Below are 60,948 nucleotides of genomic sequence, written 5' to 3' on the forward strand. Positions count from 1 at the left end.
TTATTCAGTCCTTCTCCTTTGGCTCGATGGGACTGGCCCTGCCGTTAAAGGAAAGAAATCTCTCTTTTTATGAAGGAGACTCTATGAACAACTTTACTAAGTAAAACAACAAACAAAATAAAATCTTTCCTTGATCCAGATGATCTATGCATTTACAGAACAAAGCCTTTTCTGAGCAAGAAGATAGTAGCTTCTTAGCTGAGCATGCATTTGGATTATATCTTAGATTTAGACTGTACCATAAGCTTCTGTCTTGTCTTCCATGCAGTTCAATACAGGTAGTCCTCAACTTACAACAGTTTATTTAGTCACCATTCAACATTACAATGGCACTAAAGTGACCTATGGCTGTTTTTCACACTTATGACCAATGCAGCATGGTTGTAATCAAAATTCAGATGCTTAACAATTGGTTCGTATTTATAACAATGGCAGTGTCCCAGGGCCATGTGATCACCTTTTGCAGCCTTCTGACAAGCAAAGTCATAGGAGAAGCCAGATTCACTTAACAACTGGGTTACTAACTTAACAGCTGCAATGATTCACTTAACTGTGGCAGGAAAAGTCATAAAATGGGGTAAAACTCATTTAACAAATGTCTCAGCAACATAAATTTTGGGTTCAGTTCTGATACATCAAGGATTACCTGTATTGACATGAAGCTATTAAGGGCAATCAGCTGGAGTTTTGAAATGGGGCATGCTCCTAACCATCCCACTGAAAGAAACAAATGAATATTTGTGGAATATTAACTGAACGTAACAATAAGTTGGATGAAGGAGAACAAGCTGAAATTAAATCCAGCAAAACAGAAATACTTTTGGTAAATTGGAAACTGAATTCAGGACCTGAGGTTCAGCTCCTTAAGATGAAATGGCTCTCTTCCCCTAGGAACAGACAGTCTGCCTGGAATTGCTCCTCCAAATCTTGGGCTGTCAATGAATTTGAAAAAGATGGCTTACCATTAGGAGGGCTGTAGCAGAATTCTTTTTAATGCACCAGCCATGCTCCATCCTGAATTAGATTTAGCAATAATTATCTGCACCTTGGTTACGTCCTCTTGTGACAGCTCTGAGTGTAAGTGTATCAGTGTGAGATTATACTTGAAAGGGGTCTGAAGATTGTTCTAAAATACGGCAGCTAGGCTGCTAAGTAGTCAAGGTACAGGGTTCACAGTATGCTTGAACTGAAGGACTGCACACTGGGTGCAAGATGTGTATTGGGTATCACCTAAATTCCATCATGGATGATACTAGTTGCATCACCGCATGGAAGAGGGAGAGGGAAAGGGCCTGCTTGCCAGCTATCTTTGATGGAAAAGACAGCTGTGCTGAAATGTAGCCTCAGGGCAGCAGCACACTGAGTCATGGATGAGAAGTTGTCAGGAACAAAGCTACCTTGCTGTCAGGGTATCTGTGTCAACCAAGAGAAGAATGCCCAGATCGCCTTGACCTATTCCCACAATTTTGGGAAACTGGGGCAGAATGACACTTGCATAAATAATCTGAAGCCTGAGTCAAAGAAAAACTTGGCATGTTAAATGTTTGAATTTGACTGCTGAGTAGTTTTTTATTATTATTATTATGTAAGGGCCCTTGAAAACTTTCAGAGGTAAATTTGTTCCAGACTCCATTGGCAAGAATTGCAGGATGAGGAAGCTCCAAATCTCCCCTTTTCTCTTTATCCTTTCGTATTTTGTATTTTGTATTCATTCGCCCTCGCTGTGGAGGAAGCAATGAAAGAGAATGGGGCAAAGAAGAGAAAAAAAACAGAGGGGAGGAGGGGTGGTGGTGGTGGTGGTGGTGGAGAGAAGTAAAAAAGAAAGGAAATGGCTGGAGGGAAATATGAATGTGCCCAAGGGAATTGTGAATTGTTTGGATCCTGTCCAGTTTTGACTTATTTCACCCACTAGGGATATAATGCTCCATACAACTTCCCTGTTTAGCCCAAGGGATATAGACAGGTCTATAAGGAGACGATGGGGAGCAAGAGATCTTTTCTGAATAGGCATTTGTTGGCTCTGCAAGCCAAAATGACATTATGTGCATCATGACATGATTGCACAAATGAAGCAAAATAATTATTCATGTCATTTACACAATGATGTCATGACTTCACACACACACACACACACACACACAGAGGGGGGGACACCAATGCAAATATTGTATAATTCTTCATTTATTTAAATTAAAATTTTCAACCATTGGCAGATTTATATTTATTTGTTTATTGCTTTCATCTATGCATAGGGTTTTTCGGTGTTTTTTCAACCTGATGTGGGAATCTTCCCAACACAAGAATCTAGTGTCTATCCCAGTATGCCATTTATCACTTCGGCTTATGGCAGAATATTCAGGCAACAAGTAACTTCAAGTTAAGAGGAGTTAAGAAAGCTGTATGTATAGTTCTAAAATTCTGAGTTATTAGATCTAAGCAAATTACTTTGAAGAAGCCACAATATGAAGAATGCAGTATGAAAAGAGCCAGATAATAATAAAGCAAGTTGCCTGATACAAGGTCAGAATATTCATCATCTAACATGGCCTTCCTCAACTTGGTTTTCATTAATGTGTTAGGACTGCAATTTGCAGGATTCCTAACCAGCATACATTTTGGGAAGTCTAGAATACACGGGGAAAATAGACTGGGAAGGGTTGATCTAGCTAAATGCTACTTGGACTTTAGCTAGATCTGTACAATTGTTCTCACTGTAGCAGCCCCAAATCTGCATCCAACTTGATGAATTAAATACTGGGGCCATTAGGAGTTGGTGTCAGAAACTAACTTTCCTGATTTTTTAAAAAAATTAATCATATTTGAAGTTCAAAGGCTTCTCTCATCTTGCTGACAACTTTGATAAAATCATAAGGTTGAAATGACCCTTGAGGGCTTCTAGTGATCTAGTCCAATCCTATGGGCCGTCAGGAATCCTCATACCATGAATGTCCAATCTTTTTTTTTTAAACCTCCTGAGATGAAGCACCCAGGGCTTCAAGGGACAGATTGTTTCATTGCTTAAGTACTCTTCTGGTCAGGAAATTCATCTTTATTATAAGCTTGGATCTCTTACTGCAAGGCTTCCATCCATTGGTACTCGTCTTCCTTCAGGTTCTCTGGAGGATAAATCCACACTCTTTCCGCTGTGATATTTCTTCAAGTATTGAAAATTGCTATCATGTCTCCTCTTAACTCTTTTCTTTTTTGGGATAAAGATACCAAATTCCTTTAACCATTCTTCATAGAATTTAGCCTCAGAATCCTCACTTTCTTTGTTGCTCTTCTCTGGATTTTTTTTCCAGTTCCTCAGCAGCCTTTGTACTGTAGCGATCAGAATGGGACACAGTATTCCAAATAACCAGTGCAGGAAAAAGTGCACTATCACTTCCCATGATCATGCTACTATACTTCTGTTGATGAATTCCAAAATTGAACTTGTTTTGGAAATTGTGGCACACTGAATTCAATTAGATATTCTGTCATCGTTTCCTTATTTTGACCTGCATTTTTCTTTTGCTTCCCATTGTGGAGCTCTTGACAAATAGGACCACTTTTTTCTTGGGTGAAATGACAGATGCAAGGTAACTATTAAGTAGTTCAGCCTTTTCCTTGTTGACTGCCATCCTCCTCCCAACTTCTTCACCCAGTGGATCAACTGTTTCCTTGACTTTCATCTTGTTTCCACCTCCAAAAGCACATGGAACAAAACTAATAAACACTCAGCTAAAGATGACTCCGTACCATTAATCTTCTTACAAGCCTCCATCACTTTTACATGGTCCTATATTTTTGGGGAAATGTAGAAAGAAATGACAAGACTGAAGTACCATTTGTTAAAATCAAATTAATTATTTTTGAAAATCTCCTTAGGCTTGCTTGATGCAATTGCTTGTGTGCTTCCCCCCACCTTTGGGACATTCTGCAGACAGTGCAGAAGCCATAGTAACCTCCAGTTTAGCTACAAATACCAGGAAATGGTTTTGTCATAACCTTTTGCTCTGACATCATTCTGTAAGATGATAAATTACCTTAGCAATAGTGGTTGGAGGTATAAAAACTCATCATTTACTGGATCTCTGTGTTCTTGGTTCTCACTTATCCCGTCCATTGAGTTCTTTCTGTTGACAAGATAATCAAGATCACACAGTGTCAAATATGTACACCAAAGAGTCATGTTAAACTACATGTTCGATAGCACAGGTTGTTTTGTTCCATGATTTTTTTAAGTTATTGTTCCATTTTTCAACAGTACAATCTCTTCCTTTTCCTTACCCATGGAACACAATCTTGTTCTCCACCCATGCAACACCCTAATATGGCATTTCTCCAACAACCTATGAACTTTTGTAATTATTGGTGGTATTAATATGATTGGTAGAAATATAAGTATGTAGGAGTTTGGATATCTGAAATACATTCAGTCACTCATTGTCCTCTGCTTTAACTGAACTTAGTAAGTAAGTAAGTAAGTATGCATGTAGGACTGCAATCTATATAAAGCTTGGATCAGATTTGCTGTGTTAGCCCGCTTTTTCTTGAATACTCTCAAGAATCTGAAGCACATGATTGTTCTGGTGTTTAAATTCCATAATTTTATAATAATAATTCTGTTTTGCAAGCCTGCTTTGGGATTATTACATTTATCATGAAAAACTGAGAATGAATACAATCAATCAATAAGTAAATAATCCTCAATTCTACTCTAAGTTCAATTTTTTTATATTGTCAGTTGTTAGCTATTAAATCTTCAGGCTTTATTTAGATAGATCAAATTAAGAACAGTGCACTATTAGTAAAACAAAGTCATTGAATGTCAGAAAGTAATCATGAACAAAGGCACTTTTGTATAAATATCTCCTGTTTATAGCAGACTGAAAATGAAATGCTTTGGGGTTGACTTATCTGTATTATTGATACCACACTGACCTAGGTAACACATTCTTTTGTCAGGACTAGGGGATAGACACCAGAAAGCTTAAATCATGATTGGTCACAATTTAATAATCTCTTAAAACTTGATTTTGCTCTGCAGAACATTTCTCACAGCAAGATGAGAATATGTGCCTATCTAGGTTTTTGTAAGGAACAGAAATACCTTTTTTAAAAAAGGTGGTTTTTATCTCTCATACTTTCACAATCCACCTCTGTATTGTTATGAACCTAGGAAAACTCTTTGTCATCAGAGCAATTGGGATATCTAAAAGAAAAAAGCAAAACATCCAGCCTTTGGAACATAATGTATAGTTATGTTAAGAAATATTTTCTAGGGGGTAGAGTTGAATCTGAGAACTTGCCAAACTCTGGAAAAAGTTGGACTGTCAGAGGATGTAAAGTCTCACTGGCCCTTATAGAAGGAATGCCCTCTGGAAAGGAGAAACATGTGGAGTTTCCAGACTTTTGAAAGATGGATTGCTTTATTGAGAAGAAAGAAGATATTTTCAGGAACAGTGAGAAATGCAACAGAGGCGGCTTAATCATGCGATAGGCACATCTGCATCACGTGGTTGTCAGGCAGATTAGAGATTAGTGAAGCCGTCCATTGCCAGTGTAACCCAATTAAAGGCAGAAGTTCAAAGCTGCCCCAAATTTACTAAAGAAAGCCAGTCATTGTACCAGTTTATACAGTATAGCCTTAGTTCAGCATCTTGTCCACACTCTCAAATTTTATTTTTTTTAAACAGTTTGAGTAGGCGATGCTAAAGTACTCTTCCTAAAACCCAGTGGAATTATGTTCTATGAGGGCACAGAAAAAAACAGGAGCTAAATTATTATATGGCAAATCCTTTTTTGACAAATAATCATATTTGAATCTAGTGTGATATGTAAGTTCAGCCTGTGTATAAATCAGTATGCCTTAAAAAGGTGGAAAACTGGATTAATTCCATAAATCATAATCATTATGGATTAATTCCATAAATCATAATCATAATCATCTTTATGCAAAGATGGTCATCGTCTGCTACTTGTAGAGAAAGACAAAGTAAATCCAAATTTGACCTGAAATATTTTCCTACTTGCTTGATCCCTGACTTCTCTTCTCTTCCTCTGTTAAAAGTTTAAGTCCAAGCAATTCAGGCAGGGATTTGCTCTCTTACACTTTATAATGTGCAGTACATATTACTGATGCTGTAAGAACAAATGTAATAATACATCTTAATAAATGTAAGATTTCAGACTGCTTCCATATTTGATTATGGAAATGGCATATTTATTTGAATAGAGTTGCTTTCCTTGTTTAGCAAACACTTGAAGTTTCTGGTTTAACTTGACATTAGTCTCTATTCTCAGTTTCCTCTCTTGGTTGCCAAAAATTCAACAGAAAAAAAAATGCACGAATCATTCTCTGTTTTCTCTTGCCATATCCAGAGTTGGCTCCTATAAATATAGCTCCTGGTTTTGTATATTCACTCAGCAGGAATTTGTAGAAGGAAAGAGGTGGGGGGAGAGTCTTAGTGGCCCGTCTCGTTCCTTTTAACTACAGGGAATGTGCTAGTCATTTTGCAGTTGTTTATGTAAACATCCTGTCATGGCCAGTGAGTTGGATATTTGCTCATGACCTTAAATTAGGCTTTCAGTTTTGGTTTCCGAAAAAGGAAAGCCCAAATACCAACCGGTTGGCATGAATCCCAGCTCCTTGACAGCTTCAGTCTCTCAGTTGCTCTGGGGACCTCATCTCTGCCAAACGTATGGACAGCCCTTTAGATCTTTCCAAATTTTCCCACAAGGCTGGAAATAGCTACTGAAGTCTGGCCCACAGTGCAGCCAGTCTCCCTTGGAGGGCTCATTCCTGACGCCTGAAAGGCTAACCTCGTAGACATCTAGCAGACCAGTCTTCTTCTACCTGGCGCCTCCCAGCTGGATTTAGAAGATTGGAGATGAGATGAAAGCCTTGTTGTGAGGATGTGGCATACAAAAAGATTGCCTGGGTATGCTTGTGCTGTGGTGAGATGATATGTGGATGGGTCTTTGCTACCCCTCTTCAGGTCTTCCTCCATTCCCCCTCTTGAAAGAAGGTGAAAGGAAGGAGCAACAAAGCAGTCCTCCTTTTTTCAGGGACACAATAGGTTCTTTTAATGCCTATCTCTAGAGGCAGAAGACTTAGTTAATTCTTTATTTTTCCTTTGTATGACACTAGCTAGGTTTCAGATCATGCAGGATACTTTTGGGACTTGGGAGGTCTGTTTATGACCTGGAAATAACCTAACTGTGACCAGATTTTGATCTGGGTTTGCATATCATTTGGACTCTTTAAGTGATTTATCAAATGTGATAAGCAAATAGAGCCATTGACTGCTAGATAGGTGGTAAATGTACAGATTTATCCATGCATCTCTACTACTTATACATTCAGGATTACTGAGCATTACCTCTCCCTTTTGGGAGCCTTTCAGGAAATGAGCTCTCCTTGCCAGCTACTTGGTTAGGCTGACTTTCCAGACTTCTGGAAAGTCTGTAGGGTCAGTGGGAGAGATCGGGTGGACGGAGGAAGCATCTAAAGTTCTCTTTCTTTCCAGTGCTTTGCTATAGATATGATTTCTCATTGCATTGCCAGTGACAAATTGGTCTGCTCTTCACTGGTCAGTTTAGTTTGATCACCTTGCTAGCCAGAGAAAGTAAATAGGTCTTCTGGTACCTTTGCTGGCTGAAAATGATGTAAGCTTAGTGATGCATGATCTTGCACATTAATAGCAATAGGCACTATTTATGCTATTTGTAGAAATTATTGTGGATCTCAGCATATTCATGAAGAACATAGCAACTGTGGTGCTGCAGTGGTTAGAATACGGTATTGTATGCTAACTCTGCCCGCTGCCAGGAGTTCAATCCTGACCAGCTCAAGGTTGACTCAGCCTTCCATCCTTCCAAAGTCGGTAAAATGAGGACCCAGATTGTTGGGGGCAATATGCTGACACTGTAAACTACTTAGAGAGTGCTGTAAAGCACTATGAAGTGATATATAGGTCTAAGTACTATTGTTATTGCTATTTCCCATTGATGACTATCAGTCCCTTGTTCTGGTGCACTTTGAAATTTAAATGTAGGGTTTAAAGAATGAATAGTAAGGTAGAATATTACCTAACAAACTGCTGATTTCCAGAATCATTTTAACTTTTAACTATGCCCTGAGCCCTTGAGGGATTCTTAGAAAATAAAGAGCTGTACCTTATTGTCTTGCTTCAAATGTTTCTGCTTCCCCAGAAAAAGGCAAAGTTAATTAGATAGATGATCGTAACTAATTTTTTCACCAATGTGCTTCTAGGGAATTGGTGTTCTGGAACTGGCCAGAGTAGTTGTGACAACCGTTTTGCGAATGGGGAACTTGTCTAACTAACCCTGACAGAGCAGCCACAGGATCCTCTCAAAATGTCAAACACGGTCACTGTGCCCAAACAGTGGATGATGTTTGCGTTAGAGCAAGGGCCTCCAAACTTGGCAACTTTAAAACTTGTGGGCTTCAGCTCCCAGAATTCCCCATGCTGGCTGTAAACTCTGGGAGTTGAGGTTCACAAGTTGCCAGGTTTGGAGACTCCTGCATTAGAGTGTTGTGTGAAGCCAGTGTTAGTAAACAATTGGTTAGCAATCAGTAGATCTGTCTTCAAAGTATAGAAATTTTGCTTGGATTCTTGAGCAGACAGACACACCCAAAAGTTTGGAATGTGCAAATTTTTTCCAATGGCAGCTTTTCCAATAAAACATACAGGTTGCAAAGACCAATGATTAACTGCTACAGGTAGTCCCAGCTCACCCCACCAAGCATGAGGAATGTTCATCTCAGTTTGAATGAAGAAATAGAACTCTGCCATATTATATGAAATTGCTAATTTGATAACAGTCTGCAGAGGTGCTACATACATTCCAGAGTTGTTGATAAGGAAACAATACTGTCACTTTACTACTTTACTGTAGTATCTTCTTGTTGCTTTAAGTAATAAATAAATACATGAAAGCTGAATAAATCTCAGAACAGTTTGGTAAGAGTTTGGTAGGACATGTAAATTAGCTGAGATTTAGAATAAAGTATGGAATTGCCCATATGACTGGCTTCTATAGAGCCAGTCAGATTCAAAGAAATGCATAAGGAATACATGAAAGCTGAATAAATTCATCAAGCCCACTCTACTAAACTCTTCTGTTGTCGACTCCACATCACCATCATTTCTCATTCTTGTAGATTCCTAAGGAAAAGCAAGGGACTCAGCTCATGCAATTGTTGTTCAGCTCCCCACCCATCCTCACATCATTACAAAGCTATGTTGGCATAACATTTGCTATCCCTCTGTCAAGCCCTGTTCTGGCTTTAAACCTTGTGTTCTGACTTATTGTACAGAGGTTAAATCTAGTGGTTTGGCTGCCCTTCCTTTCTCTCAGCATCAGTACCCCGTAGGAAATGATGAGCTAATCACAGTGATTTGGGATAACAGTGTGGTGGGGAGAGATGGCTAGACATATGGAGTCAGCTTTCAAAGTACTCAACAGGTAGTCCTCGACTTATAGCTATTTGTTTAGTGATCATTTGAAGTTAGAATGACACTGAAAACAATTACTTACAACCTTCACGTGATCAAAATTCAGGTGGCATATACTTACAACAGTTGTAGCATCCCAGGTCATGTGCTCACTATTTGTGATCTGCCCAGCTGGCTTCCAACAAACGAAGTCAATGGGGGAAGCCAGATTTGCTTAATGATCACATGATTCACTTAACAACTATGGTAATTTGCTTAAGAACCATAGCGCCCCCCCCAAAATTCATAAAATCAGGCATGTAATCATTTAACAACCACCTGGTTAGCAGCAGAAATTCTGGTCCCAATTGTAGTTATAACTCAGGGACTATACCTGCACTGAGATAGCTGGTCCAAAGTGAGGCTGTGGGGGGGGGGGGTTTCCTGCTTTTATGGGATGTTCTTCTACAACCCTCAAATCAGGCATTAGATTGTGGCTGATATAGTACATAAATGGCAAGAGGCTGCCTTACAAAGCAGAAGAGCCTTTTCTACTTCATTAAGCCTTCCCCAGAGTCATGGGATAGTGTGCCATTTCTTTAGACAACCCTCCCAGTCCTGCCTCCCCTTAGGGTTTTAGTGGAAGAATGCTAAATTTGTGTTTTGGCTGCTTTTGAAAGAAGGCTGAACTTGGATATGAAAGCTGAAAGGAAGGGGGAAGTAGCTTAGTGCAGATGGAGATTTTTTTCCCCAATTCACCAACTTACATTGCATTCCAACTCCAACACCTCTAAATCCCCATGTCTGCCAACTATTGGCTCAGGTTGTTTTAAAACATACTTTAGTGCAGCGGCCCCCAACGTTTTCGGCTCTGCAGAGCTGCAGCGATGGCAGCAGTGAGTGGTGGTGGCAGCGGCAGGGGAGAGAGGATGGTTTCGCACATGCAACCTAATGTGCACTCTCCTGCCCCTTGCTCGGCCTGGATCCCAATGGGCCGTGGGCCGGTATCAGTCCACAAATGGGGGGTTGGGGACCCTGCTTTAATGTGCAGGTTCAAAGGTTGGGGGAGAGGAGTTTCCTGAATTTCTCTCTCTCTCTCCTCCGGTCAAAGTCCCCCCCCTCCTCCATCAATTACTCAGCTACTCTTGGGGGGCTGACTTGGGCTTTTGAGCTAGAGATTGGCTCAGAGACTTGCAGGGGAGAGCATGCTACCCAAAATAAAATAGCCTCCTAAACTATTCTCCAGGGACTGGAGGGGAGGGGCCTGCCCATGGTGGCCATTGAATGCTGGGCCCATCCCATTCTTGGTGATCACATGATGATGCTGACAGAGTGGTCAGCAAAAGAGGGCAGGTTGTATCCATTGCAATACTTGTGCTAGGATAAGAGAGAAAACGTTTTTTAAATACTGGATCAGCTAAGAATGATAATACTCCCCAAGTGTGGGCTGGAGATGGGATGAAGGCAGAAAAAATGAATTTGCAGTGGTGTTTGAGCTATGGTTCAGTGCAAATGGGAATAGTTTTTGGTGTCCCTTTCAGCTTCCTTATATCATCTTTTATTATGCAATCCTTAATAACCTTTTTAGTGCCTCAGGGATTACATATTTTCCTAGCTGTCTTTATGGCTACAGAATTGCTTGGTTTTCTCTTCCAAAGACAAAGCTCAATTCCAATTTCAGAAACATCAGATTCCTCCTTTTGTGTGGTCATTCCTGCAAGCTGGATATCAAAAATATCAGAAAAGCCTAACATGGATATGGTAGAGAGCAGGATGAATGGCTCTTCAGAAATCCTGGCTCTTTTCATTCTTCCTGTCCCCTCTCAGTTGACCAGCATATTAGGAGGTGGTTGAATATGTTCAAAATGGTTGAATATGATCAAAATGGTGGAAGAAGGTGGGAGAAACAACTGCAGAAACAGCTTTCTGCAGTTGGAGCACTGCAACATTGGAGTGTTACAACTCAACAATTAGATTTCCCTGTCAATTAACTTTTTGGGGGAGCAAGGTCTACAATTCAATGCACATCATTTACTTTCTTTCAGCACTGGTTTCAATGTCAATACTAGAACTAGAAAATTACAGATCTTAGGCCAGGCTGTTGAAAAGGGGCCTCTTAATTCATAATTTTGAAGAAATTAGCACCATAAACTGCATCGGTGCAATACTGGGAAATTGCAAAAATCAACCGTTGTTAACCTGTCAGATATTCCAGCTCTCATAAGAACAGACGCAAGCTATATCATCTAGGGAAGAAGGAAAATCAATTGCACAGAACCAAATAAAAATATTGATGGAGTTCCACTATTTCGAGAATTTTCTCCTCACCAAAGACAGCTCTAGAGAAAATTTGAGTTTGCTCTGGAGAACATTCTATTGTGTAATTGGCCAAAGATGTGAGGAGGGAAAGGAAGATAGATTTATCTTTAGCACTCAGCCTGAAGTTTAGCACCTGCAGAGAGAGAATTGGCTCAGAGGTTTGCACAATATGTCCCAATGTGCATGCTTCTACCCGGGAGGTCCTTCCTTATGGGTCACGTGAAGCTACAAGAATGGAAGAAGAGTTTTACAGCATTCCCACACTCAGTATCGCTATACCAGCCAAAAAAATCATGCTGCCGATAATATGTAAGGGTTACAGTGAGGATTGAAGGAACAGTTGGAATACCAGAACTGTTTATTTAATCTGATGACTTCTACCTATTAAAAATATGTTTCCTTCTGAGATAAATGCTTACTTCCAGGAGAAATTACAAGAATTCCTATCAACTAAACACTTCAGAATGGCATTGGCACCTTGGTGCGCCTTGGTGGAGCAGTGGGCTAATGCCTCCTTAAGTAACACCAGCTGCATGCAATTAGTGCAGGTTCGAGTCCCACCAGGCTCAAGGTTGACTCAGCCTTCCATCCTTCTGAGGACCTAGATTGTTGGGGGCAATTAAGCTGACTTTGTAATAATGCCGCTTGGTGTGTGTGTGAAAGCCCTAATAAGCAGGCATATACATAGAATGAAGGCTACTGCTAAGCTTGTAAGCCGCCCTGAGTCTTCAGAGAAGGGCGGGATATAAATGGAATTAAAATAAAAATAAAAAATAAAAAATACTGTCATCTTTGGTTTAAAAGGCTATCCTGGACTGAGTTGGGCTAATTTGGAACTTCAAATGTAAGAAATGATTGGGAGAAAAACTGCATTTTTTTCTTTGCAAAGGAAGCCTAAAAAGTGTGCCAGAAGCTTGGCCAATCATTGCATAATTATTATGGTGTACATATTAATAAGTTGTGATATGACCCTTTGAGTCAGGGAGAGCAGATGTTACATTACAGCAGATTTCTGATTTTTGCTGCTGCTTTGTATCCCTGTCCATTTGAGCAACCTTCAACACATATACTAGATCATTCATACGTTTGCAAGATACTCCAACTGCAGCAGATTCCATGTTCCTATTATGCAGCCTAGGATTCTGTTACAAGTATCAGTGGAGGTTCTGCCTAGGTCTTATCAGAGGTAAGGACAACTTCCCTTTCAATCCTTCAACTAGCATAAGGATTAACATGTAAAACAACTAAAGACCTATTGAGGAGCCGAGACTGTCGGCAGGATCTTGTACTAATAAATCTTTCATCTTTGAAGTTCCTTGAGGGTTTAGCTCAAGGTGCTTGTGCAGATGGCTTTCGTAGATTAAACATTAAGAATAAGCTTGTTTAGATCCAACTTTTCACCACTGTTGAATGCAAAATAGTCTGCATGGAATTCCCCTAGACTCTGATCAACAGAGACCACTTATTCATATGCTGGCTAGGAAGGTTCCACTTTGAATGGAACCCTTCCTGGCTGGCAGTTATGATATAGTCCTTACAAGAAAGAAAGAAGAAATGAAAGAAAGGAGGTCCTAGGTACACATTTGAAGAACTGATAACCTTTTTCAGGCTAAGGATTTCCCACTGTCTTTTGACCTTCAGTGCACTGAAGGTCTATAAAACCAGGGGAAAGATATTTATTTATTTATTTATTTGTTTGTTTTTATATACCGCCCTTCTCCCGAGGGACTCGGGGCGGTGTACAGAGTAAGGTAGGTATACAGTTGAACAATAGTAAAAACAATAGTAAAAAACAACTGAGACCCCAGGAGCTATCAGGCCAGGCCGGCCTGCTGGAACAGGTAAGTTTTTAAGTCGCGCCGGAAGGTGCGAAGTTCGGGGGCCGTCCGGATTTCGGTAGGCAAGCAGTTCCAGAGGGTTGGCGCACCCACTGAGAATGCCCTCCCCCTGGGGGCCACCAGCCGACATTCTTTGAGCGGTGGCACCCTGAGGAGGCCCTCTCTGTGGGAGCGCACAGGACGGAGGGGCGTTGACGTTGGCAGAAGGTGCTCCCGTAGGTAGTCCGGACCGATGCCATGTAGGGCTTTGTATGTCATTGTTAGCACCTTGAATTTCACTCGGAAGGCAACCGGAAGCCAGTGCAGCTCACGGAGGAGAGGTGTGATATGGGAGTATCGGGAGGCCCCCAAAAGTGTTCGTGCAGCTGCACTCTGCACCAGTTGAAGCTTCCGAGTGGCTCTCAAGGGCAGCCCCATGTAGAGAGCGTTACAGTAGTCAAGGCGAGAGGTCACAAGTGCATGGGTGACTGTACGTAAGGCATCCAGGTCCAGATAAGGTCGTAGTTGGCGCACCAGTCGAACCCGGGAGAAGGCCCCCTTGGTCACAGCTCCTATGTGATCTTCCAAGGTTAGCTGTGAGTCTAGGAGGACACCCAGGTTGCGGGCCCTATCAACAGGGGGTAATAACTCATCCCCGATGTTAAGGGATGGAATGTCCTGAGTATCCTGGCTTGCCGGTATGTACAGCCATTCAGTCTTGTCCGGGTTGAGTTGAAGCCTGTTCCTCCCCATCCATTCCCGGACCGCTTTCAGGCAACGGGACATCACGTCGAGGGCATCACTGATGCTGTTTGGAGTTGAGATGAAAAGCTGGGTGTCATCAGCATACTGATGGTACCCTACTCCAAAACCACGAATGATCTCACCCAGCGGTTTCATGTAGATGTTGAACAGGAGAGGCGAGAGAACCGACCCCTGAGGGACTCCGCAAACGAGAGGCCTCGGAGTCGACCTCTGTCCCCCTGCCAGCACCGACTGCGAGCGACCCAGGAGAAAGGAGGAGAACCACCGCAGAACCGTGCCTCCCACTCCGTCCCCTGAGGCGCCGCAGCAAGATACCATGGTCGATGGTATCGAAAGCCGCCGAAAGGTCTAATAAGACTAGGACAGAGGAATGGCCTCTGTCCCGGGCCCTCCAGAGATCATTCATCAGAGCGACCAATGCCGTCTCCGTGCTGTAGCCCGGCCTGAAGCCCGATTGGCACGGGTCTAGATAAACCGCTTCCTCCAGGACCTGAGGAAGTTGATGCGCCACCACACTCTCAACAACCTTCGCAAGGAAGCGAAGGTTGGAGACTGGACGAAAGTTATTCAATGAGGTTGGGTCCAAGGTGGGCTTCTTGAGGAGAGGTCTCACCACCGCCTCCTTCAAGGAGGCGGGGAAGTGACCTTCACTCAGAGAAGCAGAGATGACCGCTTGAAACCAGCCACGTGTCCCCTCTCGAGCTGCATAAGCCAGCCAGGAAGGGCACGGGTCCAGTAAGCATGTGGAGGAGCTCAACCTCCTCATAATCCTGTCCACTTCCTTTGGAGTCACAGGATCAAATTCCTCCCAGATGACGTCGACAAGACTGCCCATGTCCTGTTCCTCCGACTCTGCCCAGTTGGAGTCCAGGCCGGTTCGAATCCGAGCGATTTTATCCAACAGATATTGACCGAATTCCTCGGCTCGACCCTGTAAGGGTTCCTCCCTCACCTCTTGGTTCAGAAGGGAGCGAGTCACTCTGAACAGGGCAGCCGGGTGATTATCTGCGGACGCGATGAGGGTGGAGAAGTAATTGGATTTCGCCACCCTTATCGCTGCGAGATAAGACCTGGTGAGGATTCTTAGTCGCAATCGGTCGGATTCGGATCGACTGGATCTCCAACGGCTCTCTAGGCCCCGTCTCTGACGCTTCATCTCCCGGAGCTCCGCGGTGAACCATGGGGCTCGCTGGGATCTGCGCCGGGTCAGGGTTCCGCAGGGGTACAACTCGGTCCAGAGCCTCCGTGGCTGCCCTTTCCCAGGCTTCCACTAAGGCGTCTACCGAGCTGTGAGCAGGGAGTGCAGGTGGGTTCCCAAGCGCTGCTTGGAACCTATCAGGGTCCATTAGGCGCCTGGGGCGGTACCATCTGGTTGGCACCGTGTACCCACGGCGGGGGGTGGCAAAGGGGAAGTCTAGCCGTAGGAGGTGATGATCGGTCCATGACAGGGGCGTAACGGTTGTGGAGCCCCCACCAATATCATCACGCCACCGTCCAGATAAGAACATCAAGTCGGGGGTGTGGCCTCCCTCATGCGTCGGTCCAGAAATTATTTGCGACAGGTCCATGGCCGTCATGGAAGCCATGAACTCCCGAGCTAGTTCGGACGATCCTCCCAGGGACGGTAGGTTGAAGTCACCCAAGACCATGAGTTTGGGGAATTCAACCACCAACCCTGAGAGGACATCGAGTAGCTTAGGCAGGGCTGCCGCTGCATGATTAGGTGGAAGGTACGCCAGCAGCAGGCCCAACTGCGCCCCCGGACTGTATCTCAGAAAGAGAGACTCACACCCGACTATCTGAGGGACGGTGGTCTCCCGCGGGCTAAGGGTCTCCTTGATGATTACTGCCACTCCTCCGCCCCTACCATGGGCCCGAGGCTGGTGCAGCACCTGGAAACCAGGTGGGCAGAGGTCAACCAGAGGGACACCACCCTCTGGGCCCAGCCAGGTTTCCGTGATGCAAGCCAGGTCCGCGTGCTCACTCTCCACTAGGTCTCGAACAAGGGGAGCCTTGTTAACAACGGACCTGGCATTTAGGTAGACCAGCCTGAGCTTAGGAGGCTGCACATCTTCGCTCCCGGGTACTCGGGGGAAGTACAGAGGGTCGGAGCGTCTCACCGCTTGTAGAGAGCGGAGATGACCCTCCCGGTGTCGATATGGCCCTCTGCTTGTGCACCTTCTGCCGTTCCCTACCATCCTGGGAATTGGTTGTCCGTCAGCTCGCCACTGGGCTTTGTCGGCGACTGGCTCTCGTTCCTCACCTTCGTGAACGGTCGTAGGCCTGGCCTGCGCTATGGTAGTTGGAAGGCCCCCCTTCGCCGAACAACCATAGTCTTTTCCCGCCCCCCTCCCTAACCCGACAAAGAACTTAACTAGGAACTTAACCAGGGGCCTCTTGTTGGACTTATGCTGGAGGCCCCTGACCCTGCCCGGCCATCTCTCAGAGGCCCAATGGTCTGGCCCGTCATCGAGATTGGATGTAGTGTAGGCGGGTCGCACCCAGGAGAGGGGGGAACCCCTGAGGGCGTGTAGGTCTGTGCTGGAATATTGGAGTAGCATAGAGTCACAAGGGTTTTTTGGGAAGGCAGTCCCCTGGATGGAGAATTGGCAGGAGGGTCGAGTCGGGTAGGTGGGTATCTGACCGTCACCCAGCCACTGCCACTTGGCTGGGTGAACCCCAGAAGCAGGCCCCTCCCCATCCTCTCACGATGGGTTGTGACTCTGTTTCCGGGGGTGGTCCAGAACCCACTCTGGGTGAAGCATACCCCATAGAGCTCTCACCTCTATGGGGCTGCAGGTGTAAGGTCAAGCCACTCTGCCACCGTGGCTTGCACCCAGGCCCGTCATGTCCTGTGGGGAGAGGGTGGGCAGGGAGGTTGAGAGTTGGTAGAGGCAAGGTGATGACGGCTTCGGTGGTCCAGTCGCCGCTGTCTCCACTGATCAGCTGGATCGTGGCGTCTTTTTGGTTGAGGATCGGCACGGAGACACCGTCGGCACCCAGGGTGCGGGCCGGAGACGCCACGTCGCGTCTATTAATGCTGCCGTTGAAGGTTCTTGGTAAAAGTGGTCGACCGGGGCCGTAGCTCCATAGGCCCCTGTTGGTTGGGGACCGTCCAGAGCTCGGCCTCCCAGAGGTACGGGAGTCCCATGTCGCTGCCTCCGTTCGGACCATGCCGCGTCCCAAGAGCTCGGGGATGCTGTTGTCGATGTTGCCGCCGTCGCCGTCATCGTCGATGGTGTCTTCACTGATCAGCTGGTCCGCGGCTCAATAGGGGGCCGGAGAAGCTGTCACCGACGCCGTTGCCCTCGCTGCCGCTGTTTCCGCCATACAGCTGATCCGCGCCGATTCCGCCGCACAGCTGATCTGCGGCGATTTGTTAAGGCCGATTCCGCCGCACAGCTGATCTGCGGCGAATTGTTAGGGCCGATTCCGCCGCGCAGCTGATCCACGGCGATACGTTCAAGGTCGATTCCACCGCACAGCTGATCTGCGGCGATTTGTTAAGGCCGATTCTGCCACACAGCTGATCTGCGGCGATTTGTTAAGGGCCGATTCCGCCGCACAGCTGATCCCCAGCGATACGTTCAAGGGCCGGTTCCGCCGCACAGCTGATCTGCGGCGATCTGTTCAAGGGCCGATTCCGCCGCACAGCTGATCGGTGCTTTGTTCAGGGGCCGATTCCGCCGCACAGCTGATCGGCGCTTTGTTCAGGGGCCGATTCCGCCGCACAGCTGATCTGCGGCAATTTGTTCAAGGGCCGGTTTCGCTGCACAGCTGATCTGCGGCGATTCTTCAAGGGCAGGCCGAGGGGACGCTGGTACCCACTCACAACGGTTGCCAACGGCCCAGGGGGTGGGCCGGAGATGGCCCGGCGCCCCTACAGCTGGTCCGGGGGTGCAGCAGGCGGCACATTGCCCAACTCAATAGCCCAAGCCTCTGACCCCACCACAGGGGTCCAGAGACATCCCTGGGGGCTCCTGGGGGGCGCCTTACCGTTGGGGGCTCACGGAGCTCTCCCCAGCACGTCCGCCATCTTTGGAGCCGGGGAAAAAAAATGGGTAGGGCTAGGATTAAAATGAAATGTTGGTGTAATTTCAGTTTAATTAAATATTGCCCATATGATTGTTATCTGGCTATGTTCTTCTTACAAGACTCGAGCCATTTCCCCACTTACACGGTCTTCTGAAGTCATCCAAACTCTTTTGTGCCAAAATAAGAGTAATAAAGATAATCTTTCTATCATTTCAACACTGCAAGTTTCTAATGGGGAATTGACTTTGATTCTGAATGAAACCGGTTTTCCCAATCAAATAGGGTGGGTTTTCCCAACATATTAACCCATAAGTTATTGATCAAGATTATTCATAACCAAGATTAGATATTGTGTTCGTCCTACTGTTATCTGACTCAGTTAAAAATATTATATGAATACAGCCTTTGCATACTTCATTTCTTTTCTTTCTTCTGTCACATTCACAATCAGTTTGATTGGATTCGGTGGATACATCCCACAAATACATCTAATGTTTTCATGCTCCATTAAGCCTCAGTGTGTAGCCCTGGCATATCGCAAGGAAGTCAGTTCTTCTGCAAGTTTGAAATAACTGCTTCTTCAGCTGAGAAGCTGTACTTTTTGCTTTTCAAGCTTAGGTTTACACACTTTTCTTCCTCCAAAGTTTCAAGAAATTTGTGATCAGGAACAGAATCAGTGGTGGGATTCAAATATGTGAACAACTGGTTCTCTATGTGGATGCCATTTCCAGAAGTCCATTCTGGGCATGGGCAACAAAAAATTAGCTACCGGTTCTGCCGAAGTGATGCAAACTGGCTGAATCTCACCACTGAACAGTATGATTGTCTCTGTGAAGCATATAACCCATGGAGTCTCGTGTATAAGTTGCTATTTGATCCCAGTCAATTCTTGCATTATCCTTTCATTGCTATCTATCTCCTACTGATTATTTTTTTAAAAAAAGATTGACATTGTGGACAAACTCCAGCCCACAAACATTCATAGATTTTCCTGCACTTTGTTCTAGTGGGGTTACTTTACTGCCCAGATTCCACAAATTGCTTGTTCAATAAAAAGGGTGTGTTTTTTAACAGTCCACTTAGTTAAAATTTACCTTCAACCTTTAACAACCTTAGCTACAAGAAATATTTTCCATACCAAGCAACAGATAACTTTTTTTTAAACGTCTGTGAAAATCACGTCCTGTGAACATTGGGGAAAAACTATGAAAGTTAAATGTTTCCTTCTCTAGGTACAGGTAGTGTGTGTGGAGAAATGAAGATAAGAATCGTTACAGATGGTGGTTCATCCATCTATCACACAATCTGCTTTCTGTACAAAGGAAATTGAGGCCTATCATTTGGGCAAAGCACAGTGTAGTGAACTGAAAAGAAAAGCAATAAAATAGAAGCCAGGTGTTCTGTGATAAGTGCTGCTGAACACGCATCTGTGGTTTTCTCAGAAAAAAAATCATTGCAAACAAATGTCTCCAATATTCAGGAACAAATACTATCTTCAGATAAAAAGCCCATTAACAACAACAAAAGTGGCAATAATTCTAAATGGGGATTGCTTTGGCAAGGTAACTTGAAACCCTACAAATGTTTCAGATAACAGCTGCCATAATTCCTTATCATTGGCCATATTAGTTGCATTAGATGGAGTTGAAATTGAGAACAAGTGAAGGGTACTGTTACATTGCTTATCCCTGGCATGTGGGAAAGGAGACTATTTTATTCTATTTTATCTGTAATTTACAATACAGTACTGCCCAATTCACACAAATAGGGAAGCCATGATCTAGATCACAGGTGTCAAACTCGCCGTGTCGTGGGATGTGTCGTGATATATCGAGACTTTTTTTTGCATTGCCAGAGCTGGGGTGGTGCGGCCTCCGCATGATGCAACCGGGCAGTGGGCTGGCAGTTTGATACCCCTGGTCTAGGTGGTAAGTCTGGGTCTTTTCTTAAGAAAGTCACCTGAACTATACTTATCCTATTAAGAGTATCAGGAATATACAGAAAAGTAGTTCAGTAGTTCTGTGTGTAATTCAGTTCTGTGTCATGGAGGATTGTAGCATTATTTTAGCCTGCTTCAGTGATTATAGTCGAGCAGAAGTGAAGACTATGCCACGTTGACTGGCAGCTGGCTTGCCCTTCATTTTAAAATCAATCTCATATAAATATTATTTTAGAAAAAAGATAAAAAAATCTATAAGACAAGAATTCCATTAAGAAATTAGCAAAGAATTTTAAAATGTGATATACATACATTGTTTCCCTAACAACTATGAATACCATAATGCTCACAATGAGTTCTCAAGTAGGTAGAAATAAACAATTTTGGGCTCTAACCAGCTCTGGGCTTTTGGGCTCTAACCAGCTCTGAAACCTCTTTGGAGCTTGGACAGCAAAGTAGTAGTCCTACATGAGCACTTAAAGTGCACTCAGGTCTGCATTGCTGTAGTCTGGCCATGCTGCCATTATGTACTCCCTATTTGTATAACCTATTTGTATCAACCTATTTGTATAACACAGAGATAATGCAGTCTAAGTCGATCCAACAGCAAACTATGACGACAATATCATAGCAAGAACAAGAGTACTTGGACTTATATACCGCCCCATAATGCTTTACAGCACTCTCTGGACAGTTAACACTGTCAGCTTATTGCCCCCAACAATCTGGATCCTTATTTTACCGACCTCAGATGGAAGGCTGAGTCAAGTTTGAGTCCCATCAGGATTGAATTCTAGGCTGTGGGCAGAATTGCCTGAAATAGTGCACTCTAGCCACTGTGCCACCAGGTGCAATGGTTAGAATGCAGTATATATATTGCACAAATGCTGCCATTATGTACTCACATGTGTTCTCATCCCAACATAGGATGCAGATACATAAGTCAAGACATTTGCATGATATGGTCATACATTTTAACATCTGGAAGTTTGTATGCCTGTAAATCCATCCTTTAGAATTTTGTCTGCTGTATCTGTGTTTAATATGTTAGTTTGATTAGACCCCGATACCTTTCTTGCTGAAACAAACAGATGATGGAGGCCTTACTAGAGGTTGTGATATATACATTTCAGTTGACTCCCTTAAGAATTCATCTCCACGAGTAGCAGAAAGCATAACATGGCACAGCCCATCAATATAAAAAATCTATTGCTCTCCTCCAGAGAGCAATTTGCATGGGAAAACATTTAAGCATGTGATCCTGCAGCAGCAGCCTGAAGCAATAGGAATCCAACAAAAGTTGTACTATTGTATGCTGCTTGGCTCTAAGCAGCTAAGCCAGAGAATAAGATAGATATCTAGGGATAAAGGAGCCATCTGTTGTATGTCCTAATGCCAACCTGGATGTTGCCATTACTGGGAAGGCAGCCTGGGTGGAATCCTCATTTCAGATCTCTGTATGCCACTGAAAAGTCTCATCTGATCCCTGCTAATCCCAGTTCAATGAGTGGGAACAGTACAAACTAGGGCCCCCATGCTCCTTTCATTATTACTTCCTGAACTCTTGAAACAGCTTAGTTTTGCAGTGAAAAGTATGCAGGCATGCAGTCGGGACAGCTGAAATACAATTCCCTCCCCCCCCCCATTACTTCATGTCTCATTAAGAATGCAGGTTGTAATATAAGTTTATATTAGGGACATAAGTATAATGCATATTTTATGTAGTATAAACTACCCAGAGATTTTCAGATAGATGGATGTAGGACTATAGTATTCAAATAAATAACAAATAAACATTTGGACAATGTAAATGTAAAGCAAGCAACACAATCATGGTCTTTTGACAATCAAGAATAATTCTCTATAGTACTATACTTGCTTATTTGCGAGTTTGAATGTTGGATAAACCTAATCATCGTTTATTTGCAAGCATGATAAAATGAACCATGTTGTAAGACCACAGCCATAATAAATATTATGAACTCCAAACTTTGACTGGGTGGGGAAAGCATTACTTCTCACTTCTGAACAAACGGAAAACACCTGGCCAATGTTAGCATTATTTTAGCCTGCTTCAGTGATTATAGTCGAGCAGAAGTGAAGACTATGCCACGTTGACTGGCAGCTGGCTTGCCCTTCATTTTAAAATCAATCTCATATAAATATTATTTTAGAAAAGATAAAAAAATCTATAAGACAAGAATTCCATTAAGAAATTAGCAAGGAATTTTAAAATGTGATATATATACATTGTTTCCCTAACAACTATGAATACCATAATGCTCACAATGAGTTCTCAAGTAGGTAGAAATAAGCAGTTTTGCTACAAAAGTGTGCAATTATCTTCTCATTTAAAAAAAAGAGTGATGTTTGGTTCTATTTAATATAATGGATATTTTCTCTCTCTCTCTCTTGCTCTTGAAAATACCATGACCTGCCACTGTGATCCAATAAATCTGAATGCTGAGGATGGCCAGAGTCATGTTAACAATGGAATTTAATTCCATGAAATATAGTGAAAAGATCAGGTGAGCAGACAATGTGTCAAACTTGGAATTTTGAGAGCAAGCTAATTTTCATAAGGCTGTTGGAAGGAGAAGGGTTGTCTAACCACGGTGATGGCTATCACAAAACCCTCTTTGTCAAATTATTCTATTTATTCACCTCATTTTCTAACATCCAATTTACCTTTGACTTCTAGCAAGGAACAACTTCAAACAGCACTGGGCTGCTTCCTGCACTTATTTATTGTTCAGGGGGCTATTTCTGAGTACAAATAATTGGATCTAACACTAGAGACATTCTTTAAAAATACAGCTGTTGCCAAATGCTGGCCCCTTGCAGTTTGAGAGATTTTCCTTTCATCATTTAAAAGGTTAAAGGTCCAGGACTTACCTTCAGTTCCAAGAATGGAATTTCGTTTTGCATGGATAAGCTTTAGTATTTTGTACCAAATTATCTAAAATGTAGGCCTTTCTTTTTCAGACCCCTTTTCACTGCATCTTGGCAAACCCCTACACCTTAACAACTGCATGCCAAAGAAGCGGGATTAATCCATGAAACGTTACAGTTGCAACTGAATAATTTAGGGCACAGCTGGAAATGCATTACCTAAGTAGGCAAGGGAGAGGTTTTGGCAATCTCAATGCAACTAACTTCTTTCATTTTGAAAAGCCGGATAACATTCTAGATAACACAGGAAGAGTAGCTTGACAAAATATTGAGGGAGAAAGGAAAATGAGAACAATTTAAAAAAAAAGTTAAAACACACAAGGGCATCAGCTTCTGGATGAAAAAATAAATGAATTGGCTGAATTTGGAACTTACGCCACACGGGATCTTTTTTCCTTCATCTCAATTTTTTTTATATTCATATTCTTATAGGATACTGTCTGTCATAGTGCAAAAGTTTCAATCCAGTTTAAGATTCAGTTGAGCAGAATGCATATAGTTTGTGCTTTTCAGAGACCTAACACTTTTTCCTATGAATATATGTACACACACACACACACACACACAATCTGCTGCTTTCCAGTAGATATTAAAACAATGGTTGTTGCTTGTGCATAGACCCACCCTTACTTCTTAATTAGGGCCATTATCAACTGGTGAAATTAGCAGAAAAATATGGATGCAAGGTGTACAACTAGTTTCCACAATGGTGGACTCATTGTCAAACAAGCTGCTATCCAATGAACTTGAAATTAGGTTTATATCTCACACAGGCTTTTGTGTGTTCCCATTCAAAAGAAAAACAGGAAAACAAACCCTTTCTAAGTATAAATCAATTGTATCATCTCCCCAAGAATGTCCTTTTGTTGTCTTTATCTCTTAGCCATCTCTTCTCATTCATGAAAACCCCCAACTGTTGAACACTTAAAATAGAGGGAAAGGAGCCATGAGAAAATGAAGAGTTTGTATGAACCAGTTGGCTTTCCCTTCCTGATATTAGTCTGTTTTCTGTGGGAGGAACTGAATCCCCAAACCTGTCCCTTCTAGGGAAGCAGATAATGTATTGCACTTGGGCATATTGTCAGTAGATACCTGTACAGGTGCAGAGCTGTGATGCAGCCACACCTGTTCTCGAGATACAATTCAAAAGTGAAGCATTTCACAGTAAAGGATCAAGTACCTCCAAAAGCCCAAGAAAGAGGACAGATAAGATGTTCTGACAACTTCAGAACAGCAAGCATTCGAGACAGACAAATGACAAGTTTTCAAGATATCACTGGATCACACTATTAAGTTTTTAAAACATTAAATTTACTAACATAAATAGTGTTTATAACAAAAGGCACAGTTTTTTCTTCTTAGCTATAAACAATGGAAAATATTTACAATTTGCACAATTGGTCTTTTCAGGATTATTTTTCCTTTTTTTTTTGTTAAAAAGGTTATTTTTCCCCTCCCCGTTCCTCAATACCTTTATTAAAACTTCCAAAACTGGATTCCTTCCAAAACTGAATTTCTTCTCCCCCTAAAAAAAGGGGTCCATTCTACAAACAGCAAATTAAAGTCCATTAACAACAATAATTTACCAATGGAAATTATTTCGCTCTGTCTCTCTCAGATGATAACAGTGTTACTAACTTCTTCATATTGGATAACAAAATAAGGGTAACTCTGGTCATCGTTAAAAATAACAAAAATCTGTGGTTCAAAGTAGTTGTCCACACAGGAATCATACAGATCACTGGTGATGCTGGCAGGGTTCACAGGTGGAGGTCTTCTCATGGTGTGGTTCCCTACTGTGTACTTTCCGGTCAGTACTTTTGCCAAAAACATGTAGTGGATCCCTTTGGGTGACCGCTTGGAGAAATTATGGGAGTAGCTGGCTTTCCGAGCAAAGTAGCTACCTTGCCCGAACATGGTGGCGTGTTTCCCACATACCCGAGGGTCAAAGTTGTGCTTGCAGATACCATCTACCACGTCTTGGGAGGTCCCATGGAACAAATGTCTTTCATTCATAATCTTGTCTAACCCAGTCATTTTTTTAGACATGTATTCTTTTTTCCTGGAAATGAAATATAGACACATATATAGGTATATCTTTTCAAATTCCTAAATGTTAAACTCTGCCCAATGGAACTTAAAAAGAGCAAGACATTTGGTAGACCTTGGAGCTTGAGTGGTATGTCTTTGCCTGAAATAATCTCCAAAGCTCTCCTCGATTCATGTCTGGAGGACTGGGTGACTTGCTTTCCCCACTGCTTATCTGGTGCTCTTAGCTATCCTTAATAATTGTTCCCATTGCCAATGCTTATCCTGCTTCCTTTGTGCCTGTTTTGATTTGTTGCCAAATGGTATTGCCTGATCTTTGCACACACAGAATGTGAAAAACCAAAGAAATCGGCTGATTCCACTAGTTTTCTCTGTTGAATGGCATCTGCCAATAAGACCAATCACAGTCTTGCAACAAGAATGATTACTACTGGCCTATACTTGCCATGCCTAAGCTGTTTCCTGTGATTCTCTTTCTACATCTAATTCTGTCATCACCTCAGTTAGATAAAATTAAGGTTGTTAAATTTCAAAGCACCATGATTTCTTCTTCAGGAGGGACCAAAGCAGTTTTACTGCATGTGGTTGAGAGGTCTAGCACCACTGCACAGTTCTCCTAGATCCCTAATATAGCACAACTCTTTAGAGAAGCAAAATGACACCAAACATTGCAGCGTTGGGTTAAAAGGGAAGTGTAGGCTTACTTAATGGGTAAGTATACATAAGTCTTTACATGCTTTGCAACTTCTGTGAATACCATACAGTTTAAAGGAGGAAACACTACTTTCACATTAGTAAAGCTAAAAGATGGTGTACAGGTAGTTGTCCCTTAATGACCATATGTTTTACGACCATTTGAAGTTATGATGGCCATGGAATGAGTGCTTTAGGGCCCAAAAAGGACTTTAGCTATCATAAATGATCAGGCTGCTCCCTTACATTCATGTGATTGCATGTCAGGCAGGTCAGTTTACAATCGGCCCTGGCCTTCTGTGGTCATGTGACTGTGAAGCATGTTTGTTTTTTTTGCCTGCTTCTGCAAAAAAAAAGGCCTACTCAAAGGAAGGGGTTTGCTTAACATCAATTTACTTAATGATTGCTGCAAAAAGGGTAGAAAATTACTTCTGGTCATGTGGGTGCTTGACTTATGACCACAGCAACTGTAATTCCAGGCTAAATTACAGTCATAAATTCAAGACTACTTGTAGACCTGCCTTACTTGTAGGCTAGGAATGAGATGGAGGCAACCCCACTGACATGGCAGAAAGAAAAACAATGCCAGGCCATGTTTGTACCATGCTTAAATGAAATGGTGAAAAGTTCTAGCAATACAGAACCTAATTATAAAATGCAGGAATAGTAGCATTGCAAAACTCGTCTCCTGGGTCTACCACCTGCCTTTCTTCTTAAGGAGAGCATTAATCCTGACAAAATAGTCAAATGTGACTAAGATTTAGCAAACAATTGTAAGTTGCTAATCTGTACCCTTTCAGAGGGAAAGCTGGGAACTAGAATACTTGGCTCTACCATAACATTAATTTACTTTAGTGGTGTTTTTTTTTAAACAGAAAATGCTACTTTCCCCCATCCCAGATGGTTATTTTACTATCAGCATACAGTACAATATATAGAGGTGATATTCCGGGGGGGGGGGGAGCAAATAAAATTTGATTTTGTAGCTCTATTTGTAGGATATATCACTGGGATTTCTGCTTTTCTCAGTTTTGGGTTAGAAGCTAAAACATGGTGCCAACTTAACAAAATGAGAGAAGCCAGGAAGCTCTATTCAAATTCAATCAGGCCAAACAAAACAGCTGTTCATCATGAAGGCTGGTGCTTCAACAAAAGGCCTCTTTCATAGGTTGAAAAAGAGATGCAGGTTTTAGTTCAGAGGGTAGCTTTCAGCAAAGCAGGAGCCACTTTTTCTGTCTAGGCGGCACTCCTTCTGAACGATTTGCACACAACAAATGGCCATTCCTCATATTTCCCTACAGACAGCTTCTGCCTGCAATTTTCCCCACTCCAATGTAGCTGAAGTCCTTGTTTGTGTTTCTAAGGACAAGCTCTTCATAGACGTCTAGGTCAATATATAAGGTGGTGCAGCAACTGCCCAATTTAAGGAGCAAGTTTTGTTTAATTATTTAATTTATATGCCATTTTTGTTATTTTTACAAATAATTCAAGGCACCGAACACAACTAACTTTTCTCCTCCTAGTTTCCTCCCAAACAACAATCCTTGCCAGGTGAGTTGGGATGAGTGTTTGTGATTGATCTAAGGCCACCCAGCAAGCTTTCATGGGTAAGGCAGGCCTAAAACTCACAGACTTCTACTTTCTAGCCTGGTACTTTAACCACTAGATCATAACGGCTCTCTTGTTGAAGGCATTGGCAGTAAAAAAAATTCGTTTTCAAGAGATGTCACTATTATTGTCCCACCTGTCCCAAAACCGGAGATTATTTATCTGATCTTGACCTACCTCTTGTACTTCTCCCACAAAAACTGGTTTTGAACTCGCAGTATTTTCAAGATTTTATATTTGGTCTCGGGCACAGTCTTATGAAAGAGATTATAAATGGTTCTGTAGCTTTTGTCTTCCTTTGAAACAGGCACTTGGATAAAGTCCTGAGCTGGGTCCATGCTAATCCACGTTTCTGGATAGAAACCAGGAGAGGTAACAGCACTTGGGGATAAAACTTGTGATGGGATAGATTCTGTCATTGGCACTGCCATGTTGCCACTAAGTGTCCTGGAGAAATTTGGAGAGAAATGAAAGAAAAGGAATTAATAGGGTATCTGTAAGTCAACCAACCCTGTCGCAAACCTACACATTTGATTTCTTTCTCTTAAAAACTATTGCACAGTTTCAACCTATTATTTTCAGTCCATTTCTCTAACCCAGTGTTTCTTAAAAGCATGGTCCCAGAACTCCTGGGAGTCCTCCAAGACCTTTTCAGGGGTCACAAAATAAAAACAATTTGCCAAATATTGAAGGTAGTTGCAAAAATTTAAAACATGTCACTCTTTTCATTATTTACTTTTATTTGTCAAAAAATAGAGGGAGATTTCATGAAAAATGTTTTATTTATGCTAATATCTAATGGGTTGTTATTTTTACATGATTTTATAAATGAATATTCAATAAATACATCAATTTTATTTTAATACTATTAAATACTATTTATTACAATATTTTTAATACCACCAACAATATTGATAAATATAACCTATACAGAAAGCTGTTTGGGGTTCCTCCATAATTTTTAAAAGTGGGAAGGGTGCTAAAAGAAAAAGTTTAAGAAATGATGCTCTAACCTCTCACCCTGATGCTGAACGTTTTGGTCTTCTAATGTGTTAGTGATCCTTTTCTGTTATCTGAACTTTGGTAAGCATTATCTCTTCGCTGAAGTTATTAATGAAAATACTTAAGACTCTTGTGTCTTGAATTAAACCACAAGGCATAGCAGTTTGATGAAGAACCACTGATGACTTACTCTTTAATACAGCTTTCAAGTTGGCTACGAATCCGATAAATAAATATACCCTCCATCCCATTCTTGCTAAACCACGTCATGAGTACTTTGTCAGATATTTTGCTGAGGTCTAGATTTATTATCTCCACAGCCTTCCCTCAACTAAGGAAGTTCCCCAATCTGAAAATAAGATTTGTTCCCAAGAAATCCATGCTGAATTCTTAACAATCTGCATAATTTTTACAGATCTATGTCTCATAACCTATTTTGGGATCTTCCCATATAGCAATGTCAGACTGATTGATAGTCCGTATCTTGTATCCTTCCTTTTCTCATTTTGTAAGACAGGAATATATTTTCCTTTCCCAGGTTTGTGTTATTTTGAACTCTGTCCATGCTCCTTTTATAGAGTTTTGGCCAGACTATTGCCAGGTTACTTCTGTATCCTAGAATGCAAGTATCTCTGACCTAGAAGGAATTGTTTCATTTAGGTCAGTAAATACTCTCACTTACAGTATATTTCTGTCAAGCCCAATCTGAGAGAGATTCTTTCCTCAACTAGGTTTTCCTAACTGTTTGGTGGAATGCATATTTCTTACATTTAGAAGGTATCTGATGAAATACTCTTAGTTGTTATTAACATGTTTCCTACGGGTACCTTATATCTGAATTTTAGTTATCTTGACCCGATCTCTACAAATTTGGGCTACTTGCATATTGTTGCCTTTGGTGACCTATTCTTCTTTCAAGCTCCTTTATACCGTATATGCATAAACACACAGGTTTGTTTTTGGTGTTTTTTTTCAGATTTTCACTTTATAACTACATTATTTGCTTCCACTGTAGTTATTGTAATTATCCCCAACTGAGTTTTTAGTTACGGTATGTTATTTTTAGGAATTCCCATTCCTACCCATCTTGAATTCCCTTTCCCTATTCCTTTTGCTGTCATATAATCCTATTAATCCTTGTTTTAATCAGTGTTATGTTAAAATTTAAACCTTTAATTGCATTCTGCTTAGTGTCCCATCCTAAATGGAATTTCAGCATTCATTGGTCACTTTTGCTCAAATTCACATCCTCTATTAACTCTTCCCCTATTGGTTAAGTTAAACAAAGAATGGCTAATCTCTCTTGTCTCCTAGACAAGAGAAAGGTCAGGAATTTCCTGGAAGTAGAGGGCTTGGCAGAGTTTGTCTCCCAGCAAACTGCCGCAGTAATTAAAAACCCCCATCACAACTAATTGATGCTTGTTGAAAGATCAGCAATTTTCTCCTTTAAAATAACCACATTTTCTCTTTGGTTGGATGATCAGTGGTAGACACCAACAATGAAACTATTTTTATTCCACTAATTTTAAATCTGATGCTCTCAATAGAGCTATATATGTGTATATGTATATGTATATGTGCTGAACGACGGCAATGCCAAATGCCTATTAACTAGCTCTTAGAAAGCAAATAATGCACCAGAAAGAGCTAGATCCAGGTGAGGTCAATTCCATTTTTGGTCCTTTCAAAGTCAATGTGGTTCATGCTAAATATAACTGGTTTTTCAAAGGAATTTAAAGGGAACTTGAGTGCAAATTTGACTGGATCCAACTAATGGTGTTACAAGAAAAGCCATCCAAAGAATTAGGATTCAATTCCAAAATAAGTGTATGCCACAGTAATGTTGTCAAAATATATATTGTCATGTTTCCAGAAAGAAATATTTGCAAGTTGTTCACTTCTACATTGAACTGTTCAGCAGTCCAACCTGCCTCGTTCCCAACAAAACAGAAAACAAATTTTAAAAACAGCAGGAGAAACTGCTGAGAAATGGAAAGTGACTTGAAAATGGAAGTCCTTTTTCAGCCCATGCAAAAAAGGCTCCCCAAATGTTTTTTTCTATTAAAATCGAATTTTTACAAGTTTTTAAAATCATTTCTGGCTGCATACTTTTACCAATTTAACAAAAGCAAATTGTGTAAAGCTAGTGTAATTCTACCCTTATTTAAAAAAAAAGTTACGTTCAAGCTAGTTTGTTGCATTTAGCATAAGTGAAAACTGTGTACCCTGTACAATCCAATCAGATTAGTAGCTAGTCAAAGGAGCAGAATCATTTAAAGAGAGAGGATTAATAGAAATTCAATAGAAAAAAGAGGGAAGAAAACAGGAGCGCAATTCAGTTCAGTGTTTCTTCAATAGAAACCAATGCAATTAGTATCTACAGTCAAAAGAAAGACATCTGAGAGGACTGCCAGGCAGAGTTGTTGGCATCTGCAGTCCAGATAGGACAAGTAATTCCATTGCTAAGTAATGTGGATGTAAGGTGTGACATCACATGATCATACCAACTTATGACAGCAGTTCAGGCTGCCCCTGTTGCGGTCATTAGGTGAATTCTGCATGGTTGCAGTGTCCTACACTCAAATAATCACCATCTGTGACCTCCTGTTGGCTTTTCCATTAACTTTGCCTGTTTGAAGCTGGCAATGCAGATAGCAAATTCATGCGACTGTGGGATGCTGTGGGGGTCTTAATTGTGAAATTGCAACCATGTGACTGTACGGATGTTGCAATGGCCACAACTATAAGGACTGACCTCAAATACCCTCATTCAGTGCAATCGTAAATTTCAACACTCACTGAATGGGTAAACCTTGAATGAGGACTACCTGTGGTATTAGAAGAACATTCAACAAAGCCACTGTCTGTTCTGTGTGTCTCTTTCTATTATGTTGAGTATGCATTTGTGTGTGCATGATGGAGGAACAGATTGTTTGTTTATTGATGCTGTCATGGTTTTAGTTGTTGGCAGCAGCTTTTAGCGGTATGTAAGCACCAGGAAGGAAGAACACGATGTTTTACAAAAACAAAGAATCAGCTAACACTATGACCAAGACAAAAAACGTATTAAAGCTACGTAATCAACTTATATTGTATACCTGTGCCACCACCCCATGGTTATTATTGAGGACCCCAAGAGATACACAAAAGATTGCAATACTTACTGCAAAAACGGCATGAGAATCACACAGGAGCGGAAGAGAGGTCTCTTCTTGATTTCTCTTCGAACACATTCATTTTGCTGGAAGCCATCTTTAATGTTCAGGATGTAACGATTGTGCCATGTAACAAATCGGACCTCTGCCAGCCCTCGATAGTTGGCTTCTTCTATCAGTCGTACTACAGGCTGTTTGAAATAAAAAAAATCACTTAAAATCTATTTCATGTTCACCTTTTTTATTTCATAGAATTATTCATCAGAGTAACCAACGCTTCCATCCTCCTTTCAAACACAGCCAAGCTTTCTTACTAATTTTAATAGAAATGGGATCGTACATAATGAGCTGCTCATAGGTAGGACAGACCCACTCAAATCAACAAGCCTTGAGTTAATGGTAGACATCTAGATCTAAAACCATTGAAATCAAAGCAACCCCAACCCAGAAGAAGGATCTTTCACAATAGATCATATTTTCTCTGGATGCTGGGAATTACATTTCCCTAAGAAATGAAATGCCACATGTTGTGTATCCTTGTAAATTTGAAACAGCCTGGCTCAACTTTGCCTGAAAGTCTCACTTTCTTCATACAAGGAAGTAGATGAATAAATGAATATAATATGTATGTAAATCCTTTGAGCACATCCCTTATTTTGGTATTAAGAAAATTACTGTTCTCTGGACAGCACCTTCAAGCATTCAAGGCTCTTAAGATCAACCAAAGGGGCAATTCACTATGCCATAAAAAGAAGTCATGTTATAAAGCTAACTGAGAAGTCATGTTATAAGGCTAAATAAGCCTAGCATGAAGTACAAACACAACCATTAGGTCTTTAACTGACCTGATTCAACATGTTGCAGAAACCCAATTAAAGCTTCCTGACTAAGTGGTAATTTCAAAGCAAATTTCCACAACCAAACCCAGTATATTCCCCCAGCAATAGGAAAATTACCTCAGAATATTCTCTCCAGCCAAAGTGATCCCTGCAGAAATATTTCCAGACTGTATTATAGTTGGAGTCAGTACTTGTGCAGACAGGTGTAGACAGTCTCCTCAACTGGTCAAACTCAGTTGTATCATAAAACGTCAGGGCACTCAGGTCTACCAAAAACTCCTGACCTCTGAAGAAGAGAAGATGACAAAAGGTTCAGTTCCTCCATTTGTGCAGAAATGGATTGAAAGTTATATCAGCGGTACTATTTTTACAAGCGCTGCCTTCTGGGACTGAAAGCAAAATAAACTAGTTCTTAAATGAATAGAAATAATTAACTATAGGTTTCCCATTATTCCCATTAATCCCCCAATCAACCCTCAACTCTCCATTCTCTGGAGCTTTAATTTAGCTTAGCTTCTGCTTCAAACAGATCTGCAAGAAGGATATTACTAATTAGGATGTTCTAACAGTTTCTATGAAGACATATAAATCTTCCACAAGAATCTTCAGTCCTTTCATGCTCCATTCTCCTGGTAATTTTTATTTTAATAATACACATTGTCTGTTCTTTCATATCTATCTTTCTTAATGATCTGGAAACTGAACAGAATATGGGCAGAAACAAGGAAAAACAAATGGAGATATTTTGTAGGGCTATCAGACTTGGGTTGAAAACCTCAGGGGTGTCAAACTGCTGGCCCACGGGCCAGACGCATCATGGCAAAACCATCCCGATACGTTGCGCGACGTCACGAGTTTGACATGTCTGCTCTAGTGATCATCTGAATAACGAGGTAGTTTTTTAAAAAATCTCTTTGTTGCCCCTTAAGTCTGCATTTTTGCAGCCCTGTTCTTTGTTGCCCCTTAAGTCTGCATTTTTGCAGCCCTGTTCTTATAATTTGAACTATTGAGACCAAGGAATACAAACTATGCTGCAATAAATGATACAAACACCAGCACCACTATTCAAAACCAAGACCAGGTGGAATTTAATCTGCCTTCTTTGATTACTTGACCAGCATTGAAAGACTTCCTTCCCCCTTCTTCATCACCACTGTGATAAATCCCAGACGGATTTATGCATGTATAATGCAAGGCAATGCTTGCTTTGTAGCAATTTAGCTACTGACAAAAATTATTTTGGGATTTAAGATGTTTTCATAATATTGTTGAACTACTTCTAATAATAAAGGTCCTTTATGTTTTTTATTACCACATATTTTATTACATTTAAATTATTTACTAAGATGTTGTACACTGCCTGCAACAGGTGGAGATATTTTTAAATTAAACAAACAAATGAACAAACTGTTCCTTACTTCACAGCACATTCATAAGCTGGGGATCTCCAGAAATAGGGATCGAACTATCCAAGACTAAATACAACTCTTGTGTACTTTCCAGTGTTGGCTGCGTTGGTCTCTCCTTGTTCTGCATTGCTATGGGAATTCTTATAATAGGTGTGATTGCTTCTTTGGTTATTAGCAAGAACTCCAGGAAGTGGAAGATAACATGATATTTTATGGTACCATTGTTTATTTGCAGTAAGTCATCATATCCTTGTAAAACAGAAACGGGGCAAAAGACAACTACTCCATATTTTTTGCACTGAGCATAGAGTTCATGGTTCAAATAACCCTTTCCATATGGCCTCCTCCAGGTGTAAGATAATTTGTTTTGTCATGAGTTACAGATTCATGGGCCTTTCTCCTTTTCTTCATTACCAACCCAAGGACTATTCCTACTTTGCACAAAGCCAATGGGGTGAACATTCTGAACATGGACACTTAAGGCACTACTTAAAGAAACATTACTGGGTTTACACATAATGCTAATCAAAATCACTTTATCCAGTGTCTACCTGTCAGAGGTAGATAATTTATTAGGAGATTAAATAGGATGGGAAAGGCATCCTTGGGGGAACAGCATGAGGAAAAGTATCACATTTCAAAACTCCAGAGTTTACTCCATAGGCCACTTTCTTGTATTCTTATAAAAACACACTGTAAGAACTCATTAAGAAGTAAAGAAAAGTAGCACAGTCTATTGAATAGATTTTGCCTCACTATTACATTTTGTTTTTATAACATTGCATCTATTTTAGTATTAACAGAAATGCTTTCATTTTGAAGCATGGAAGACTAAGAACAGAGATCCACACCAAGATTTCATGTCCCATTTGCTGGCAGTCAATTTAGATGGAGAAATACCTGAATATGACATTTTTTTAAATAAAGTCATCACATTTTGAATTCAATCTGACAACTGCTTTTGTGAGCATGATGCGTATTGATTGCCTGCACATTCCAAGGGAGCTGCAGTTTATATTGTCCTCTTACAATTTAAGCTCCCAAAGCCTTAGAGGCAAAGGAAGACTTTAAAAAAAAAACTTGTTATTTCTCATAATATTATAGGTAGCAGAGTATTCTCTCTGGGAGCTCATCTACAATTCTTTTTAATGGGGGCAATCATTCTTTGAGTTTTCAGGAAAATTTACGGAGTGTTTTCTATTCCCCAAGTATTCATTTTGGACACTGCTTCAATAGTTTGAAGTAAGATAACTTGGGGCTCCTCTTCCCATCTAGCAGCTTGAAAGCATTCAAATGCAAGTAGATAAACAGGTATCACTTTGGTGGGAAGGTAACACTGTTCCATGTGCCTCGGCATATAGTCATGCTGGTCACATGACCATGGAAATTCTTTGGACAACCCTGGCTCCCTTGGCTAAGAAACGGAGAAGAGCACCAACCCTAGAGTTGGGCATGACTGGACAGGGGACACCTTTAGCTTTAACTTAGGACTGTTTGAAAACTACCTGATTCAGATTTAATTCAGAAATTTGTTTTGGAGAATCTAAAGTTTTGTGCTTTTGATTTACCATAGGAAAGCATAAAAAAAAATATCAAATGGCTCTACCTTTCCCCCCCCCCACTTTTCTAAAAAACTTTGATAACATATTCAGGCTCAGATATCTCTTCTTAGAGGACTTCACCTACCAGATTCCAGATGGATAGCATTTCAGAGACACACTTATCTATTTGAATTTTCCAGCCTCACTGTGAGTACCATATTTGCTAGGAAACTATTTGTTCAAATCTTTATATGACTTGATTCCCGTCTCCCTTCTACAACAACCTCATAAAAGAGTGCATATCAAACGACAGCTATGGACTTTAAGATAGTAATTAGCATTAGCTCTTAGACTTGCACGCTGCTTCACAGTGCTTTACAACTCTTTACATGTCAAACTTGCGACATCACGTGACATCGTGCAACGTATCGGGACAGCTTTGCCACTGCCGGCAGTGGGGTGGGCGCAGCTTCCGCATGACGCATCTGGCCTGCGGGACGGCAGTTTGACACCCGTGCTCTAAGCGATTTACAGCATATTGCCCCCAACAATCTGGGTCCTCAATTTTACCAACCTCAGAAGGATGGAAGGCTGAGTCAACCTTGAGCCCATCAGGATCGAACCCCTGGCTGTGGGCAGAATTAGTCTACAATACTGCATTCTAACCCCTGCACCACCACAGATAGGGGCAGCTATACACTCACAAAGAGTGACTTCCGAAGCTATGTCAATCCCACTGTGGGCAAGGAGATAAAATCAGCAACACTTAAAACTGTTTTTGCTGGATTGATTCATTGATTTCATAAGCACATTTTTCTTACTTATATAATGTAAAAAACACAATTTGAATGGCAAGTTAAGAGGCAGAGTATCAACATAGTGAAAGTAAGTATGAGTTATAAGAACAGAAAGATATGGGGATGCATAATAAATGGTGTAAATAAATTTAGCTATTTTTTAAAAATTTTCTAATCATTTATTTTAATTACTACCTCTCATTCCTTTTCTGTGCTTTGCATATGGTTACTTACTTTAAAAGGAATTAGGCTGGTGGCTATGCACGTGTGCATCTGAAACTTCATGGTGATTTAGAAATTCAATATTCAAATTCTGTATTGCCACACAGCTCGTTTGCAATTTCCTGTGCCTTCCAGATGTACTAAAATGGCAATTACCAGAGCATGGAGTCATGGACCAAATTTACTGTATGGCTCCTTTGAAACACAGCACTCAACCTTAGTTTAAAAAGTCCCTGGGAAAGAAAATAAGATTTAAAAATTGCTAAGGATGCACAGTCTAATTATACTCCTGTTTTGTGGACTATAGGAATGTTTTCCAGTTACTCTTATTAATGAAATGATGGTAGGGCGAGAGGAAGATTCTTTATAAAAGGACTGGGAAATGAAGTGGCAAAGATTCCCCACTACGAGCTCTAAGGAGAATAACAACATATAATGAACTTACTAGTTTTGTCTCTACAGCCACATTCTGTTCTTAATGTACCTTCTAAGAGACATACTCTAAATCAGCCTCTAATCAAAGGAAGGGTTGAATTTAGCTTGCTTTGCAGGAGAAGGCATGCAAAATTGTGCTAAAGTTCACCAACTCTCTTTAAAGCCTCTATAACAGATTATAAACACACACAAACACTACCTTGTTCTTACCACCCTGATAGCTGAATGAAAAAAATCTGCAAGCTATAGTAATAAAAACCAAGGAATACATTTAAAAATGGGGAGTAAAACTAAAGGTAAAGACCAAACTAATGACAATAAGTAGAACAACCAGCCTTAGAACTGACAATGAAGATAATTGGAGTGGTAGATGGCTTTTACCATCAAGAGTAAAGAAATAAACAGTCAAGAAATACACCACAGACTAGCACCTAGTAGAACAGTCATGAATGCCTTGGGAAATATATTCAAATGCTGTGGTGCATCATTTGATCAGAACTGTGTAAGCAACAGTTTTCCTTCTGAAATTCTATGGAAGTGAAAGGTTGGTTTTTGAAGAAGCAGGATATGAAGAATTGATTATGCCAAGATCCAGCTCTCTGGAAAAGGCTCTAAAGGTGGAAAGAAAGACAAGAAGATAAGCAAGGGGGATACATTTGGTTACAGTGAGGATGACTGCACCATCAGAAGAGCTGAAAGACCAAGTTAGGATAGACTGTCATAAAGAAAATCTATGTGGTTGCTAAGAGTTGAAAATGACCTAATGGCACATAATCAAATGAGATGTTTTTAAAACATCCAAACTTTGCAGTAGATCTGTGCTGAAGATGGCATCTGCTTTTAGCAAATTTGCTACTTAAAAAGGCCAATTCACTTCTGAGAAGCCGATGAGAAAGACATTGCCCTCTTTGTTCTTACTCAAAACAGATCTGTGCTGGGTGGAATCTCAAAGTTCAATTAACGTGTGCAATACTACTATGATTAAAGGTTTCGATATGGGTTATAGTTTCTTGCAATCTACCCCACCCAATAAACTGCACATATTCCCCCTGCAAATGAGAAGTAACACTTTGCACTCATAGACTGCATTTGCTATTCAAGACGAGGGCTCCAAAATCTACACAACTGGACTCTAGTGCATATGCCGTGAACTCCACATAGGTGTCAGGAAGGTATCCTGCCAGTAAATGCTCAGCTCCATTTAAGTTGCCCAGACTACTCCAAAGAGCCTTGGTGGAGCAGTGGGCTAATGCCTCCTTAAGTAACACCAGCTGCCTGCAATTAGTGCAGGTTCGCATCCCACCAGGCTCAAGGTTGACTCAGCCTTCCATCCTTCCGAGGTAGGTAAAATGAGGACCCAGATTGTTGGGGGCAATAAGCTGACTTTGTAATAATGCCGCTTGGGGGATGGGGCGAAAGCCCTAATAAGCAGGCATATACATAGAATGAAGGCTATTGCTAAGCACATTTGATTTGTGCTTAGATTGTAAGCTGCCCTGAGTCTTCGGAGAAGGGCGGGATATAAATGGGATTAAAATAAAATAAAAAATAAATAAATAAATAGGGACTACAGGATTGTAAAAGGCTTGATCTTAAAAAAAAAAGATAACATTGGAATATTCAAATAATTGGATGGGAAACCCCAGAACTGTAGGCTAAGCCTAGAAGTTGAAAAAATATCCCAGAACAAAGAAACTACTTCCATATTGTTGACAGGAATTCTTTATAGATATCTCTACAAATCACCCGGAATTCAAGTTAAAAGTGGCACAGTAAAATTGCTTCTAATAATTTTGCTGAAATTTTTAGCAACTTCTTTTTTTTTTATTTAAAAAGTTTTACAATACATTTTGACTTTAATCCCCCCTCCCCCACCCCTATCCAACCCTCCCTATCCCTCTCCCCCACTCCCTCCTCCCCCCCCCCCGACTTCCCAGAGCTAAATACAGGGCATAAAATCGAAAAACAAACATAAACACCCCTATGTTATCAACAATAAACTATAAATTCTATCTCTCTCTAGCTCATATAAAATGAGTACAAACAATATTAATATTACAAATAAAGTAGAAAAGAAAAAGAGGAAAACAGAAAAAGAGCTTTACTCAAAATAAATTTTCTTAATCCCAGTCCTTATTCATATTAATTTCAAAAAAAAAGAAAAGAAAAAAAAACTTTCACCTGCTATTTGCATTCTCCCACCTTTCTCTAATTTCCAAACAAATTCTCAATTACGCGCCAAAAGCGCCTATCTCTGTTAATCTTAATAATCTCCGACCAAACTAAACTATGATCAAAAATAGTTCTTGCATGTATCACGCCAAATGTCTCGCAGTTCCAAATCATCCTTAAGTTCAAATAAAAGTTCAAATAAAAAGAGTATATAAAAAAAGATTTAGGCAATCTCTAAGACAACTTGTTGTTAATTAGGAGCTTACATACCCATTCTTAGTTCAACACATACTTTAAGTCCATAACCCTAATATACTTTTCTAGCAAGCAAATAACATCAATCTTAAATTGTGTAAAATATTAAAAAAAAAAAAATTTCTTTCTCCTCTATAATAATTTTACTCCATTGACATTCTAATCTAAAAATTTAATCAGCAATCTTAACGCCCCAAAACTTTTGGAGCACCTCTGTCATGACCCCCAAAACTTCTTTAGACCGCTCTCCTCCCATATCTTCACTGTAAGCACACTTTGAAGATTCCATAACTTTCTGCTGATCTTGCTCTTGCTCTCGTCTCGCTCTTCTTAGGGCGGCACGCGTCATCTTCTGGCCTCCTGCAGCAACCGATGAGACTGTGACTTGATCCCCTCCAACACCATTGTCCTCTGTCTGTCTATCTGCAACATCTTGAAGCTTTCCCACACCGTATCCTTTTGCAGCTTCCAAAAATGATAGGGGGGTTGCTTTTAACACATTACTATAAAAATCACGTGCCTGAGCCACAGTAACCAAACGATGTCTTTTACCTTCGTGCGTCGCCACCAATCCAACTGGAATCTCCCATCTAAACTTAATATCACGTTTCTTAAGTTCCTGTACTAGAAATGCAAAATCTTTCCTTCTCCTTAGGATCTTCGGAGGGATCTCTTTTAAAACCAAAACCTCTTGCTCAGCCACTACCAAATTAGTATCATAAGCAGCTTGAATGACTTCATCTCTAATTACTCTCTTTGTAAAATAGACCACCACATATGAAGATGTGGCAACTTCATATGAACATGTAAGGAGCCGAGCAACACTTAATCCTCAAATGCTGAACTCAGTTCTGATTAGTCTAGATCAGTGTTTTTCAACCACTGTTCCGCGGCACACTAGTGTGCCGCGAGATGTTGCCTGGTGTGCCATGGGAAAAATTGAAAAAACACTGACCTAGGAGACAGCAGTGAGAGGAGGAGGAGGAGGAGGAGGAGGAGGAGGAGGAGGAGGAGGAGGAACAGCCGTGGGCGGAGCGTCGCTGCAAGACTCTGGTGGGGAGCGCTGGGCACCGGAGCCTTGGCTAAGCTGACGGCCCTACTTCGCTGGAAGCAAAAGCCCGGGAAAAGAAGTGGGTTCGACCTCTCTAGGCACCAGGGCTCCATGGCAGCGTAGCTCCGCCCCCTTCTCTGGCTTCAGAGGGTCTCTTGCTGAAGAGAGAGAAGCTGGGGAGAGGCGACCGGCTCGCTTATCGGAAGAGGACGGACGGGCGGCCAGCCCAGCTCGCCTGAGCTGTTGCGTGGTTGGTTGCCTGCAACGTTCGAAAAAGCTCTTCTTCCCCAGCACGCGCCGCTTACTCCTTACTCCCCGCGTGGCTGAGGATGCGAGACTCCCGCCTGGTCGGCTGCCTGGCTCCTCTTTCTTTGCTCGCCGCGACCCCTCGCCCCAGCCCGAAATAGAGGGATCTGACCGCTTCGCTCTTGGAGGCTTCGCTTGCGTCTGAAAAATTACATGGCTGATTATTTTTTTAACCTGTCCTTTTGATACGTTGCATAATAAAATGTCCTTTGGACCAAAGCAATTAAAAACCTTTGGGGTTCCCCCCCCCCTCTGGAGTGAAGTGCTTTTGATGGTAAAGGTGAGAAAGAAAGAAAAAAGGAAGGGAAAAAAGGAGAAAGGGGGAAGGGGAAAAGGGAGGGAGAAAGAAAAAAAAGGAGAATAGAAAAGAAAGAGAGAGAGAGAGGAAGGGAGGAAAAAAGCAGGAAGAAAAATTAAAAAGAAATGCAAGTAGCTTCCAGTTTCCACAACAAGTAGAAAGCAAGAAATTGAGAGAGAGAGGGAAAGAAAGTGGGAGAGAGAAAGGCAGGAAAGAAAGGAAGGAAGATAGAAAGAAAGAAAGAGAAAAGAAAGAAAGAAAGAAAAAGAGAAAAGAAAGAAAGAAGGAAAGAAAGAAAGAAAAATAAATGAAGGAGAAAAATGCAGAAAGAAAAATTAAAAAGAAATGCAAGTAGCTTCCAATTTCCACAACAAGTAGAAAGCAAGAAATTGAGAGAGGGAGGGAAAGAAAGTGGGAGAGAGAAAGGAAGGAAGGAAGATAAAGAAAGAAAAGAGAGGGAGGGAAGGAAGGAAGGAAGAAAGAAAAGAAGAGAAAAAAGAAAATACAGAAAGATAAATTAAAAAGAAATGCAAGCTTTCCTTTTCCTTCACAGCAAAAACAAACAAAAGCCCCAAAATAAAATAAAATAAAATAAAGAGGCTAATAATAATAATAAGAATAAGAATAAGAATAAGAATAAGAAGAAGAAGAAGAAGTAGTAGTAGTAGTAGTTGGAAGGGACCTTGGAGGTCATTCTAGTCCAACCCCTTGAGAACACAGGCCATCCTCGACTTACGACCGTTCGTGTAGCGACCGTGGGGAGGTCCAACGGTGCGGAAAACGGTGGAGTGCCTCGTGATTTTTTTCATGAAACAAGTGTGCCTTTGCCCAAAAAAGGTTGAAAAACACTGGTCTAGATGTCACTATATTGTCCAGCTATACCAAGTCTTCTAACTTTTTGTAAGTTAGGAACAAGTTATCTGGCTAAGGAGAACTAGATACACCACTAAATAGCTAGGTGTGGGTAGGCTTTACAAGGGCTAACACAACAAACTATGTTCTTCCTCACACTTGGCTGCACAGAGATTCATCCTTTTATATGCTAATTAACTCAACAATCAAGCTCACCTTGATTGTTGAATTTGTAGTTTCCAAGAGTCAGGTTACAGCATTTGTATCCTGGTGAGAATCTAGCACCTTAACAAGAGACTCCTCTGAGGGATGGATCAAGCTCAAACTGGTTTATGATGTTAGATCAGCTGACAAGGTTCTTGTGCTCATCAGTTTCAATATTTTATAATATTTGCTACTGGAAGTATATGTCTCAGTAATCGAATAATTACATTTACTCAATAATTACATGAATTCTACAAAATGTTAAGACAGAATGTGAGTTTGTTGAATTAATTAGTGTATAAAAGGGAATAAACCTTTATCAATAATATTAATAATAATTTATTAAAATTTGTACGCTGTCCACCTTTCAATAACTCTGGGTGGCTCAAAAGTAGACTCAAAATTATCTACGAAATCTCAAATGAATTCTGGATTATCATCTCAATTCTGCCCTACTGTAACAACACTGGAGATACCATCAGCCTGCCTTACAGTGATTTGTGAAGATCAGAACTTTTGTGGGTAGTAGTATGCAGAAAGCGTGTGGAAGAGAGCCAGCCTCAGGTTGATTTCCATGCACAAGTTACACAATGGAAACTTCTGCAGACATGATTTAACTAAATCTGCACACCGGGTGAGGGTGTGGAAGCAGCATTCACATTCAATTAATGAATGCCTTGCTGAGAAAGACAGGGCAGGCTACAGGAGTCAGTTCACCATGCCACGAATGGCTTCCGTGTACCACATTAACTTCAGCCTCCTGGCTAAAAGGTTCCTGACAGGAGACAGGAGGATACTGTGCCCCATCATTTAAGACCTTGCTTCAGTGACTATGCCCTGATTCATCAGCACTGGTCAAGTGGTGTGTGCCCTGCAGTTAGGAGGAGGAAGGAGGAAAACCACATGCAGAACTGAGGTTTTGCTTAATCACTCTTGGAAACTGGCTGACAAAGCTCTTTGTTCCCCTTTTGCCAAACCCTTTGTGGCTTAGCAACAGTAGCTAGGCATGCACGCAACACAACCCAAGTTGACATATAATGCTATTCCTAGTTGTGAAGTTTTAAAGAAATTCAGTGAAGGAGAGTGTGTGGAAATCAATGCCTCCTTTCAGGCTACTGAGAAAACGTAAAGCAGGACACTGAGCAATTTGCTATATGGAACACAGGGCAGGTATGAGTGCCAACAACTCTGCCCAGATTCTGCAGAAGCCGAGAATCTTTATCCCCTCCTCCACAAAGACTGGGTTCTGGACAAATTGCAAGTTTGCTTGTGCCTCTTATTTATTATTTAAAACATGCATGTAGCAGCCCATTTTATAACTAATTCTTGACAACTCCCAATCGAAAGTTAAAACAGCATAAAAGCCATGTTAAAATTATAAAAATGAAACGTACTGTATTTACAACAAAAACCTGGTGCTAAGTCAAACCAATGATGTGCAGCCATCTCATCTTATTCCAGTGTTTGGGGGGAAAGCCAGATCTTCATAGCTTTATACCGGAATTGTCAATTTACAATTAAATAACAAAAAAGGTACGTAAATTGAAACTTGAGACATGGACTTCTTCTGTCATTCTGTTTTCTCCTGCCATCCCAAAAGCACTCTTATTATAGGACCACAGCAGTTCTAGAAACATTAATAGTTTGTACAATCTGCATTTCTAGGTGCAGAAATAAGGAAATGATAAGACTGGGGGAGACACCACAGGTGACAGAGACTCACAAAAAGCCTGTTTCCAAAGAGACTTATGACCGTTTTTCACACCTACGACCATTGCAGCATCCCCATGATCAAAATTCGGATGCTTGGCAACTGGCATGTATTATATGGTGGTTGCAGTGTCATGTGGTCACCTTTTGTGACCTTCTGACAAAATAAATGGGGAAGCCAGATTCACTTAACAACTGTGTTACTAACTTAATATTGCAATGATTCACCTAACAACTTGCCAAGAAAGGTCGTCAAATGGAGCAAAATTCACCTGTCTCGTTTGACAACAAATTTGTGATCTTAAGCTGAGGATTACCTGTATTGAAAGCAATTCTATTTAAGAAAGAAATGCTTAGATCTAGTAAAGATTGGGCCTGTGTGGATGAAAAACCCTTGTCCACAAAACATTTTTCTAACATTTTACTAATTTTGATACTTAACAACAGGAGAAAATGTTGTTTCCTATTTTATCTTCTGAACAATAATCCTGTGAGGAAAGTTGGGCTGACAGAAAGTAACTAGTCCTGAACCATCTATGAGCATCATACTCTTCCTCATTACTATCCAACTGTAACTACTACAGTACTACTAATACTACTACTACTTAGGGAAATGGGAATTGAGTGGATTTTATAATGCCTGAGTTTACAAATTCTCAGTATTCATTTCTACCATATAAAGGCCAAGCACAAGCACATTTGATAGTGATATGCAAAACAGTTTGATTCAAACCAATTTCCTATCCCATTTTTAATGTGAAACTACCTGTTTCCAGAATTTTGGAAGTATCCTAAACCTGAAACAAAACTGCTTTGAATACAAAGTACTGTTCTGAGCTTGGAAACTTTTAAACATGTAAAAATATTTGGAGGATTTTTTTTCCACTCTTCAAGGCTAACGAAACTAAAACACAGGTGGTAATCAGAAATTTCTTGGAACAATTGACTTGAATAGGCTAAACTGGATTGCTGCATTTACCTATGCCTTATTTTCCTGTTAGGCTGCCATGCATTTATTACCACTATACAAGGAACAGACTGACCTAGATCAAACCAGGTGACAGCTGCTTCCCCAATCTTATCATCATAGTAACAGAAGTAAATAGGAGTGTGTTGACAGTTACCTACTCTGGCCCCACCACTTCCAACATGTGTCCTTCAGTTTTCTGAGATCTGTAAGGAAAGAGTCTAATCACTTTGTTTCCTGTATAAACACAGCATATGAGCTTGCAGGAACTCATATCACAGATATCCACAATCATTCAAAGCTTCTCCCATTTAGATCTTTGATGCTTTTAGTCTTGGCACAGCCAAAGCACATAACTGATGCAATTCTAAGAACCAGCCCAGAAATCACCTGAAATCAAATTCATCTGTATTGATTCATAGCAAGCTATCTTCACCAAAACAGCGTTCAGTTAATCCTCAGCTTATGACCATAATGGAGCCAGTCCATTATGATCATAAGTCAAGATGGTTGCAAACTGGATCATCACGTGAGTGACCCAATTTTACAAACTTTTTTCCTGTGGTAGTCATTAATCAAATCACCACGGTCATTAAGTGAATCTGTGGTCATTAAGCAAACACAACTGTCATGAAGAGAGCCCGCTGTTCACTATGGTGCATTTTTGCCAAAAATCAGAAGTAAATTCCAGCTTTTGGCAAAAATGGTGTAAACTGCTGTCATGTGACCACAGGATGCTGCCAAGAAGTATAAATAAGGATTAGTTGTCAAGCACCTGAATGTAGTCACATCAGAAGGGGTGGGGGGGTGTCACAAGTACTTTTGGAGGCTGAGTCAGGGTCCGTGAACCAGTACCGCTCCGTGACATGCCAGGAACCGGGCCGCACAAACAAGCAAAGCCCCATCCGTGGGATGCAGGCAACACACAAAACCACGCACTCTCCAGTCCAGGGAAAAAACGTTTCTCCACGGAACCAGTCCCTGGTGCCCAAAAAGCTGGGGAACTTTGCTCTAAGCTGTAGTCACTAAGCTACCAGTCGTAAGTTGAAGACTACCTATACAGATCACCCTGCATAATTTTTCAGGTTAGGTAAACTCTGACATCCAGGAAAATATGGTGAGTCAAAGGACATTGACTTAAAAAGCTACAGCACTTTTTTTTTTAAAAAAAAAGTCTGACATCTTTCCACATCAAAATATAATCTGCAACCCATGTTGAAAGTGAAGAAAAATGCCAACAGTTTCAGCTATGGCAATCTGATTCTGATCATATTATACAACAGATGCAAATAAAAATAAGTTCCATTATGTACTAGAATTATTTTTAAATAAGCTATCAGGACACCTGCAGCTAAAATAGCAAACACTTTGACTCAACGGGAGCAGTTTTATGTGCCTTTATATGGTGCCAGAAATATAATCACTACATTCTGTTTTGAAAAACAGATTAGCAGAAAACCTTTGAACTTCCTGTTCCAAATGCAAGGGGGAAATTATTTACATGGCACTGGGCCCACAAAATGAAAAGGAATCAGATGCAAGAATGCGAAGATGATAAAATGAACTGTACCATGCTAGGCAGCAGATGGATTTTGCCTTGTGAATCTTCCTTAATATGATTTTTAAACTTAAACACACAGACATGGTTTTTAAAATTAACACACACACACACACACACACACACACACACACACACACACACACACACACACACACACACACAAATGGATGTGTTAAGTCTATTCCCCCCCTCAAGCTTTTGTATGTAATGGAGCATTCAAAATTCTACCCATAGAGAAGCACAGTCCATCCTTTTGACACATTCTCACAACACAGCAAAATTCCCATCCTTCTTTGTAGACATGGCTTCAGATGAAGAGTAGAGGATCAACAGACCATCAATCAAAGGATGTTCCTTATTGAGAACTAACCCAGATTTTTTTTCCTAGTCGGAGCTCATAAAAAAAATATATTTGTAATAATATTGAAGAACAGTAACTAGAATTAACCATTTTAATTATTTTAAACTTTTAAAAGACAACTGTTAAGATTTATTCAAAATATATCCTTCTAAATTTAGAAGGACTGACTTTCATGTAAGTATGCATGTTATCAATTGTCAGAAGACCCCCATATTACACAGTCATCACAGATGTAAAAAGTGAAAATGTAATATGTTATGTGACTGGCAGTCCAAGGACAAGCACTTGAAGTATATATAAGCAGAATTTCTATAAAAACCCTGTAAAAATTATAAGTAAAAACAATAGAAAACAGACTTCAATAAACATAGACTATCAATTCCAAGGAGATTTTAAGGAAGGGGAAGACAGCTTGGGCAAGAAAACCTGAATGGCTATCCCCACTCTCTGTTCCCCAATTCCTTATCAATACAGAGTCCGTTCCCTTCTCTTCTTCCATGGCCCCAAACAATTCTATGCCCAAAGAGAAAGTCAATGCAAGTAGGCCATGTGCTCTACTTACCACTTTACTCCTTGCATATTTGGACAAGGCAATCAGCCAGGCAAGTGATAGCCCAGAGGAACAACAGCTGTGAGGGAGTTCCCAAACAAGTCCCCTTTAACTGGCATAGGCTATGGCAGCTGCTCAATACTTCCCACCCCCACATCCACCCTATCTGTACATATGCCTATTTATTCTTTCTTACATTGCCAACAAGGTTTGGCATCAGAAAATAAAAAGGAATGCAATGTTGAATTTAAGTTTTAGAATAGATACAGGGGGTAAGATCAAGTGAAAAGCAAGCTACTCGTAGGGCACCTTGTTCTTTAGCCTCTGGATGAGCCATTGGTCCAGAATCATGAATGGACTTATAGCATCAAACAATGAAGGTATTATGGATACCAAGCGCAGTGATGGGTCACTGTGCCATGTAAACCATTCAAAACAAAGGAAAAAAACAAACAGCTACCCCCTGCAGGTTACTACCCAAGGCTGGCTGCAGCTTGTCATCTCTTGGATACTCAGAACTGCTGAATTAGACATTTCTTGTTCCTGGCAAGCTTTGCAGATAGCCCACTCAAGTTTTAATAGCTTTAGCCAAATCAGAGTGGTAACCATATGAACTAGGAAGCTCACAAACTAAATGCTAAAAGAGCCAGGTTCAAAAATACCACTATTCATGTTGAGTTGCCAGGATACACAACATCATCTGAAAAACAGAGGGGAAAGTTGGATTGCAGCGGCCACATGTAGGCTCCATGTGAAACTGGCATGGGCTTCAAAAGTTCAGATTTTCTAGACTTATCCAATATACATTAGCTAAGTTTATAAAACACATTAAACCCAGAGGAGAAAAACATAATTCATGTATTATGCCTAAATAATGAAATCATAGTAGGACTTAAATCAATAACAAAGCTCTCATAATATGCAAACAGAACGGTCAGGTATCTTAACACTGGACTACAAACTAAACCACATCATATACTAAGTCACAAATTAACCAATCCCATTGTATCCTGACATGTTACTTAAACTTAGCTTTTGGATGTATGCAAAAATAATAAATGTGGATTGGTAAAATAAGTATTAATTTGGTTTTTTTAAAAGATTACTGGACAAGTTTGCTCCAAAAGGTACTTCATGGCAAATTCAATGGATTGTGTTCTTCAATGTAAACCTCATGTGGATCCTGGAAGAAAAAGAATCCCTAAGTTTGGTGCTTGTTTTATTTCATAAAGGCAATCCAACATGTTAAATGTGCTCATGTGAAGAAGTAATCACCCCTTAAATTCAGTTATTCATTGCATTATTCTTACCAGAAAACAGATACTTCCCCTGAGTCTTCGGAGAAGGGCGGGATATAAATGGAATAAAAATAAAAATAAATAAATAAATAAATAATAACCTCTCACATGGCTATGTAGAAAGTTAGGCCTGTTTCTCCAGAATGAACTGCTTCAACTCTGTAACATCTGAGAGTTTTCTAGCATTTTCCAGCTTATTTCAGATCCTGTGATAAGCTTTCTGTGGGTTTAACTCTGGGCTTTGATCCGATTATTCAAAAATGCTGAATTTGTTTTTCTTCATCTGCTAGATTTGCTCATACAATATACTGAGACCCTTGCCGTGCTCCACAAACTACTTCTGTTTCAGCATCAGCTGAAGATGGCCTACCGATTATTCTGATACAAAACAGAATCCATGCTTCCTTTAATAGTGGCATGTCCTGAGGCAGCAAAACATTCCGAAACCATGACTGTATCATCTCTATGCTTGACAGTTGGTATGAGGTTCTTATTGCAAATAAGTGTTTGGTTTCTGACAAATGAAACAACACCTACATGACTAAAAAATTTCAATTTGATTCATTTGTTTTTAGAGCATTCCTCCAGAAATCTCAAGTAAAATACTTGGGAAGCTTCACTATTACTCCCAATCTTCTCCACATCAAGATTATATAACTTTTCTACTAATATTCAGTGGCAATAATATGCAAAAATTCCAAAAACCTAAAAAGGGGGAAACAGATTTTCATAGAATGGTTTTGATGAACAGATATGAACATATTTAAGATATGTTAGTGGAATTCCACTTTTTTTCCTAAACAGAACCAACCAGGGAAGCTTGGCAGCCTACAAGCCTACGAGGCTTGGGATATGCCGATGAAGATTCTCAGTCATCTAGGTAGAGTTGCTTGGAAGCTGAGTCCTGGCAACTGGACTACTTGTTGATTCAAAACATTTCACAGCTTATCCAAGTAGCTTCTTCAGCTGAACTGAAGAAGAGTGAAGAAGAGTAAAGAAGCTACTTGTACAAGTAGCAGAACGTTTTGAATCAACAAGAAGTCTAGTTGCTATGACTCAACTTCCAGACAGTTAATTCCCATTGGGACTTAATATCAGTCCCTGTAAATGCAGTAAATCCTAGGTCACCAGAATTCTCTCGCAAGTAGAGGTAGTCCTCGACTTACAACAGTTTATTTAGTGAATGTTTAAAGTTACAACGGCACTGGAAAAAGTGATGTATGACCATTTTTCACATGTATGGCCTTTGTAGCATCCCCGTTATCATGTGATCAAAATTCAGATGCTTGGCAACTGGTTCATACTTATGACACTGCTGTATCCCAAGGTCATGTGATCACCTTTTGCAACCTTCTGATGAGCAAAATCAATGAGGAAGCAAAATTCCTTTAACAACCGTGTTACTAACTTATCAACTGCAGTGATTCACTTAACAACTGTGGCAAGAAAGGTTGTAAAGTGGGGCAAAGCTCACTAAACAACAGAATTTTTGTGCTCAATTGTAGTCGTAGGTTGAGGACTACCTGTACAACTTTTTCATGGGCTTGGGATGGAAGTTGGATTGATAAGGGTGTTTGGGTCCATGGTACAATCCTCATTTGAGACACAAAAGAATATGCTTTTCTCACCAAATTAAATGATTTAGTCTTTTTTCTTCTTGCAATTTCAGAAGATTTTGGCTATCCCATGTACATTTAGAACATTTTAAGAGTTGTTCTTCCCACCCAGCAGGTGGAGGTTGGGTAGGAAAGCAAACATTGCAGGGTCCAAACTGAGTCAGTCATTGGGACCAGAGGTGACAGACTCAGATTGGAGCCTGCAACAATTATCCTGGGACACGTACAGTATATTTACTTATGTTCACAACAAAGGGAAAGGCGGATAGAAGAATACACAATTTGCTACCCTTAAATTGTTCTTTATTAAAACTGAAAAGGCAGTATCAGTTGCCGCATTTCACTGAGACAGTTCATCAGGGCAGCAACATTTTTAATCAGCATCCTTTCCCGCTGACTGAAGAATAGAAGGAATGCACATAAATGTGATGAAATTATCCTTTGTCTATCATTGCAATGTACTTAAGTATAAAATAATATGGCTACCAGATCTAGGCTATAAATCATGGCCGACAAAGAAATATAGAAAACCCAAACTCTTTTCTGTTTTAATATAAGAACATAAGCTGTGCTCTGCCAGATCATACCCTTGTTCTGTTCTTTCTAGTGGCCAACCAAAATACAGAAGGAAGCCCATTAGTCTTCCAGCAGATGACCTTGGCAAATAATAAAAATGGTATAGCTGTGTTTTGAGATAAAATAATGACTTGCAACTTCAAATATTTTAAAGCTTTTTGGCAACCATCAGCAAGATGATAGGGCAAATATGCTGAATCACAACCGAGTGTAGCCCTTTTGGATCAAAGCAGCTTAATAGCAAAAAGCAAACAACAATTCAGTTGCATTAATCAATAAGATGTATTAAACCATCTGAACACATTTAGAAAAAATGTGTGCAGGTTTAAAAATTCATAGCTTTCATCATTAATAATTATCCCAGCAGCAGTCTTAGAAACTCAAATGCTTCAATGGAGAATATAAAATTAAGTTTTTCCTCATTGCCCAGGAAAATAATTAACGCACGTAATCTTTGACTTACAACCATTCATTTAGTGACCATTCAAAGTTACAGCCGCACTGAAAAATAACTTATGATCAGTTTTCATACCAACAACTGTCACAGCATCCCTATGATCATGTGATCAAAATCTGGGCACTTGGTAACTGGCATTTATCACCATTTGCAAATTTCCCAACTGGCTTCTGACAGCAAAGTCAATGGGGGAAGCAAAAATCACATAATGACATGATTCACTTAATAACTGCAGTAATTCACTTAACGGTGGCAAAAAGGTCATAAAATGAAGTGCAACTCACTTACCGGTAACTGTCTGGCTTAGCAACAGAAATTTTGGGCTCAACTATGGTCATAGGTCAAGGACTACCTGTAACAGTTACAGAGCCCGTTGTCCCAATTCTCTTAATTTGCTCACACGTTCTTGTTTTATCTTCTTTAAAGAATGTTTTATTTAGATAATTATTATTGTCTTGTATACTTTTTATGGTAACCTCATTGCTTTATTTGAAAATATTTTTAATGCATTACTTTAATTGTATTTGTACAAGAAGTGAATGCAAAACAATACAAATAATTCTAGCAAAGTAGTTTTGAACATTATAACCAGCCAGAAATTCCGCATTGTAAAATGACACTTAAATTTTATGGAGTTGTATGAATACAGAGAGATTAGATAAAATCTTAAAGTCCCCTGAAGGCTTTTAAATTTATCCAAACCACATTGTAAAAGGTACTTTACTATTTTCCTCTGTGGAAAACAACTCTATTTGATTGACATAGTGTCTTTATATTTTTACTTTTTCCTCTTCTCACCAATAATTTGCCCTGTATGCACATGTGCCGAGAAGTCAAAATTTGGCTTTTCCCAACTACATGAACATTTCCTACTCTTGCTTACTTAAATATACTTTCTACATGTGAAAATTGCAACTTATGGTGGATGCAATGCATCCATTTCCTAAAGACCTAGAAGGATTAAAGCGAAGGTTCCCATGATTTGGGAGATGAGTAAAACCAAAACTAGGTTTGTTGTTGTTTAAGAGTTTAAAATAACATTGATGTAGACAAGAAAAAAGTAACTTTGCTGCAGAACAACATACAAGTTTTAAATCAATTTGTCTTCCTTTTATAAATTTCAAAAGGAAAGCAACACATGACAGGCAAGCCTTCAAGAATGAAAAAGAATAGTATTTGAATTATTGATTTGATTTACCCCTCTAAAGTTTGAAGTCCTGAGACTAGAGAGTTGAGCTCATCCTCTACCACATGCATAATAGACATTCCTCGGATCCAAACCATCCACAATAGAGGTTCATTCAGCTTCTGCTTTAATGTCACAAAGAGAAATTCCACAACTTCCCCAAGGCAACTGTTCAACCAGCCAACTGCTCCTACTCTTTGACAGCCATCTTATCCCTCCTTCTACTCCCAACACTTTCACTGTGTCAGTTAAATCACTCTGATTACTCTTCCTTCTGTATTTGCATTAAGCTTAGGTTAGTTCTGTGCTGACCTAGACTGGAATGTCAAGTGGGTCTTGCAAAACCAGCTCAGCTGCCCAAGTAATTGCTTGGAGCAGCAGCAATTTTGTGGGTGCAACTAAGGCTTTGTTCCATCCAAGTGGAATGTCCTAGGATGAGAGATGAGGGCATGAACCTTTGGGTCATGCAGTGCAGCTGTTTTAAAGTACGGCAAATAGCTGTGGGTTAGTGCTATTCAAAATCATTTCTCCCAGCCCTGTTTTTGCTATTGTTGATTGTTTAATAACAAGGTCAGGTGCAAACAAATTTCTCTGGCACTATTCCCCCCCAAACACTACAGGCAGATAGATTAAACCAACCAGTTTTGACATTTCTTTCTAAATTCATGTCTGAATCTAAGAAATACGTAAATAAATCCTATAATCAACATGGATGTAATATGCCATAATCATAGTGAATCAGCAAGCAACAAGAGAGATTTGCAGAGGGAGCTCAAAATACTTGTTTACTTTCAAGATGTTTCTTCTGGCATCCTTTGCAGACAAATTAGAAGTGTGTTTCTCAACCTTAGCAATTTTTAAGATCTGTGGACTACAACCTCCAGAATTCCCTAGCCAGCAAGGCGAGCTGAAGTTCATGCATCTTAAGGTTGCCAAGGTTGAGAAGCAATGATCTAGAAAGAGGCATTACAAGTTCTTTTCAGCTGTGCAAAGTATGAACAAGTGCAATGCCAATACTTCCCTAACTCTACAGAAGCGGTTGAGTCAATAAGGCAGCTTAACAAGGAAGAAAGACATTGCATCACCATGCCCATGTAGTCCGATGGCCAGACAGACCAGCAACCCATTTGTGAGTTATTCTCTAGTTCCCAATAACTTTGTGTGGCTTTTTAAATATTTGTTAACCAGTTCCTGAGGATCCCTCAATCATCATGTGAAATTTGTTTTGATCAACAATAATTAACTTGCTAAGACAGCAATGTCTTTCAAAGAACAACACTTAAGGAGCAGGACACACAGCTGGATAAGCTCAGAAGCAATGAAATAAAATATTAAAATTATTTTTATGTACATTTTGTCATATTTAACACAATTAAAATATAAATACATAGACATGTAATCCTATCACATTAACAACTCAATTCAGTGGCCATTTTTGTAAATAATAATAATAATAATAGTTGGAAGGGACCTTAGAGGTCATCTAGTCTAACCCCCTGCTCAGGCAGGAAATCCTATACCATTTGAGACTAGATGACCTCCAAGGTGATTCCAGGGACCTCTCTTAAGACTTCTGGGTATGCTTTTAGAGTCACCTGCATCCTTGGGGATTCAAATTATGTATGAACCTCTGCTTTAAAGAAAATAAGGAGTGGTGTACGAGGTTCTTCCACTCTGTATCTCTACCCTGTTGCCTAGAATTTAATCCAATTTTGTGCTGGCTAACATAACAGACAGTATGTTCCTCTCCCAAAGGTCTGTTAGTCTACATGTTACTTCACACACTCCTTTGTTCCTAGCACAGATTGCTCTACTTGCACCACAAACAATTCAATCCTAAAGCCCTTTGGTGCTTAGCCAAAGCCTGGGTGCAACCTAAAGAGTTCCTAGAGAGATCTACGTGCATTAGACCCCCCCCCCCATCCTCCATTAAAGAGATGTAATCTTTAGGGATCAACAGCTGCCTGCAACAGCTATTATAGCTTCATTTAACTTTACCATTTCTTGCCAATTTATCACCTTTTGCAAGTATTGTATTGAAGTCTTCTTCTAATTATGTTGTTTCTTGCTCAGCGTGATAAAGCACATTTTTGGAATCTCAATATTTTAGCTGTGTGTAAAATGGTGCTCAACTATTTCAACTTTTGCCTTTGTATAAATCCAACTACATTTGGAATACTGTATGTATCTTGCTGCAGCTTAGAAAGGAAATTTGAAAAAAATGTAGAAAAAGGCAATCAAGATAGTCAATTCAGTCACTGCTCTGTAAAGAAAGGTGACAGCTTTGGGGCTTTTAGATATGATAAAAGATATGATAAAAGTGAACAAAGTTATTAATGTAGAAAGTAGAAAAATGTATAAAGAGCAGTTCCTGTCTCACAATGAGAAAACAATATCAACTGAAACTGAATACAAGAAAGCTGTTAATTCATTTGTTGAAAATTCCATGTGCCTTTAGAAATACATGGCAGTGGCCATCAGTAATATTTTTTTTTATTTTTTAATTTTAATTCCATTTATATCCCGCCCTTCTCCGAAGACTCAGGGCGGCTTACAAGCTTAGCAGTAGCCTTCATTCTATGTATATGCCTGCTTATTAGGGCTTTCACACACACACCCAAGCGGCATTATTACAAAGTCAGCTTAATTGCCCCCAACAATCTGGGTCCTCATTTTACCTACCTGGAAAGGATGGAAGGCTGAGTCAACCTTGAGCCTGGTGGGACTCGAACCTGCACTAATTGCAGGCAGCTGGTGTTACTTAAGGAGGCATTAGCCCACTGCTCCACCAAGGCTCTAATATGACATTAACAATCCATTTAAGAACACTATTAGTGCATGCTCCTTAAATCTAATCACAAAAGAAGAAAAACAGGAGACAGCATCTATTTGTTGACTATGGGAATCTAGTTGATCTAAAATAAGACTTGTGATCTGCCCAGAATTGCGCAGACTAGAAGTGAGCCAGACTAAAAATATATAATCTCAACTCAAGTTATCTCACAGAGATAGGGGAAATGGCAGGAAAGGTGAGATATTGATCTAACAAATCAGTCAATCAAAAGTTTTTACACTGTTTCCACTCTACAGCACTTTTAGTTTCCAAAGTTAATCACAGCTAATCACTGCAACCAATGAGAAAACTCAAATAGTTACATCCACCAACAGGATCCATTTTCTTCAAATACCTGTTTGACTTTTACTTTGGTATCTCTTGAACCATTATTTCATTATTACTGACATCAGACAAACGACCATCCAATTAATGAACCTAGAAACTCAATTATGCATAAAGTCCTCAGAGAAAGTTTTTTTCAATACATAATTGTCTTCTAAGAATAGAAGGTAAAGGGAGGGAAAAGGAAGCTTTTACATTTGAACCTGTTCCCCAACATGTACATCATCTGCCCTAATCAGACATGAAATGTCACGTTCTGCACAAATTCTGCAACTCTAGTAAGATTCCTAAATCCTACTTTTTGTTCCACCAGCACAATTATATTAAAGACCTACCGGTATCTCATTTTGACTTTGTCATTGTCTGGATTGCAGTAGAGTCTCTCCAGATGCTCCTGGGAGTCAGTAGTCACACTTTGCCACACTTGTGTAGCGGTTCTCCTGGCTTGCCAGTGATATGGCAGGACAGTATGATGCTTGGGGCAATCACTGCCATACACACACATGCCTTGAAGAAAATGCACACAGATGTCAATCCCATCCTTCTGGTGGGTATGATATTGCAACTGATTCAAAAGTTCAAATACCAAGTCAAGGGAAGCATCTTCACTTTTGTTCTGGAAAAGACCAGCTCCAAACTTATCACCTGGATTCCCGTTACACTGGAGCAGGCACTGGTTGTTACTTGGGGGTATCCCAGATGGGTAACCTTCAAGTATCTTGCCAGGGTATGCAAGGAGGGCAGCAGCATTAGAGGCAGCATGCAAGCAGCTGTCTTGGAATGGCTCATTAGCAGGAGAGGTAATGGAGGGGAAGCGCTGGTCCTGTGGCTGGACCTCCTCTTCAAGATGTCCATCTGATAGTTGTCCCTGAACTGCTGGAGCTCCTGGCACTAAGACGGCTACATTGCCATCTGGTTGTGGGCATGGAGCTGCAATTCCCAAGTTCTTTTTTGCAACAGATTCACACAAGTTACTATGGCTACTATTCTGTCCCCTGGGCACGAAAATTCCATCCAAGGTGCCTGTGCCAAGCAAGCTGGTGAAGATCGGCCGCAGAGCCCGCAGTGCTTCTGAATCCAGCCTTTTTTGCATCTGCTGCTTCTTCTTAAAACATGGCTTGATTGGTGGTATCTTTTCGGGAACACTCGCAGATGGAGGAAACGCCTCTGGAGGATCAGGGGGCTGTGTTTCCTGACAAGCAGCTGGCTGGACTTCACAAGGAGACTCCATTTCAGTTTCCATTGGGCGTTCTGTGCGTCCTGGGCCCACCCTGTTCAGAATTAATTTCCAAGTCCTAAAGACCTACAAGTAGACAAAATAAAACTGTTATTATTGAAGGAGAGTTGTGTCACATCTCCGGTGACAAAGAACCAGGACTCCGATAACACCCCTTATAACACATTTTATGGATTCTTTCATCAAGAGATGAGAGTTAGAAAAGATGCTATCAAGTTCCCAAAATAAAAAGGTAATTTCTCTCCATTCTTGAGGCTGGACACAAAGCCCAAAACCAATTAAAAACTGAAGACCTAAAACCCTAATAAACATATTCAAGTTTCCCTGAATCCATAAATAGTCCAGCTCTGGAACAGGCATTAAAACTACCTCCCCACCCTAACCCCCAATTTCCCTATTATTTATTTATTTATTTATTTATGCAGGACAGATTGTCCTAGATTCTTAACATCCCTTTGGATGTGTTCAATGCTTTCCTTCCTTCTGCTGTTCTTTCACAGATTAATGAAGATAAAGGACAAACATACCTGCACCAGTTGGTTACTCTAACAACAGGAAGAGATTCATTTTCCTTCCACAGATGACCTTGCAAGTTGCTACATTCAGAATTAATGACTAACAGCATGTGGGAATGTGAAACTCTTTCAAAAGACTCTTGAAAAAGAGACCTTGTGCACAGTGGCTTCGGAACTGCCAATTGTTCCTCCCTCCAAGCTTCCTGGACAGTTTCGTATTCCCACATATTGCCAGTCATTCTATCTGAATCACATTCCAGAAACCCTGGCTGTTTCTGGCTAAATGACACAGCAAATAAACATGCTGCCACCCACAGGCGGAATCAACTATTGCAGGTCCGACTCTAGTCAGAAAGAAAAGGCAAAACAGCAGCTGCACATATGCAAAAATTAAGGTTTGGAAATGTTCTCTTCTAGCAAGAGCCTAGGGAGGCAGTTAAAATGCTTAAAAGGGAGGGAGTAGAAGTTCTTTTGAATTGCTTCTCTGGCTTTCTAAATAACCAGTACAAAGTCTGTCGCTAGGAGCAAGAAGAAACTAGATAAAGGAAAACACATACTAAAATGTTAAAAAACGCTCTCCTGCCTTTTTCCCACCAGGCCTTTCTCAATTTTACAAAAGGGAATTTGCATGTACATTTGCTTTCAGAGGAATTTCAGTTAAACTCTCATGGGTGGAGTATTCTTCCACTTCCTTAATTACAAGGTGGCCTAGAGTGCTGCCTTTGCTTGTCATCTTTCCAGCAGCCAACAGCTCTTGTCTCAGATTTTATAAGTGTCAATTAAATCCCCAAGAAATTCTTCCTGCTGGGATGTTCAGACTGGGACATGTGGGCAGCCAGGCAGGTTTCAGAAGGATAGAGAACTACACCACAAAAAAAATGTTACCAACACTAGCTGTACTGTATTATCATCAATCATCTCCACAAACAGAGGAAATAACACATTCCATCAAAGTTCAAAAGAAATTCTTGGGCCCCTTATGAGACAGAAAAAGAGAAGCCACTTTTGCTGGGGAAGAAATTCTGAGAAATTGTAAAGCAGATTTGGGCATGATACGAATACTGAATCCAGCAAGCCAGTGAACGCCCCTATCCCTTCGTGCCAGTACAAAAAAGATGCCTCCCTTAAGACACAGAGCTGTGCCAGGCTATTGTACAAAAGATTGAACTGGCCATCTACTGCCAGGCCAAGCAGACGGACAACGACAACTATTTGTGTATCTTGTGGACTCAAAACCTTTGCAGACTTTTTTACTGGGTTGTTTTTGTTTCATCTAATGAATTCTTTACAGGTTTTACTTTTGAAAATAAAATAACCCATCCATTTCCAGGAGCAGTTTCACCAAACCCAAGATATCATAAATGGTTAATCAGCTGCCCATTTTATCATTAACACGAGGTTACACCTCCTTTATGCCACCATAAAAACTCAAATCATTATACACTTTATGTCAGAGCAATTCTTATAAGGCAAAATGGATATATACACATACTCCCCAAATTAGTCTGAAAGGTTATCTATCCCTAGAGCAAATAGTTTTGGAGAGGTTGCCAACCAATTTACTCCCCGTGCAAACCTTACGTGCAAACCTTAAGGGGTCGAGCAAGTTTATGCAGAACCAAGATTACTCAGATGGATGAGTCCCTTTCCTGTTCACCAGCTCCAGATATACAGCTGTTCATTCATTACACTTCCTGAAGTTTTACAATTCCAGGATTATGCACCATCGTTAAAAGCAGTCCCCTCCCCGTTATTTTGCCTAGGAGGGATCTCATTCCAAGAAGATCAATTATTCAATAGAGAATAGGCTGCTCCTCTTGCTTAACATAGATCCAAGCGTCGAAACAGCGGTGGGCGTAGGGTTTTGCTCGCATTCTTTCTAAGCGTTGTTTTGAATTGTGAGATTCTCTAATCCAGATCCGTTCATGCGCCGAAAGGTCCAGATTATTCCCTCTGCATTAATTAACATACCATTGCGGCGTTGCTGCCAAAACAACCGAAGGGGATTCCGAGACTCTGTTCTGGAAGGCGCTAAATCTCACTCACAACTACGTTTCAGCGCTTTTTCTGAAAGCGGGACGGAAGCCGTCCCGCTTTCAGACAAGCGGCTTAAAACTTTTTTTCTCTCTCTCTCTTTCTCTCTCTGGTCCCAGTTGCTTCCCTTCCTGGGCAATGCACACTAATTTCGAATTCGAAGCAAGTCCTGGCCAGCTCAAAGCGAGGCTTCTGGGGCTTGGGATCCAGTCCATGGACCGAGTCCGAAACGGCTGCCCGGGGAAGACCAGAGGAATCGAAAAGGACGCGCCTCTGAGCCAAGAGCAGGCTGGAAGGAAAAAAAAAACCCACCAAAACGCCCGCGCCCACCTTCGTGCTCGGCTTCCTTTCTCCTCTTCAGCGCTCCAACCCAACCCCCACCCGGACCCCCTTTTTCGTTCCCTTCCCGACCCCGATCCCAGGGACGCCGTCCTCCGAAGCCAATCCGCAAGGCTCCCAGGACGAGCGTTTTGCAAAGCGGGAGGGTAACGTTCAACCAAAGCCAACCTCCAGAAGCCGGGGCAGGCCAAGATTTTTATTATTTTTATTTATTTATTTTTAAAAAGTACTACTGCGCGTAAATCCCTCGGGCCCAGCTCTGCCCTGGGGGCCTTGGCAAAAGTAAGGACGCCTTTGCTGAGGAGGGTGGGGGAGAGAAAGAAAGGAAGTTTCCCCCCCGAGTCTGCGGCTTGGACGCACCTCGCTTCTTGCTGCTCGGCGGCCGGCACCAGCAGCTTAGAAAGGCGGCGAAGTCGAGTCTCCGGGCCGGAGCGGCGGCTCCTTCCTCGGCACCGTCCGTGCGCTCAGCGCAGTCTGCTAGGGACGGTGGCGCTCCGCGAGCTGGAGGAGCAGCCGTTCCTGCCTGGACGTGACCAAGCTCCCATTCTGGACGCGGCGCTGGGGAGGGGTGGAGGGAGGCCGGCGCTCGCACCAATTCCCAGCCAGCTCCTCTCTCGCCCTCGCCGCCGCCTCCTCCTCCAGCTCCGAGCCCTTCGGAACACTGCGCGGCTCACATGTTCCTCGCAGCCTGTTTTAAATACCGCTTCCTGCAAAGCCCTCGGCCAACAGCTGCACGATCCGGGGGAGGAGCCTCGCAGCCGAAAGGGGCGGAGCCTGATCCCACCTTTCTTGGCGTGCGTGCGTGCGTGTGTATACGAGAGGAACTCAGGTTCAGAGAGGCATTCCAGGCCGACAACCCCTCTACCCGGCCTCCTTTCCCTCCGGCCTCGCCTCGTTTGCGCCGTTCCCACCCGAGCAGGGCGGGCTGAGAGGAAGGGCCGAGCGGGCTCACGGCTCCCTTATTTGCATAAAGTTCTTGCGGCTTGGGCGGGGGGGGGAGAGGACACGTACGCACGCACGCACCCGGCAACTGGCGTGGTTGCAAAGAGCTACTTCAGGGGTCTTCAAACTTGGCCCTTTTATGACTTGTGGACTTCAACTCCCAGAATTCCTCAGCCAGGCTTGCCTGGCTGAGGAATTCTGGGAGTTGAAGTCCACAAGTCATAAAAGGGCCAAGTTTGAAGACCCCTGAGCTACTTTGT

The 60,948-nt window shown here is 41.1% G+C and overlaps 1 protein-coding gene across 1 annotated transcript; it reads right to left on the reverse strand.

The window, feature by feature from the left end:
• Positions 1 to 24,562: 24,562 nt before the first annotated feature.
• TIPARP (TCDD inducible poly(ADP-ribose) polymerase) lies at positions 24,563 to 60,411 on the reverse strand. Its single transcript, XM_081329335.1, has 6 exons — positions 60,107 to 60,411; positions 55,957 to 56,924; positions 32,737 to 32,905; positions 31,790 to 31,971; positions 27,801 to 28,070; positions 24,563 to 25,335 (listed from the first exon to the last, which is right to left on the reverse strand). Exons 2-6 carry the CDS (start codon positions 56,862 to 56,864, stop codon positions 24,888 to 24,890), a joined length of 1,977 nt encoding a protein of 658 aa, XP_081185461.1. The 5' UTR covers positions 56,865 to 56,924; positions 60,107 to 60,411; the 3' UTR covers positions 24,563 to 24,887.
• Positions 60,412 to 60,948: the final 537 nt, after the last annotated feature.

This window comes from Vipera berus (genome assembly GCF_964194415.1).
Source record: "Vipera berus genome assembly, chromosome: 5".
Lineage (NCBI taxonomy): Eukaryota > Metazoa > Chordata > Lepidosauria > Squamata > Viperidae > Vipera > Vipera berus.

Bases quoted from the DNA above. Each gene is read 5' to 3' on its own strand.
- TIPARP (XM_081329335.1), bottom strand. From the start codon at position 56,864: ATGGAAACTGAAATGGAGTCTCCTTGTGAAGTCCAGCCAGCTGCTTGT. The intron at 31,972-32,736 runs GTAATTTTCCTA...TATTTCAAACAG, and splicing joins GCTGGAGAGAATATTCTGAG to CCTGTAGTACGACTGATAGA. The intron at 28,071-31,789 runs GTAAGTATTGCA...AAATTTCTCCAG, and splicing joins ATTCTCATGCCGTTTTTGCA to GACACTTAGTGGCAACATGG.